Source organism: Plecotus auritus (assembly GCF_963455305.1).
Source record: "Plecotus auritus genome assembly, chromosome: 7".
Lineage (NCBI taxonomy): Eukaryota > Metazoa > Chordata > Mammalia > Chiroptera > Vespertilionidae > Plecotus > Plecotus auritus.
In genome coordinates, this window is record NC_137774.1 from 43,259,240 (window position 1) to 43,330,902 (window position 71,663).

The window sequence follows — 71,663 nt, forward strand, 5'->3', positions numbered from 1 at the left end:
CATTTTCTTTTCACAATCTCTGTACTTTTCTTTTTTTTTTTTCATCAAGAGACCCAATTATTAGGTATCAGGTTTAAGTGTCAGCTTAACGTCCTATAATTGAATAGTTAACTTTCTTTTGATTTAGAACTAAAAATAGCCTGAATTTCAAACAAAAAATGTATTTTCTAACCATAAGAATTAAGAGCAGGAAGGTGTTGCCCTGGCTGGTGTGGCTCAGTTGACTGAGAGGTTGCTGGCTCCATTCCTGGTCAGGGCACATGCCTGGGTTATGAGCTCAATCCCCAGTGGGGGGCATGCAGGAGGAAGCCAATCGATGCTTCTTATTGAAGTTTCTCTCTCTCCCTTCTTCTCTCTCTCTAAAATCAATAAAAACATATTAAAATTATTTTATTTTAATTAATTATTTTACTTTTTTCTCTTTTTTTAAAATAAATCTTTATTGTTCAGATGATTACAGTTGTTCCTCTTTTTCCCCCCCATAGCTCCCCTCCACCTGGTTCCTACCCCACCCTCTGCCCTTACCCACCCCACACTGTCCTCATCCATAGGAGTACGATTTTTGTCCAGTCTCTTCCCGCACCGCCCCACCCCTTTCCTCTCGAGAATTGTCAGTCCACTCCCTTTCTATGCCCCTGATTCTATTATATTCACCAGTTTATTCTGTTCATCAGATTTTTTATTCACTTGATTTTTAGATTCACTTGTTGATAGATATTTATTTGTTGTTCATAATTAAAATTATATATATATATATATATATATATATATATATATATATATATATATATATATAATTGATTTCAGAGAGGAAGGAAGAGGGAGAGAGAGATAGAAACATCCATGATGAGAAAGAATCATGGATTAGCTGCCTCCTTCAAGTCCCGCACTAGGGATTAATCCACAACCCAGGCATGTGCCCTTGACCAGAATCGAACCTGAGACCTTTCAGTTCACAGGCCTACGCTCTATCCACTGAGCCATACCGGCTGGGGCTGTTGTTCATAATTTTTATCTTTACCTTTTTCTTCTTCTTTCTCTTCTTAAAGAATACCTTTTAGCATTTCATATAATACTGGTTTGGCGGTGATGAACTCCTTTAGCTTTTTCTTATCTGTGAAGCTCTTTATCTGACCTTCAATTCTGAATGATAGCTTTGCTGGGTTGAGTAATCTTGGCTGTAGGTTCTTGCTATTCATCACTTTGAATATTTCTTGCCACTCCCTTCTGGCCTGCATAGTTTCTGTTGAGAAATCAGCTGACAGTCGTATGGGTGCTCCCTTGTAGGTAACTAACTGTTTTTCTCTTGCTGCTTTTAATATTGTCCCTTTGTCTTTTGCTCTTGGCATTTTAATTATGATGTGTCTTGATGTGGTCCTCTTTGGATTCCTTTTGTTTGGGGTTCTGTGCGCTTCCTGGACTTGTAAGTCTATTTCTTTCACCAGGTGGGGGAAGTTTTCTGTCATTATTTCTTCCAATAGGTTTTCAGTATCTTGATCTCTCTCTTCTTCTGGCACCCCCATAATTTGGATATTGGTATGCTTGAAGTTGGTATGCTTCTTACACTATCTTTATATTTTTGGATTCTTTTTTCTTTTTGCTTTTCCAGTTGGGTGTTTTTTGCTTCGTTGTATTTCAAATCTTCGACTTGATTATTGCGATCCTCTAGTCTGCTGTTGGGTCTCTGTATATTATTTTTTATTTCAGTCAGTGTATGCTTAATTTCTAGTTGATCCTTTTTCATATCCTCGAGGGTCTCGCTAAATTTATCGGCCTTTTCTAGAAAATTCTTGAAAAACTTTATAACCATGGTTTTGAACTCTATATCCAGTCGTTTACTTTCCTCCATTTCTTTCATTTGTGACCTGTTTCTTTGTCTCTGCATTTTGGCTGCTTCCCTGAGTTGATAGAGTGGCTTTGTGTGCTAGGTTTCCTCTAGGGCCCAGTGGCTCAGCCTCCCCAATTACCTGAGGTGGACACACTTGGTGCACCCCTTTGTGGGTTGTGTGCACAGTCTTGTTGTAGTTAAGCCTTGATTGTTGTTGGTATCACTGGGAGGAAGTGACCTCCAGGCCAACTGGCTGTGAGGATCAGCTGCGCCTACGATGGGAGGACTGTGCTGGAGACACCCTTATGATACAAGATTTGCAAAAGCCTCTGTGCTCAGCTTGGATAAGGCGGAGTCTCAGGGTGGAGCAGACAGCAATGGCTTCCCGTCAGCCCTGTCTTAAGAGACCCCTGTGTTTCAGTGTCCTGTGGTAATCGCTGCCAGCACCTCTGAGAGAGAGCCACCCTCGAGTTTCACCTGCTACCAGACAGTCCAGTTTCTGCCCGAATGAGTCTGGGTCCCCAGAGTCTCACCCAGAACTGGAGTTCAGCGCAGTCATGAGCTTTTGTCTCCCTCTTGATTGAGAAAGCCAGCCATGTACTCAGTTGCCAGCCCTCTCAGTGCGTGCACTCCGTACCTCTGCCTTCTGCAGTTCCTCTGAGTCTCAGTGTGCTTTTCTCTTTCCTTCTAGTTGTAGAATTTCCACTCAGCCAGCCTTCCTGTGGTTCTGGATGATGTCCGTTTTGTCTTTCAGCTGTAGTTTTGAAATTGCTGTGCGAGCCAGCAGTTTAGGTGTTTACCTATGCCACCATCTTGGTTTCTCTCCAGATTCCTCTTCTTTGTTTGGGTTTTGGAGGTGCCCAGTTGAGGCCAAGCTGTGAAGCAATGCAAGCTGCTGTGGGGCCTTGGGCCTTCTTTTGGATGTTCTGTGTCTCTCTGACTCAGCTGCAGTTTGTTAGGTAATTTTAGATTGCAAAGGGCCAGGCTATTCATATGCAAAAGCCTCTGTGCACAGCTTGGGTGGGGCGGGGTATCAGGGAATCTACAGGGCAGAGCAAACAGCAATGGCTGATCCTCAGCCCTGCCCTAAAAGCCTCCTGGTCTCAGTGTCCCATGGTAATCGCTGCAAACACCTCTGAGAGAAAGCTGCCCTCGAGTTCCGCCCGATGCCATACTGTCCAATTTCTCCCCATATGAGTCTGGGTCCCCAGAGTCTCTCCCGGAACTGGAGTTCAGAGCAGTTGGGAGGTTGTGTCTCCCTCCTGATTGATAAAGACAACCGCGTACTCAGTTGCCAGCCCTTTCTGTGCATGCGCCTCTGTACCTCTGCACTTTACTTCCACACCTCCTCTGAGTCTCAGTGTGCCTTTCTCTTTCCTTCTAGTTGTAGAATTTTCACTCAGCCAGCCTTCCTGTGGTTCCGAATGATGTCCATTTTGTCTTTTAGTTGTAGTTTTGAAGTGGTTGTGCGAGGCAGCAATTTCAGGTGTTTACCTATAACGCCATCTTGGTTTCTCCATTTTTATTTTAAAAATTCATACTTTAAAATTAACATTTAAGTTGGTTAACATTGATTTTCAGCTTAAGCATTTCTCTATCTTCTTTCTCCTTATTTTGTATTTTCATGTTATTTTTGCTTCTTTCATTAAGTTTTACATTTCTGTGATATAGTGTCTTAGGAAATTGAAATAAAGCCCAGGGTGACACTATATATGAACAGTAGTACAATCCAGGAGGAATACCTTTATATTCTTGTTCATAAATGTTTCTATTTTGGAATATATTGAAGGAATCCACTAACAAAGGTTGGCTTGGCAGATGATTTAACCACAGTATTATATAACACACAAATTGCTCCACAAGATAGCAACTTGGCTTGAAGAAGCCTGTAACTATTGTGTCCTGCAGGGGTGCTTAATCTAGAGTTCAAGGCTGAAATTGTATGCAATATTTTAAGCATCTGTTTGTGTATGTATATGTATGTGTGTTTGTGACTTTGGTGGGTGTGGCCCAATAGGTATTATCAGATTCTAAAATCTGATTGTCTGTGACTCTCCAAACCTTAAGATTTCTTGAAACCTCAGTTTCCTGCCTCTGTATAATCATACAGGAAAATATTTAATTTCCCCTGCATTTTAAATGTTTCACTGAATAAATAAATTATCCTGCTCTTTAACTGATAGAGGCAAAACATTACTTTGGTTATTAAAATGCACTAACATTATTGGCTTTGACAGTCTTTGCTGAAATAAAGACTAGTACTACTTCATTTTCAAGCCATTCAACACCATCTAAGTCAAATTTTCTTTTTTAAAAAAAGAGAGGAAAGGTGTCAATAACTGTGCTGTAATTATTTATTAATTCATCTGTTTATTCATTTATTTATTTTGTGTCTACTGTATATGTACCTTGGGAGTCTGCTGAAACTTTCTGGCCACTTGTATTTTAGATTTTAATTCCATGACCAACTCCCCCCGTCCCCTCCAGATTCCAAGGTTTGAATATGCTCAAAGTTCTTCTCAAGACTTCTTTTTTTTTAAAAAAACCTGTGGACTTAAGAGTCTGAATGTACCCTCTTAAAGTAATTCCCTATGAGGAATTCACACAGCTGCCAAAAGAAGAAAATCTTCACCTCTATATCCTGTTACATCCTCTCTTGAAAAAATGGTTTTTCTCACAACAAGATTACTACACAAATTTTTCACCCAAGAGGTAGGTGAGAAGACAGAACACAGTATTTACCTATGACCCCTGGACCTTGTTGGACTCAGCCCAATATTCCTTTTCCCCTAAAGAGCTGTACAGAACTCTTCTCCAAGTCTCATTTTTGGGTATTATTTCCTGGATCTCCATGGTTGTTTAGAAATGGGTTAAATTTTTTCAACTCTTCTCTATAATGTCTCTTCTGCAAAATCTATACTACCCCCGCCAGTATATATCTCTGATCGTGATATATTTGTTCATGTTGGATGGAGGCGGGACAAAAATCGCCCCCCGCACCATATTGGATTTGCTAGAGGTCCACCTATATGTTGACATCCACAAAGTAGAATGCCATTTGTTGGACAGATGCGGTTTGACCCTATATGCCTGTGCCTATATAGTTCTGTCTCATATAAGGCAAGGGGCCTATTGTCTCTGTCAACCCTTTTTGATACAAGGACTGGGTTAGCTCTTCTCTCCAGGCCTTCTTTTCCTTCCTCTCCATGGCTTCTGAAGGTTTGTTCTAATTATCAATTGGGATAATGAATCATCCCAAAACTTAGTGACTTAAAACATTAACAATCATTTTAATGACTTAAGACAGTGGTCGGCAAACTGCAGCTCGCAAGCCACATGTGACTCTTTGGCCCCTTGAGTGTGGCTCTTCCACAGAATACCATGGCCTGGGAGAGTCTATTTTGAAGAAGTGGCGTTAGAAGAAGTTTAAGTTTAAAAAACTTGGCTCTCAAAAGAAATTTCAATTGTTGTATTGTTGATATTTGGCTCTGTTTACTAATGAGTTTGCCGACCACTGACTTAAGACATTAATTTAAACATGAACTTAGTGTCTTAAAAGATTAACTCAGTGACTTAAACATTAACTTAGTGACTTAAAACATTGACTATCATTTATTGTTATCTTACAGTTCTGGTGGCTCACCTATTATTCTCCCTTAGGGAATCTCCCATGGTTGTAGTCAGACAGTGGCTGAGGCAGGAGACATCTCAAAGGCTTCTACATTCACCATGTCTGGGGGTTGATATTGCCTGTTGACTGGCATCTCAAGTTTGGGCTGTTGGCCGGAACATCTATATGTGGCCTCTTCGTGTGGCTTGGGTTTCCTCACTGCATGGTGGCTAGGTTCTAAGAGCAAGTAGCCCAAGATAACATGGTGCAAGGGAGAGCATGACATTTAACCTAACCTTGGAAGTCACATTGCATCACTGCCATTGTAGTCTATTGGTTCACAGAAGTCCAGACAAGACACAAGACGGGGGAATCTAGATTCCACCATTTGATGAGAGTAGTGTTAGTATTACAAAAGAGCATGTGGGATGTTAAATATTATTGTGGAAATATTTGGAAAACACAATCTGTCCCAGTCCATGTTTTGATCACAAGTCACATCCCTCCCACATGCAAAGTACACTCGACCCTTTTCCCAAGGTACATTCCATATGGCATCAGTAAAAATCCAGGATCTCATCCAGATGTGGATGAGGCTTCTTGGGTGTGGTTTCTCAGGAATAGCTAATGAGATTTGGTTTAGTTCTACTGCCCGTGAATTCACTGTGGCTCTTGGATTTATCCTCCAGGCCAGCAGTCGCCAACCTTTCGGACCTCACAGACCACCAGTTGGGAACCGCTGCTCTAGGCTCTTTCTCTTCTAAACCATCCTTTCCTTTCAATAAACAGTAATGCATGTTTATAGGTAACTAGTCCCTTAGCCTGATTCTTTAAAAATTTTTTATTTTATTTTATTCCCCTGTTGGCCATAGCTTGAGCCCTACACTTCCCTTCCCTTTCACCTCAAAGGGAGGTCCTTTGTATATAGCCACATAGTCATTTTTAGTGTAAAGACCAGGCTGGATCTGCTTCCAGATGAGCTATCTGGCCAGGGCCAAATATATATATACTAGAGGCCGGTGCATGAAAATTCATGCACTGGAGGGGGGGTCCCTCATCCCAGCTGGCCCCCTCTCACAGCCCAGGAGCCCTCAGGGGCGGGAGGCGACCTGGCAATCAGGGGAAGGCTACGCCCCATCACACCTCTGCTGCTGCCACTGCCGGCAGCACAAGCCTTGGCTAGCCCTGGTTACCTGAGCCTCAGGCGGCCCTGGGTGGCTGGGTAGCTGCCATCTGTGGCTTGCCTGTGCCTTGGGCCAGCCCTGGGCAGCTGGGCAGCCAACATCTGAGGCTTCCCTGCTCCTCAGGCTAGCCCTGAGTGGCTGGGCAGCCACCATCCGAGGCTTGCCTGTGCCTCAGGCTGGCCCTGGGTGGCTGGGGGGCTGAGGGGACTGGGGGACTCCGGAGGCAGGCACACGGAGTGGTGGGCCTGGCCTTCCTGCATGCCTGCCGCCCTGGCGGGGCTGAGGGGACTGGGCACCGCCATCTTCTGGCTGTGGGCGCCGCTATCTTTGAGGGTGTGGCAGTCAATTAGCGTATTCCCTCCTTATTGGCTATGGATGCCACCATCTTTGAAGGCAGACAGTCAATCAGCATATACCCTCCTTATTGGCTGTGGGCGCAGCCATCTTTGCAATGGCCTGATGGTCTATTAGCATATTCCCACTTTATTAGATAGGATATATACCTTGTGGTTATTGTAGGTATCAATTATAATACAACGCATTAGACAAAAATTTGTATAAGGTATAAATTTCTTTTCAATAACCCCTTCTCTAGCTTGGACTCCTTGTCCTGAAATTCTGAAATGCCCTATTGTTTTAATAGAGAAATTTTGCTGGATATACCTCTGAGAACCTTACAAGGCCTTTGTTTGAAGCACCACCTTAAATCTTTCTGAGGTTTAAAAAAATAATTTTATAGTTATACTCTTTGCTTTCCTTAAAATGCCCTGCATTTGACTTTGCCCAGAAACCATTTCATAATTTTGGCATTGCCAGTCATTTGGAGTGACTAAGATAAGAAACAACTTTATTTTGATCTCAGCAAGTCCTGGATCATGCATATGTAACATTTCATCTTTAATTTCTCTTTCCTCTTGCATTTTATCATAGGCAGCGAGAAGTCAGGTGATACTTATAGTATTTTGCCTGGAAATCTCCTAGATCACTGAGTTTATTAGATACATTTCCCACTTTTCTTGTTACTGGAGGGGACAAAGTTTCCACTATCACATAACAATACTAGAAACATAACACCTGCATGCATAATTATTTTCCTCCAGTTTCCAAGAACACTTTTTTTTTATTTTCCTTTAAGCCCTCACCAACAACCTTCTTGAAGCACTTGAGGCCTTCACGAACTTCCTGCTTAAGGCCCTTTAGGCTTTTGATGAACCCCTGGTCCTAACGCCAATGCCACATGTTTTTGGTTTTTGTTTCAGCAGCACCCCACTCTTGGTGCTGAAATCTGTTTTGGGGACCTAGCAGTAGGAGGCTTAAAATATTGACAGTATTTTATTATTATCTCTAATGGTTCTGGGGGTTACCTGGGTGAAGTGGTTCTCATTTGGGATCTCTCATTATAGTCAGGTTGTGACTGGAACTGGAGTCATTCTTGCAGGCTTCATTACTCACACATCCAGTGATTGATGCTGAAACACCTACATGTGGCCTCACCATGTAGCTTGGGCTTACTCACAGCATGGTGGCTGGGTTCCAAGAGAATTGGTGAAGGGAGTGTATGATATTTTTATGACCTAGCCTTGGAGGTCACAGATATCATTTCTGTTGTATTCTCTTGGTTGAGGCAGACACAAGGGTCCACTTAAGAGGGAGGAGATTGAACATAGAGTGGGTCACTCAAGGGGAGGAAAGTCAACGAGGCAGCTATGTTTTGAAACTACAGTGTGCTAGGTGGGCTCTGATGGCTTTCTCAATTTAAGCCATGGGTTGTGAAAGAATTCACATAGAAGAGTAACTGAACCAAAAAGGTTTATTCACTTTGTAAGGGAGGACAGGGGCCAAGAGCTATAGAGAGCTAATGGCCCTATCTCTGTGAGGGACTGAGGTTTAAAGGTTAAGGTGGGGCCCTTGCCGGTTTGGCTCAGTGGATAAAGCGTGGGCCTGTGGACTGAAGGGTCCCAGGTTTGATTCCAATCAAGGGCACTACCTGGGTTTTGAGCTCGATCCCCCAATAAGGGGCGTGGAGGAGGCAGCCAATCAATGGTTCCCTCTCATCATTGATGTTTCTATCTTTCTCTCCTTCCCCCTTCCTCTCTGAAATCAATAAAAATAAAACCAAAAATGGTTAGGGTGGGGGCTCTGGGGTGGAGCTGGCATCAGTGGGGTCCAGACGTACAACATCTTCTGTTCCTCAGATAGGGTGTCGCCATATTTAGAATAGACTTAGAGTTGGGTTGGGTGAGTAGTGGAAATTTATGTGGGTTAAGTAGGTCTATGGTCTTAGATGGGTCATGGGGCAGGGTCTGCACTGTGTCACAATGTCCAAGGGAAACTTTGAATCACAGGTGCCATCCTTGCTACAGTCAACACCAAAGGGCAGCTGTGTACCTTGCTTATGTGACACTCAAAGCAGATCGTTTTTAACACCCTTAAATCAATGTTAGTAATCACAAATAAAAAATAATAATTATAATAATCATGGCTAGAAAACAATGAGACAGGGAACATTTTCTTTTATTTAAGCTTTGTCTACATAATCATGCCAGTAAATTTCAAAAATTGAAAGTAAAAAAATTATAATAAGAAAAGCTATGGATTCATACTTTGAATTCTCTTAAAAATTTATTCATTTCTTTCTTGAAATTTGATTCTTTTTTCAATGTAAATGCTTATTTTCTTACATTGTGTTGTTGCACAGTTAATGACCTTCTCCACATTTTCTGTGCTCAATCTTCAAGCAACAATTTAAAGCTTGGTGCTTTGCTGTGTATTGTTTAAGGCTGATTACAGCTGTTTGCAAGTATTTTGTGTCTGATGAATTGCACTTAAAACTTCACAGCAGAAATCAAAAAGATAACTAAGAACAGAAAAACTGCATACACAGAGAGTAGGACCTGAGATGTTTCTCTTGTGTTTGCATTTAAACAAAAATCAAAGTATACTTCAGAAATTGAGATTAAATTTTAAAAAATTGTCTTTGATGTTTGAATGGCTTAAAAATGAGGACTCCATCCACCTTGGGCTGGAACCAAAGCTGTATCCAAAGTGACTGGAATAACTGTGAGCTGTCAGTGAACTTGCTCTTGCAGTGAACATGCTTAATGATGTCAGGGGCTAACTGCACAACAGGAAATTGTCAAAATTAACTTTCAAGTAGAATACAATGTTTGTTGAAAAGAAATAATAAAAATCCTAGGTTTACACATATATATATTTTTCAAAATAACAACTTGAGATGTAGGTCACATACTATGAAATTCACCCTTTTAAAAGTTTTTTGTTTTTTAAAGTATGTTTGCAGAGTCATGCAACCATCACCACTATTTATTTTCAGGACACTTTACCATCCACAAAAGAAACCCCCTGCAGACACACTTCAGGGATATTGTGGGTTTGGTTGCAGACCAAGGTGAAGGATCTTGCCTTCAATTTGTGGAAAATGAAACATTTGTGAAGCACAATAAAGTGAAGTGCAGTAAAATGAGCTATGCCTGTCCATGGGGTTTCTCCTCATTCATTCTTCATTCTCCCTTCCCCTCAAACTTTGGAAACATGAGTCTATTTTTCTTTTTTTTTATGGATTTATCTATTCTGGACATTTTATATAAGTGGAATCACACAATATGTGGCCTTTTGTGTCTGGCTTCTTTCACTTAACATGATGTTTTCAACATTCATCCATTGTACACACATATTTTTGAAATTCAACAATGACTTCTGGTAAGCCCAATACAGCCTATCTTTCCCACTGATTATAATGGAAAATTCTGGACAAATACAAACTGCAACTAACTACCTGAGGAGTCTGTAAAATTAATAATGGCACGCAGATTGAGAGGGAAGCCAAAACTTGAAAGTCAGCCCTGCGATGACTAAGCTATTGGCATTATCAGACAAAGACATTAAACAGATATTAAGACTGTTCCTTGGAAAAGGTCTTGAATGGAGAGACAGATGTTCTTGGCTGAATAGAGACTATAAACAAGAATTATGAAAATTTTAGAACTGAAAAATATAATATGTGAAATAAAAATTCACTGGAATAGCTTAACAGTGGAATGGAGGTGGCAGGAAAGAGGCAACAAATAATTGGACATTTTCCAATCTGATAAACATAGAGAAAAAATATAAAAAATGATAAATAGAGCCTCAGTGTTCTGTGGGATAATATCAAAAGGTCTAATATTCATGCCATTGAAGTCCCAGAAAGAGAGGAGAGAATACATTGGATACAAAAAAACATATTCTGCAGAGAATCTCACAGAACTCAGAGAAATATTTGGTTTACTAGATAGTTGGTTTATTATAAAATGATATAACTCAGGAACAGCCAGATGGAAGAGATGCATAGGACAAGGTAGGGGAAAAGGGTGTGGTTTTTCCATGCCCTCTCCAGGCACCACTCTTCTTCATTTCCCTGTGTTCACAAACCTGGAGGCTCTCTAAACCCAGCCCTTGATTATACATAGGTGGGATTGATTAAATCATTAGCCATTGGTGACTGAGCCAACTTGGGGCCCCTCTGCCCTCCCCAGAGGACTGGGAGTGGGGCAGTAAATTCCAACTTTCTCATCAGTTGGGCTCCTTTAGCAACCAGCTTCCATTCTTAGGTGAACTAGGGGCTTTCCAAAACCCACCTCATTAACATAATAAAATACACTTTTCTTGCTCTTATCATTTAAGAAATTCCTAGGGTTTTCTGAACTCTGCCTGAAATGGGGAGGAAGACCAAATGTATATTTCTTATTAAAAACCACAATATCAACCCTAGTCCATTTGGCTCAGTGGATAGAGCATCAGCCTGTGGACTGAAGGGTCCTGGTTTGATTCAGGTCAAGGCACATGTGAGGGTTGTGCGCTTGATCCCCAATAGGGGTGTGGACGAGGCAGCCGATCAATGATTCTCTCTCATCATTGATGTTTATGTTTCTATGTCTCTCTGCCTCTCCCTTCCTCTCTGAAGTCAATAAAAATATATTTAAAAAAATCACAATATCAGATGGATGAATGGGAAGGAAGGGAGGCGAGCAAGATGGTACAGACTTGGTACCAGGAGGAAAGTCTGTTACTACTGCTATGATTGGATGCTGGAAATTACTTTTATGGACAAGGCTACCCAATGAAGTCTCATTGAATCTGCATGACTCACAATTTGCTAGTTAACTATGGTCTCTAAGGCAAAATGGAAATCTATCACCCCCACAAAGCCCCAGCTGAGGAGATGACCAAGTACACAGTGATGACTGCATAAAATTCTTGCACTCCATCCTCCCAGATAACATGTCTGAGTACAGCAGGCAGCTGCAGAGATTCAGTGTTGGTGAGGACAGTCCAGTGCTTGATGGCCCGTTTGAGTTCTGCCAGTTATCTGTTGGTGGCTCTGTGGAAAGTGCTGTGAAACTTACTAGTACCAGTAATAAGCAGCAGATGGATATAATTGTGAATTGGGCTAGGGGCCTGCACATTCAAGTGGAGTTCATCTTGGGAATGCAAGGATGGTTATACACTTGAAAGTCAAGCAATACAATTTACCATCTTAGCAGCTAAGGAAAAAAATCATATGATCATCTTACTATGTGAAGAAAAAAACATGTGTCATCCCTTTATCATTTGGCTCAGTGGATAGAGTGTGGGCCTATGGACTGAAGGGTCCCAGGTTTGATTCCAATCAAAGGCACTGCCTGGGTTTCGGACTCGATCCCCCAATAGGGGGGGTGGAGGAAGCAGCCAATCAATGGTTCCCTCTCATCATTGATGTTTCTATCTTTCTCTCCCTCCCCCTTCCTCTCTGAAATCAATAAAAACAAACCCAAAAATGGTTAGGGTGGGGGCTCTGGGGTGGAGCTGGCATCAGTGGGGTCCAGACGTACAACATCTTCTGTTCCTCAGATAGGGTGTCGCCATATTTAGAATAGACTTAGAGTTGGGTTGGGTGAGTAGTGGAAATTTATGTGGGTTAAGTAGGTCTATGGTCTTAGATGGGTCATGGGGCAGGGTCTGCACTGTGTCACAATGTCCAAGGGAAACTTTGAATCACAGGTGCCATCCTTGCTACAGTCAACACCAAAGGGCAGCTGTGTACCTTGCTTATGTGACATTCAAAGCAGATCGTTTTTAACACCCTTAAATCAATGTTAGTAATCACAAATAAAAAATAATAATTATAATAATCATGGCTAGAAAACAATGAGACAGGGAACATTTTCTTTTATTTAAGCTTTGTCTACATAATCATGCCAGTAAATTTCAAAAATTAAAAGTAAAAAAATTATAATAAGAAAAGCTATGGATTCATACTTTGAATTCTCTTAAAAATTTATTCATTTCTTTCTTGAAATTTAATTCTTTTTTTCAATGTAAATGCTTATTTTCTTACATTGTGTTGTTGCACAGTTAATGACCTTCTCCACATTTTCTGTGCTCAATCTTCAAGCAACAATTTAAAGCTTGGTGCTTTGCTGTGTATTGTTTAAGGCTGATTACAGCTGTTTGCAAATATTTTGTGTCTGATGAATTGCACTTAAAACTTCACAGCAGAAATCAAAAAGATAACTAAGAACAGAAAAACTGCATACACAGAGAGTAGGCCCGGAGATGGTTCTCTTGGGTTTGCATTTAAACAAAAATCAAAGTATACTTCAGAAATTGAGATTAAATTTTAAAAAATTGTCTTTGATGTTTGAATGGCTTAAAAATGAGGACTCCATCCACCTTGGGCTGGAACCAAAGCTGTATCCAAAGTGACTGGAATAACTGTGAGCTGTCAGTGAACTTGCTCTTGCAGTGAACATGCTTAATGATGTCAGGGGCTAACTGCACAACAGGAAATTGTCAAAATTAACTTTCAAGTAGAATACAATGTTTGTTGAAAAGAAATAATAAAAATCCTAGGTTTACACATATATATATTTTTCAAAATAACAACTTGAGATGTAGGTCACATACTATGAAATTCACCCTTTTAAAAGTTTTTTTTTTTTAAAGTATGTTTGCAGAGTTATGCAACCATCACCACTATTTATTTTCAGGACATTTTGCCATCCACAAAAGAAACCCCCTGCAGACACACCTCAGGGATATTGTAGGTTTGGTTGCAGACCAAGGTGAAGGATCTTGCCTTCAATTTGTGGAAAATGAAACATTTGTGAAGCACAATAAAGTGAAGTGCAGTAAGATGAGCTATGCCTGTCCATGGGGTTTCTCCTCATTCACTCTTCATTCTCCCTTCCCCTCAAACTTTGGAAACATGAGTCTATTTTTCTTTTTTTTATGGATTTATCTATTCTGGACATTTTATATAAGTGGAATCACACAATATGTGGCCTTTTGTGTCTGGCTTCTTTCACTTAACATGATGTTTTCAACATTCATCCATTGTACACGCATATTTTTGAAATTCAACAATGACTTCTGGTAAGCCCAATACAGCCTATCTTTCCCACTGATTATAATGGAAAATTCTGGACAAATACAAACTGCAACTAACTACCTGAGGAGTCTGTAAAATTAATAATGGCACGCAGATTGAGAGGGAAGCCAAAACTTGAAAGTCAGCCCTGCAATGACTAAGCTATTGGCATTATCAGACAAAGACATTAAACAGATATTAAGACTGTTCCTTGGAAAAGGTCTTGAATGAAGAGACAGATGTTCTTGGCTGAATAGAGACTATAAACAAGAATTATGAAAATTTTAGAACTGAAAAATATAATATGTGAAATAAAAATTCACTGGAATAGCTTAACAGTGGAATGGAGGTGGCAGGAAAGAGGCAACAAATAATTGGACATTTTCCAATCTGATAAACATAGAGAAAAAATATAAAAAATGATAAATAGAGCCTCAGTGTTCTGTGGGATAATATCAAAAGGTCTAATATTCATGCCATTGAAGTCCCAGAAAGAGAGGAGAGAATACATTGGATGCAAAAAACATATTCTGCAGAGCATCTCACAGAACTCAGAGAAATATTTGGCTTACTAGATAGTTGGTTTGTTATAAAGGATATAACTCAGGAATAGCCAGATGGAAGAGATGCATAGGACAAGGTAGGGGAAAAGGGTGTGGTTTTTCCATGCCCTCTCCAGGCACCACTCTTCTTCATTTCCCTGTGTTCACAAACCTGGAGGCTCTCTAAACCCAGCCCTTGATTATACATAGGTGGGATTGATTAAATCATTAGCCATTGGTGACTGAGCCAACTTGGGGCCCCTCTGCCCTCCCCAGAGGACTGGGAGTGGGGCTGTAAATTCCAACCTTCTCATCAGTTGGGCTCCTTTAGCAACCAGCTTCCATTCTTAGGTGAACTAGGGGCTTTCCAAAACCCACCTCATTAACATAATAAAATACACTTTTCTTGCTCTTATCATTTAAGAAATTCCTAGGGTTTTCTGAACTCTGCCTGAAATGGGGAGGAAGACCAAATGTATATTTCTTATTAAAAACCACAATATCAACCCTAGCCCATTTGGCTCAGTGGATAGAGCATCAGCCTGTGGACTGAAGGGTCCTGGTTTGATTCAGGTCAAGGCACATGTGAGGGTTGTGCGCTTGATCCCCAATAGGGGTGTGGAGGAGGCAGCTGATCAATGATTCTCTCTCATCATTGATGTTTATGTTTCTATGTCTCTCTGCCTCTCCCTTCCTCTCTGAAGTCAATAAAAATAAACCCAAAAATGGTTAGGGTGGGGGCTCTGGGGTGGAGCTGGCATCAGTGGGGTCCAGACGTACAACATGTTCTGTTCCTCAGATAGGGTGTGGCCATATTTATGTATTTATGTATTTATGTATTTATTTATTTTTTTTTGAGCTATCAATAATAACTTTATTTTTTTAAATTTAATAAATCTTTATTGTTCAGATTATTACAGTTGTTTCTCCTTCCCCCCCCCATAGCTCCCCTCCACCTGGTTCCCACCCCACCCTTTGCTCTTACCTCCCCCCACACTGTCCTCATCCATAGGTGTACAATTTTTGTCCAGTCTCTTCCTGCACCCCCATACCCCTTTCCCCCTGAGAATTATCAGTCCACTCCCTTTCTAGCCTCCTGATTCTATTATATTCCCCAGTTTATTCTGTTCCTCAGATTTTTAATTCACTTGATTTTTAGGTTCACTTGTTGATAGATATCTATTTGTTGTTCATAATTTTTCTCTTTACTTTTTTCTTCTTCCTCTTCTTAAAGAATACCTTGCAGCATTTCATATAATACTGGTTTGGTGGTGATGAACTCCTTTAGCTTTTTCTTGTCTGTGAAGCTCTTTATCTGACCTTCCATTCTGAATAATAGCTTTGCTGGGTAGAGTAGTCTTGGTTGTAGGTTCCTGCTATTCATCACTTTGAATATTTCTTGCCACTCCCTTCTGGCCTGCATAGTTTCTGTTGATAAATCAGCTGACAATCATATGTGTGCTCCCTTGTAGGTAATTAACTGTTTTTCTCTTGCTGCTTTTAATATTCTCTCTTTGTCTTTTGTACTTGGCATTTTAATTATGATGTGTCTTGGTGTGGTCCTCTTTGGATTCCTTTTGTTTGGGGTTCTGTGCGCTTCCTGGACTTGTAAGTCCATTTCTTTCACCAGGTGGGAGAAGTTTTCTGTCATTATTTCTTCCAATAGGTTTTCAGTATCTTGCTCTCGCTCTGTTCTTCTGGCACCCCCATAATTCTGAGGTTGGTACGCTGGAAGTTGTCCCAGAGGCTTCTTACACTATCTTCAACTTTTTGGATTCTTTTTTCTTTTTTTTTGCTTTTCCGGTTGAGTGTTTTTTGCTTAGTTGTATTTCAAATCTTTGACTTGATTCTTGCATTCCTCTAGTCTGCTGTTGGGTCTCTGTATAATATTTTTTATTTCAGTCAGTGTATGTTTAATTTCTAGTTGGTCCTTTTTCGTATCTTCGAGGGTCTTGTTATATTTATTGGCCTTTTCTAGGATATTCTTGAAAAGCCTTATAACCGTGGTTTTGAATTCTATATCCAGTTGTTTGTTTTCCTCCATTTCTTCCGTTTGTGATCTGTTTCTTTGTCTCCCCATTTTTCACTGCTTCCCTGAGTTGGTAGGGTAGCTTTTTGTGCTAAGTTTCCTTTATGGCCCAGTGGGTCGGCCTCCCCAGTTAACCTGAGGTGGACACTCTTTGTGCACCCCTTTGTGGACTGTGTGTACAGCCTTGTTGTAGTTAAGTCTTGATTGTTGTTGGTATCACTGGGAGGAATTGACCTGCAGGCCAGTTGGCTGTGAGGATCAGCTGTGTCTACACTGGGAGATTTTCGGTGCTGGAGACAGCCTTATAGGATTAGCCTTGCCAGATTGCAAAAGCCTCTGTGCTCAGCTTGGAAGGGGTGGGGTCTCAGGGCGGAGCAAACAGTCTTGGCTTCCCGTCAGCCCTGCCCTTGCGCATGAGTCTCTAGACTTCTGCCTTCTGCGGTTTCTCTAGTTTCCGCCTTATAGTCCAGATTTTCCCTGTAAGTGGGTGGGTCCCCAGGGGCTCGCCTGGAACTGCGGTTCAATGCAGTCGGAACTGGGGTTCAGTGCAGTCAGGAGCTTCTGACTCCCTTCCGCTAGGGATAGCCTGTGGTAACCTCCGCAGTCAGTCTTTGTGCGCACTTGCACCTTCAGACCCCTGCCGCCGTGGCTCCCCTGAGTCTCCGAGTCTCTGTGTGCCTTTCTCTCTACCTGACATTCCTAACTCCCCCTGTATGAGCCTGGGTCCACAGGGTTTCGCCCGGAACTGAGGTTCAGTGCAGTCAGGGTCTTCCTTCCCCCTCCCGCCAGAGAAAGCCAGCAAGGCACTCCGCCGCCCTTCCTCTCTGCGCGCACGTGTCTCCGTACCTCAGCTCTTTGCCGCTCCTTCTCTGTGAGCTTCCCTCTTTCTTTCTAGTTGTAGAATTTCCACTCATCCAGCTTTCCTGTGGTTCTGGATGGTGTCCGTTCTGTCTTTTAGTTGTAGTTTTGAAATTGTTGTGCAGGGCAGCAGTTTAGGTGCGTACCTATGCCACCATCTTGGTTTCTCTTGGTGTGGCCATATTTAGAATAGACTTAGAGTTGGGTTGGGTGAGTAGTGGAAATTTATGTGGGTTAAGTAGGTCTATGGCAGGGGTGGGCAAACTTTTTGACTCGAGGGCCACAGTGGGTCCTTAAACTGGACCGGAGGGCCGGAACAAAAGCATGGATGGAGTGTTTGTGTGAACTAATATAAATTCAAAGTAAAGGAGCGGAGGGGAGAGCAAGAGAACCAGATAGAACAGCCGGATCTGGCCCGCGGGCCGTAGTTTGCCCAAGGCTGGTCTATGGTCTAAGATGGGTCATGGGGCAGGGTCTGCACTGTGTCACAATGTCCAAGAGAAACTTTGAATCACAGGTGCCATCCTTGCTAAGTCAACACCAAAGGGCAGCTGTGTACCTTGCTTATGTGACATTCAAAGCAGATCGTTTTTAACACCCTTAAATCAATGTTAGTAATCACAAATAAAAAATAATAATTATAATAATCATGGCTAGAAAACAATGAGACAGGGAACATTTTCTTTTATTTAAGCTTTGTCTACATAATCATGCCAGTAAATTTCAAAAATTAAAAGTAAAAAAATTATAATAAGAAAAGCTATGGATTCATACTTTGAATTCTCTTAAAAATTTATTCATTTCTTTCTTGAAATTTGATTCTTTTTTCAATGTAAATGCTTATTTTCTTACATTGTGTTGTTGCACAGTTAATGACCTTCTCCACATTTTCTGTGCTCAATCTTCAAGCAACAATTTAAAGCTTGGTGCTTTGCTGTGTATTGTTTAAGGCTGATTACAGCTGTTTGCAAATATTTTGTGTCTGATGAATTGCACTTAAAACTTCACAGCAGAAATCAAAAAGATAACTAAGAACAGAAAAACTGCATACACAGAGAGTAGGCCCGGAGATGGTTCTCTTGGGTTTGCATTTAAACAAAAATCAAAGTATACTTCAGAAATTGAGATTAAAATTTAAAAAATTGTCTTTGATGTTTGAATGGCTTAAAAATGAGGACTCCATCCACCTTGGGCTGGAACCAAAGCTGTATCCAAAGTGACTGGAATAACTGTGAGCTGTCAGTGAACTTGCTCTTGCAGTGAACATGCTTAATGATGTCAGGGGCTAACTGCACAACAGGAAATTGTCAAAATTAACTTTCAAGTAGAATACAATGTTTGTTGAAAAGAAATAATAAAAATTCTAGGTTTACACATATATATATTTTTCAAAATAACAACTTGAGATGTAGGTCACATACTATGAAATTCACCCTTTTAAAAGTTTTTTTTTTTTAAAGTATGTTTGCAGAGTTATGCAACCATCACCACTATTTATTTTCAGGACATTTTGCCATCCACAAAAGAAACCCCCTGCAGACACACCTCAGGGATATTGTGGGTTGCAGACCAAGGTGAAGGATCTTGCCTTCAATTTGTGGAAAATGAAACATTTGTGAAGCACAATAAAGTGAAGTGCAGTAAAATGAGCTATGCCTGTCCATGGGGTTTCTCCTCATTCACTCTTCATTCTCCCTTCCCCTCAAACTTTGGAAACATGAGTCTATTTTTCTTTTTTTTTATGGATTTATCTATTCTGGACATTTTATATAAGTGGAATCACACAATATGTGGCCTTTTGTGTCTGGCTTCTTTCACTTAACATGATGTTTTCAACATTCATCCATTGTACACGCATATTTTTGAAATTCAACAATGACTTCTGGTAAGCCCAATACAGCCTATCTTTCCCACTGATTATAATGGAAAATTCTGGACAAATACAAACTGCAACTAACTACCTGAGGAGTCTGTAAAATTAATAATGGCACGCAGATTGAGAGGGAAGCCAAAACTTGAAAGTCAGCCCTGCAATGACTAAGCTATTGGCATTATCAGACAAAGACATTAAACAGATATTAAGACTGTTCCTTGGAAAAGGTCTTGAATGGAGAGATAGATGTTCTTGGCTGAATAGAGACTATAAACAAGAATTATGAAAATTTTAGAACTGAAAAATATAATATGTGAAATAAAAATTCACTGGAATAGCTTAACAGTGGAATGGAGGTGACAGGAAAGAGGCAACAAATAATTGGACATTTTCCAATCTGATAAACATAGAGAAAAAATATAAAAAATGATAAATAGAGCCTCAGTGTTCTGTGGGATAATATCAAAAGGTCTAATATTCATGCCATTGAAGTCCCAGAAAGAGAGGAGAGAATACATTGGATGCAAAAAACATATTCTGCAGAGCATCTCACAGAACTCAGAGAAATATTTGGCTTACTAGATAGTTGGTTTGTTATAAAGGATATAACTCAGGAATAGCCAGATGGAAGAGATGCATAGGACAAGGTAGGGGAAAAGGGTGTGGTTTTTCCATGCCCTCTCCAGGCACCACTCTTCTTCATTTCCCTGTGTTCACAAACCTGGAGGCTCTCTAAACCCAGCCCTTGATTATACATAGGTGGGATTGATTAAATCATTAGCCATTGGTGACTGAGCCAACTTGGGGCCCCTCTGCCCTCCCCAGAGGACTGGGAGTGGGGCTGTAAATTCCAACCTTCTCATCAGTTGGGCTCCTTTAGCAACCAGCTTCCATTCTTAGGTGAACTAGGGGCTTTCCAAAATCCACCTCATTAACATAATAAAATACACTTTTCTTGCTCTTATCATTTAAGAAATTCCTAGGGTTTTCTGAACTCTGCCTGAAATGGGGAGGAAGACCAAATGTATATTTCTTATTAAAAACCACAATATCAACCCTAGCTCATTTGGCTCAGTGGATAGAGCATCAGCCTGTGGACTGAAGGGTCCAGGTTTGATTCTGGTCAAGGCACATGTGAGGGTTGTGCGCTCGATCCCCAATAGGAGTGTGGAGGAGGCAGCCGATCAATGATTCTCTCTCATCATTGATGTTTATGTTTCTATGTCTCTCTGCCTCTCCCTTCCTCTCTGAAATCAATAAAAATATATTTAAAAAAATCACAATATCAGACGGATGAATGGGAAGGAAGGGAGGCGAGCAAGATGGTACAGACTTGGTACCAGGAGGAAAGTCTGTTACTACTGCTATGATTGGATGCTGGAAATTACTTTTATGGACAAGGCTACCCAATGAAGTCTCATTGAATCTGCATGACTCACAATTTGCTAGTTAACTGTGGTCTCTAAGGCAAAATGGAAATCTATCACCCTCACAAAGCCCCAGCTGAGGAGATGACCAAGTACACAGTGATGACTGCATAAAATTCTTGCACTCCATCCTCCCAGATAACATGTCTGAGTACAGCAGGCAGCTGTAGAGATTCAGTGTTGGTGAGGATGGTCCAGTGCTTGATGGCCCGTTTGAGTTCTGCCAGTTATCTGTTGGTGGCTCTGTGGAAAGTGCTGTGAAACTTACTAGTACCAGTAATAAGCAGCAGATGGATATAATTGTGAATTGGGCTAGGGGCCTGCACATTCAAGTGGAGTTCATCTTGGGAATGCAAGGATGGTTATACACTTGAAAGTCAATCAATACAATTTACCATCTTAGCAGCTAAGGAAAAAAAATCATATGATCATCTTACTATGTGAAGAAAAAACATGTGACATCCCTTTATCATTTGGCTCAGTGGATAGAGTGTTTGCCTGTGGACAAGTGTCACAGGTTCAATTCTGGTCAAAGGCACGTACCTTGGCTGTGGGCTTTTCCCCATGCCTGGGCCCTGGTCGGACTCATGCAGGAGGCAACCAATCAATGTCTCTCACACCGATGTTTCTCTCTGTCTTTCCCTCTCTCTTCCACTCTCCCTAATAGTTAAAGGAAAAATATCCTTGGGTGAGAATTAACAACAACAAAAAAGCACACGATAACATCCATTTATGGTAACTACCAGCAACTATGAGTAGGAGGGAACTTCCTCAAACTGATGAAATTGAAAACCTACAACTAACACCATACTTAGTTATGAAATACCATATGCTTTCCCCTAGCAAGCACAAGGTAACGTTGTCCACTCTCAGTGCTCCTATTCAGGATCATATTAGAAGTCCTAGCTAGTGCAGAAATGGAAGAAAATAAACAAAAATCAAATGAAGACATGAGAAGGTGCTCAGTATAATTAGTCATTAGCAAAATGTGATTTAAAGCCACAATGACATACTACTATACACCTATTAGAATGGCCAAAAAGACCCCACAAATCTTTCCCAAGCTGACAAAACCAAGTACTGATGAGGATGCAGAGCAACTGGTATGCTCAGACATTGCTAGTGAGAGACAGAATCTACAAAAGGACAATGGCCAGAATCATATGAAAATACAGAATTCTGACCTACAGCCTCTGGAGCAAGTAGCAGAGAAGCCAAACCACACCTCTGCAGCAACCAGTCCAGGAAGCCACACCTCAACCTCTGCAGCAATTGACCCCCAACAGTTCGCACTTGGTCAGTAACTGCCAAGTTCCCTAATTTTTTCCCCTGTTTCCAATTTAGGACCAACCAGAGAAAGTCAAAAGGGCTTCCCCAACCAATCACATAGGACACCCTGCTTCTGGTTAGCTTGCAAGTGATGGTGGCTGACTCCCTTGCTATGTAGCAAACTCTGAGTAAACAGCCTCTGTTTGTCATCATTTGGGTGATCTTTGTTTATTTTCACATATGAATGGTGGGAATTCAAAATGGCACAACCACTATAGAATACTGTTTGGCAGTTTCTTATAAAGTTAAACATACACTTTGCATATGATTCAGCGATCCTACTCCTAGATATTTACCCAAGAGAACTGAATACTTATGTTCACACAGCAACCTGTGTGCAAATATTCATAGTAGCTTTATTTGTAATCACCAGAAAAATATAAGCACCCTAATGTCTTTCAACTTGATAATGGAATCCTGTTCTAGCAGAAGGAACAGAGTGTAGACTGATCAAGTTCAAGCATATCAAATATGCTTCCTGAAAAGCTCTACTCTCTTAAGGAATGGGGTGTCTAGAGGCTGGTAAACACCAGACATTGAGGTCTTCTGCCACCAGTTATTTCACCAGAGAATTTCTTAGGCTGAGTAGCTCTAAGTTCACGTAATGATGTAGATATAGCTTACCACTGCAACATCGAACTATAGATTGTGTATCCATTCCCGAAGACTATACGACTGGTTTCAGTGTAGTTACACAGCTTCCTGTTTTTTTTTGCAGCGGATTTCCTAGGACTATAGAGGCTTTTTGTGGGGTTAGCATCAATACCCTGACATACATTATCCAAAATTGAGCGTGCACTTCTTGCTCAATTGTGCAGTTGGCTACACCACCTTAGTTCAAATTATCCTGGATGGGACCTCAAATGTAACATAATGGTCAATTAGGAACATCCCTGTCCCTTTCTTCTAGGGGAAATTTCCTTACTCCCCTCCCCAAATGTCCACAACCTAGGGAAATCCAAAAGTTTTCCCCAAATTTCTGTGGAAATCTTCAGACTAACAGCCGTACCTCTTACCTGTCATTCCAACTCCCAGTACGGTGTCTCTGATTGCCTTTGAGTAAACTTAGATGCAAAATTCAGTTACTTCACTCAAAATAACATCAAACATTTCATAATTTTTATAGAAGAGCCAGAGGGTTTCTTGGAGGAACCACATCATGCAACACAGAACATTCAGCAATTTCTTTGCCTTATCTTATATCCTGCTTCTTTCCCCCATGACTGTTAGGAACACTATAATTCATTAAATTACATTGCTGAGCCCCACTTTGATGGAATAATACTTGTAAAATACAAAATTAACATATGGGTTTTTATGGTCCTGATACTTCCGTGATTTCATTTGTGCCTACTGCACTTGAGCCTCGGTTTTGGATTTTTGAATTTCAAAGCCTGGGCATAAAGGGACTAGGAATGACTCCTATGAATAGATGAGGGCTGTGGGAAAAGAGTGATGAGTGAGGATTGGGAGGAGCTACGGAGTTAAGTAGGATCAATATCCGGGGCTGTCTCTGCCCTTAAATTGAGGACACCATCTGTTGTCAGTGCACAGGAGCCACATGGGGACAGAGGAGGGCGGAAAAATGACATGTGGACATCACCTGCATAGAAAAGCTTTGCTGATTGTCTAAGCGTGCTCCTTTGACTAGCCAATATGTCACTTATTGACAGTCTGCCCTGAAACCTGGCTTAGTCCCTGTCTGAATTATCTCAGGTGGATGGTTCTTCTTCCAATATCAACATTGTCAATTGCTTTGCTGATTGACTCATTTTCTAACAGCACTTCCATGGACTTCATGAGGTCTTCTTTTTCAAAACTTGAAGTTAGATGAGCAAGGTTGGCAGGAACACATGAGAACTAATTTTGTAAGAGGTCAGTTCATCATGAATACTTAGTTTTACAGAAGCTTCTGAGTTCAGGGATTCAGAAAATAAGTATGGCAACCATATTTGTTATTTATTATGTATTGCTGCATTACTGTTACCTCTAAACTCAGTGGTCTAGAACTGTGGTCGGTAAACTGCAGCTCGCGAGCCACATGCAGCTCTTTGGCCCCTTGAGTGTGACTCTTCCACAAAATACCACGGCCTGGGGGAGTCTATTTTGAAGAAGTGGCATTAGAAGAAGTTTAAGTTTAAAAAATTTGGCTCTCAAAAGAAATTTCAATCGTTGTACTGTTGATATTTGGTTCTGTTGACTAATGAGTTTGCCGACCACTGGTCTAGAACAACAAATATTTATTATTTCACACAATTTCCGAGAGTTAGGTGGTTCTAGCTCAGGTCTTTTATGAAGTGTTAGTCAAGATGTCAGCTGGGGCTGCATCATCTGAAGGTTTGACTGGGGATGGAGGATCTGTTTCCTAGATAGTAAACTCACATGGTGGTTGGCTAGAGGTCTCAGTTCCTCTCTTGCTGTTGGCAGGAGAGCTCAATTCCTTTTATAAGGACCTTTCCACAGAGTTTCTTGAGTGTCATTATGACATGGCAGCTGACTTCTCCCAGAAAAGAGGAGAGAGAGAGAGAGAAGAGAGAGAGAGAGAGAGAGAGAGAGAGAGAGAGAGAGAGAGAATTTCTATTGGTTCGTAGATCAACCACAATACAATCTGGGAGATTTGAGAGGCTACTATGCAAGGACATGAATGTCATGAGGTAGGGGATCACTGCAGGCTGTTCTGAAGACTAGCTACCACTGTATGCCCTCTGGTCCCTAATAATTCATGTTCCTCCCACTTGCAAAATACTCACCCCCCTTCCTGTCTCAAGGTACCCCAAACTTTAAACCTATTATGGCATCATCTTGAAGTCCAGAATTTTACCATCTAAATTAGGTTCAGGTAGGCCCTAGCTGGGTTGGCTTAGTGGATAGAGCATTGGCCTTTGGACCGAAGGGTTCCGGGTTTGATTTTGGTCGAGGGCACGTACTTCAGTTGCAGGCTTCTTCCTGTCCCGGGCCCTGGTCAGGGATCATGCGGGAGGCAACCAATTGATGTGTTTCTCTCACATCGATGTTTCTCTCTCTTTCCCTTTCTCTTTCCCTCTCTCTAAAAAGAAAAAAAAAATCAATGGGAAAAATATCCTTGGATGAGGATTCAAAAAAAGAAAAGAAAAATAAATGTGATGTTTAAAAAATAAAAATTAATTAGGTCCAGGTATGAATGACATTTCTCAAGTGCATTTCCTTAAATACAGCTGTTCCCTAAGTATAGATTTGACTGAAATTCCTCTCCTTCTTAAGACCCATGAACTGAAGAAAATGCCATCTGCTCCTTCCTCCCAATATAAAATGGTGGAACAGGCATAGGATAATTGCTATAGATATTCTTATTAAAAAAGGGGGGCAATGGCCTGGGTTTTACCTCTCAAAGTTTCAACTGCATCATAAGCTAACCTCACTGAAACTATCTGAAAGTTACTATGAATGACTTTGGGTGCCTTCCCAACTCTTCAACCACACCTTTGGTCCATAAGAAAATTACTAATTTTGTGTCATTTCTACAAATGATGAGTTTTATTCATTACATTTTAATCTTTCTGAATTTCATTTATAAAAAAAGCTTGAATTTCAGTTTGGGGTTTTCCTTAAAGTTAATGCTTTTTAAATAGCATCCATAACCTTGGATTTTGTTAAAGATTAAAATTTGAGCATAGCAGCCACCAGAGATGCCTGATGTTCTGAGGAGCTGCCCGCAGCACAATGGAGCAGGCCAGGGACACTTATACTTGAGACGGACTACGGAACAGCACACACCAGGTGTGGAAGTCCAAGTCAAATGTAGAAATACAGCCTTGCTGAGCAACCACGAGTGTCAGCTGAACCTGAGGCGATCTCAGCAGCAGCAAGTGCCTGTGGTGGGTTTCCAGGGGGAACTGAGGCAGGCATTCTTAGCTGAGACACCAAGAGGTGGTTGAAGCAGTCTTGGACTAGCCCAGCTGACAGTGTAATAAAGATATTATTGACAAAAAAAAAGATTAAAAATTTGAGATTATAGAAATAACTCATGCTTCTGTAAAAAAATTTCAAAAATTCCAAAGTAGGTAAAAAATGAAAGCATTCTCCCCACCTTCTCTAACTCCCTGGCAAAAATCTCTGCTGCTCCTTTGGTGTACACACTTTTAGGTACTTTTCTATGTTTATTGTTGATAGAAATTTTAAAGTTTGGGTATATTTTTGTCCATGGAAAGAACACTCCACAAATATTTGTATATATTTTTTGGTTATAAAGACAGACTATGTTTATTAATATACACATTCAATAGGCACATACTACATAATGCTAATGATTACAGCAAGAACTCCTAAATGGTGCATACTATGTGACAGATCTGTTCTAAGGTGCTTTACGAATATTAACATATTGACTCCTACAATAGCTCTATTAAGTAGGGGCTATTAGTCTCTTGCATTTTACAAATGAAGAAACTTAATGCCTTGAGATGTTAAGACATTCAATAATTTGCCACGAAAATGCTAGCTTTACCTCAGCTGGAAAGAGGTGGAGCTAGAATTGGAACAAGGCAAGGTGGCTCCATGCTAGACCTTATTTGGTCTGATTACTGTTTGGCCAAGGAACAAACTGAGCTGCTGAGAGATGAAAACCCCCCCCTCCCACCCCCGCAAAAGGCCATCCTGGCTTTGGCAATGGTTCTGTGGCTCGGGGCTCAGACATAACCTTGAGGCCTCTGCAGCTTTCCCATTTCTTAGTTTTCTCTGTCTCTTTTCCTGAATGTTGGTTCATGGATCTTGGAACTGGGGAGTAAACTTGAACAAACTACTCTTTGTTCCAGTATCTGTGTCCAGTTGCCACTGAGAAAGTATCACACAGAATCATGTGGACTCTTCTTGAAGTATAGTAATCTCTATTTTGTAAAATCTGCTGTTTGAAATTTCCACTAGACATAGACAGTCCTTTGTTCTATGAATTAATTCTGCTATTATTGGCTTCTGTAAAACATGCTTGCTCTAATGATAGGGAAAATGAGCTAAACTGTCTGACCTTGCAAACCGCTCTGCTGCCAATCCTGGCTACTCCCTGCAAGATATCTACTAAGCATACATGGGGCTCCTTAAGAACTTGCAAAGGGGACCAGAAGCCCCATATTTGGTAGACAAAGACATTAGAAAAATATAAAAGGGGAAAGCTTCCTCCATGTTTTTGCTCAGAATTTGAGGGACATATTCCTCTGAGCCCGCTGGCATAATAAAGCTGTGTAACTCCATTTCTCTAAGCATTGCCTGGTTTTTTTCTAGTCTTCTATAACATTCTCATGTAGCTCAGCAGCCTTCTGGTTTATTAGGCTCAGAGAAACTGTTATTGGTGGAAGTGGAATTCTTGAGATGTCATGAGGAAAAGAATTTCCTGAGACTAGCTTGGGAGGATAAGGATTATTTGTTTGGGTGGAAATAAAATCCTGGACTTCCAATGTCTCATTTCCCTTCGTCACACCCTGGGAAAAGTCTAACCATGTCTTCAGCAGGGCCAGAATAAAGGCCATTGCCCACAGTTTCTGCTCCATATTAAAGTCCATTCGAGTCCAGCATCCTGCATGTGAAGTCTGTACAGGCCAGCAGGAGTCATAGAACAAGAGAGAACAAGATTAAGGGAACTTTTTGGGGATTTTAACTGCAGTTTCTTCAAACTAACTAATTAACTTTTCCAGATTTTCGATGGGGTTTGCTGCCTAGACAATACATTGTTCCCCAGGCTAGACTGACAGGTAAGCACCTCCCCTACACCACCAGCCTTCTACTGCACATGTGCCTATCTCCCTCTTCTCTTCTCCCGCTAACAATCCAGTATCTGATGGGGGAAGGGAGGGGTGTTAATCTTCTTGGAGGAACAATGTAGCTTTCTGAAGGTTCCCAGGTGGCCATGCTTACAATATCCGACATCCCTTTTCTTTCTTTCCTTTATTAATACTGACTAGCTAATTACAACAATAATAAAACTGCCTTATTTAGACGCCCTACTTGATTTACCTACTATTGACTTTTCTTTTTCCTGCTTAAGGCCACAAGTAGGTGAACAATAGAATATTTTGTTTAATAGTGTTAGTCAAGGTGAGTCACAGATTCTGAGAAAGGTGCCTTTCCCCAGAGTTTATAGCAAATGAACTACCAATTAAAACAAGAACAAACTTTCCAACAGCTAAGAACAGGTAACCCCAGAGCACTTGGCTCCTCCAGAGGTCGGGTGTCCATTAAGACCCAGTCTCGCCCAGCTGGCATGGCTCAGTGATTGAGCTTTGACCTATAAACCAGGAGGTCATAGTTTGATTCCTGGTCAGGGTACGTGCTGGGGTTGTGGGCTCGATGCCTGGTGGTGGTGGTGGGGGGCGTGCAGGAGGCAGCTGATCACTGATCCTCTGTTATCATTGATGTTTCTCTCTCTCTCTCCCTCTCCCTTCCTAAAAAAAAACAAAACAAAACACTTGGTCTTATGCTGCCTTTAATCAGAGGACCACATAGCATAGAGTCTGGAGAGGAACCTGCTGGGTTTAGATTTTGCCCCTACCTGGCCAACTAAATGTCCTTCAGTAAGACACTTAAGTTCTGGGTCTCAATCTCCTCACTTGAAAGGATGAGTATTTTATGGATGGTAGGCAGAAGTCACAGGGAATCCTCCCTGCAGCATGAAATATCTTTTATTTCCCTTTTGGGCCTTAAAGAGTTGCTAACTTTCAATTCATGACTGAGAACGAACAGGATAGGTGCTCTAGATGTCCAGTTGGGGATTTCTCTTCCATGCTCTCTGGTCCTGGGTCATGCAGCACCAGCCTGGCTCCAGGTTCCCAGTGACTGTGGGGAGGGAGCTGAGGTTGCCCAAGAAAGGATCTGGGCTGCCTGTACCTCTGGAGGACCAAGCACAGGCCCTGGGGTGGCAGAGGTCGTCAAGTCCTCAGACACCTCCATGTGGTGACAGGCAGAGAGTAGACTGGGCCTGCTGAGCATGCCCAGGATGGGTGGGCATGGAGGGCCCAGGCTAGTGCGACCCATGATGGTTTGATCTTCACTGAGTAGGAGGACTCAGCTAGGCTTTGCTGGAGAGCAAGGGAGGTCTATTTGTATTTTTTAAATGTTCAATTTATTAAACATATATCTATGAATAGAACTTTAATAAATAAATTTTAATATTTAAACTGATTGCAAACGTTATCAATTTCCTTAAACAATATCAACTGCAATTACAAATTTAATATGATAATTATTTGAATACACTTTATTTTTATTTATTCATTTTTTAAATATATTTTATTGATTTTTTACAGAGAGGAAGGAAGAGGGATAGATAGTTAGAAACATCGATGAGAGGGAAACATCGATCAGCTGCCTCTTGCACACCTCCTACTGGGGATGTGCCTGCAACCAAGTTACATGCCCTTGACCGGAATCGAACCTGGGACCTTTCAGTCCGCAGGCTGACGCTCTATCCACTGAGCCAAACCGGTTTTGGCTATTTGAATACACTTTAAACACTACACAAAACAAAAACAAACACAATAGTTACAAACATTATAAACATATATGTATTGTCATTACACTTAAATTTATTTTAAGACACCAACACCATAGACTTAATTAATTCCTTCATTGTTTTCTACTTGCTATTGTGTTTCTCTGGGAAGAAGATACTTTTTCAAGGTTGTTCAAATACGTCTTTTGATGTTTTCTTGATGTTACTGAAAAGTTGTTAGACTCCCTGCACCCCCAAAAAATATTGCCTCAGAACCTCATGTACACCTGGCTACAGAATTGGGCTTCTTAGCAGGTTGATCTATGCTTTGGGCTCTCAAGCTTGTTGTATCTCCCAAGGAGTTATCTTTGTTCCAGTTAAACTTATCCTGTTACCCTAATAAGTCTTTTAATGTTTGTATCTTCCACTAAATTTGTAGTTTCTGCATCTATAATGATGTATGCCTTTGGCTTCACTTGGGCAGAGTTATGGAACCCCTTGTTCTGTCATTATGATATAGTTAGCATTACTTTAAAATTATGCATGTGCTAGTAATGTCATACGGTTAAGGGGCCATCTAATAGATTTGTCTCCTGGGAGAGAGGATTGTGTTTGCACATTTGTGCCCATCTTTAGGACATTTGGCGCACCCAGCATCTCAGAACCCTCTTTCTCCTTGATCATGGAGTATGAGCAATGCTGGTTAACTAGTTGAACTTCCTTTCTACCTGGTTATCATGTGTATGTAGCCACATGTACTGATCTTGGAACACTTCCTATTTTTTTTTCTGGGACTATTTATCTCACACACAGTTTTCTGTTTTCATTTTTTTCCATTGACCAGTGAAAATGAGCACATATCTGTTCATATATGTACTTAGCAGAAACACATACTCATAATTAGTAATATTCACTTTTCTATAAAACTTGAAAAACTTAAAAAAATCCTCTCTTTGCCATATCTACTGTGAGGATGAAGACCATTCTCAGCTATCATTCTGTGGACATCCCAGAAAATGTGGACATCACTCTGAAGGGACACACTTTGTGGAGAAATAGAAAGGAACTGGCCACATGATCTGTATTCATGTACAGTACATGATCAAGGGTATTACACTGGGCTTCCCTTACAAGATGAGGTCTGTGTACACTCACTTCCCCATCAACGTGGTTATTCAGGAGAATGGTTCTCTTGTTGAAATTAGAAATTTCTTGGGCAAAAAATACACCTGCAGTGTTCAGAAAAAGTCAGGCGTTGCTTGTTCAGTATCTCAAGCCCAGAAAGATGAGCTGATTCTTGAAGGAAATGACATTGAATTTGTATCAAACTCAGCTGCTTTGATTCAGCAAGGCACAACAGTTAAAACAAGGGTATCAGAAAGTTTTTAGATGGCATCTATGTTTCTGAAAAAGGAACAGTTCAGCAGGCTGATGAATGTTTAAGATCTAAGTTGTCTAACTATACAAACACCAAGATGCTGAATGATTTGTCACACTTATTTGCGATATTTAAAGATGCAATGAAAGCCTCACATTAAATTTAAATAAAAACACACGTAAAAAATCCTAATATAATCATTCTTATACTTTTTGGGTAACAGTTTACAGTAACTTTACTTTGTAATATTATCATGAAGTTAGGCCTTTTACAAACTAATTGTAACAGACACTCTTGGTGCCTAGCTCCCAGTCTCTTATCCTTTCTTGCTTATTGGTGGGGTCCCAAATATGTTTGTGTCTTCATCTTTCCTCATGTAATTCAGGGATAAATCCTGGCAAGGTTAGGATGCTCATGGTGATTTAATTTCCTTTGCCTCTTTGAAGGATCTGGGTTTGGTGTTCAGTTTTGGCCAAAGATAGGTAAGGGGCAGCTGCTGGATGGTTTCTGGGAAAGTTTCCCCTGCTCTTAAAAAGAGAGGCACAGGAGGAAATGGCTCTTCTTTTCCAAATGGATGTTGCTATGTACTTATGGGATTATTGAGGTGGTAGCAGGCATTTTGCTGAGGAGGTAATTTATTGAGGAGCTAACTCATGAAAGACAGAAAAACAAACAAATCCTGGCTTCCTTGTTTTTAAACTTAATTTTTATATTTATTTATTAATTTATTTTTAGAAAGAGGGGAAGGGAGAGGGATAGAGAGATTAGCTGCATCCTGCATGGTCACTACTGGGAATTGAGCTGGCAACCTGGGCATGTGCCAGACCGGGAATCGAACAGGGGACCTCTTGGTTCATGGGTTGACACTCAACCACTGAGCTATACCAACCAGGCAAACCTTGGCTTCTTGATGATGCTGTTGAGCCACGGAGCAAACAACCCTAGAGGCAATCTATCCTATGGGCTGCTTCTTTTCTGCAATAATAACTTTTCCTTATTGTTTGAACCATTAGGAAATGATTTTTTTTTTGGTTAACTGCAACTAATTAACCAATTGATTTTTGGGTTATTAACAGATACATTTATCTATTTCAAGTAACCCTATTTATTATTTAGTCTTTGCTTCTCAAAAAGTCACAACATAGCCAGTGGGGGCCCCTCAAATTGGACATCTTGCCCTATCAGAACTGTTTGTGACTTCCTTGAGAGCAAAGAACTTACAGGCATGTGTGCATAACCCATGAACAGGCAATAGTGCGGTGAAGGCCTGTGGAGGGGGTCAAGTGGGGTGAAGGGGGTCAATGGGGGAAAAAGGAACATCTGTAATACTTTCAATAATAAAGGTAAATGAAAAAAAAAAACACACAGTTTGAATTTTCATCCTGTAGGGAACAGAGAGGCTGGGACTTGTAAGCTAGAAAGGAATGAGCCCTAGAGCCTTGCACAGGGAACAGACACAAGCTTTCCCACTTGGTGAAATTAATTTGGTGGCCTGAATGTACCTTCCTCAAATGCAGACCAGGCCTCCTTGCTTCTTCATCCACCCCTACAACCTTAAGCATGACCACTGGCAGGGGTGAACCAACCTGGGAGGCCAGCAAGTGTGTGTGTGTGTGTGTGTGTGTGTGTGTGTGTGTGTGTGTGTGTGTCTATTTGTTCAGATGGAGGGGACTTCCCAGACACATTCCACCTGCTTGCTGGGCTAGGTCAGTTTCTTCTTCCTGCACATTTTCTGCCCAGATCTTCTCTGCTTCCTCATTCCGTCCTCCTCCCACAAAGATAAGGGTCTGCACCCAAAACCGCATAGGGCCCGCCTTCCTGAGCTGGGGCCGAGCTCTGGGCTGCCCAGAGCGTGTGGCCAGGCCGGGTTGGTTGGAGGCCTGCCATCCATCCACACCTCACAATTCTTCTGCAATTTCCCAGTAAGGCTTTGGGGGGGGGGGGGGGGGCGGGGCCTTGAGCCCTTTTATTAGGCACCTCCACTCTTCCTCCCCCTCAGAAGGCACGAAACGTCTCTGTGGAAGATGGGTGTCTACCGCATCCGCGTGTCCACTGGGTCCTCGCTCTTCGCGGGCTCCAACAACCAGGTGCAGCTGTGGCTGGTGGGCCAGCACGGGGAAGCCAAGCTCGCGGAGCGTCTGCGGCCGGCGCGGGGCAAGGTGATTTGACGGGAGCTGGCCCCCAGCCCGGAGGACGTCACATACCTGGGAAGAGACGCGCGCTGGGCTGAGCGCGCTCAATAAATGTCCCAGCCCTCTGGCTTCCTTGGAATGGAGAGGATGCTCCTGCATGCCCCTCCTTCACAGAGCTCTCTCTTTTTGCAGAGATCCTGGAGCGGCTGCGTGTCTCTGGTTTCCTCTATTTTATTTCGAGAGGAGGGAGGGGGAGAGAGCGAGAGCGAGAGAGAGAGAGAGAGAGAGAGAGAGAGAGAGAGAGAGAGAGAGAGAGAGAGAGAGAGAGATTGAGAGAGAGAGAGAGATTTCGTTCCACTTATGTGTGGTTGAGTCTTGTATGTGTCCTGACTGGGGGTGAACCTGGAACTTTGGGGTGTCAGGTCACGCTCTAACCTACTGAGCTACCTGGCCAGGGAAATTTCCTCCATTTGGAAACTGTTTCAAACCTCTTCCACCGAGGCGGGGCCTGGGGTTGGGTTGGGGGCGGGGGGGGGGGGGGGGAGGAGGAGCAGAGAAACTAAGAGCTGAATTTCCTGATCCCTTCCCCGCTCTCATCACATCTACCTGGTTCGCCCCGGGCTCCTGTTCCTTTTTCTTTCCCAGTTCCCATCTCCACATTTCCGTCGCCCACCCAGCTCTTTCCAGGATCTCCAGATCCGGATGTCTGTCTCGCGGATGCCTCAAAGGAACATGCCCAAGCGAGGTCCTCCCCTTTCCCACCCCCCACACCTCTCCGATTGCCTTCCCAGAGGTGTCACGCGAGCGTCCCGCTCTGTTCGCGTCCAACCAAGAACCAAGCGCTGTTAATTCTGCCTCCTGGACATCTCCGGCTTCCGGGTCCGGATGCCGACCCACCCCCGACCACCAGGGTCCCCGGGAACCTAGGCCACCTTCAGCCTCTTCCCCCGCCCGGGCCGCTTCCTCTCCTGCCCTTCCAAGCCCTTCTGCAGCCAGATATATTTCTTCCAAATACATGCCCAGCCGCATACGCCCCTCCCCACAAACATTTGAATGGCTTCTGCTGGTTCTCAGGACCAAATTCTTGGCTTACCCTTGGAGACTTTTCACGATCTAGTCATGCTCATCTCCCACGCGCTCTGTGCTGGGCTCAGCCTCCGCGCTCTCGCTTCCTCTCCTTGGCACGCATTTCTCCAACCTTTCCCTCTCTCTCACTTTCCCTGGTTAACCCCTTCACACCTAGAGGTCTCTGCTCACACCCAGCAGAGGGGGCGCCGGGGTCTCTGGGCTGTAAGTGCCCAGTCAACAGTGTATCTCCCCGCTCAACGGTGCGCTCGCCCGCGGCGGTGCCCAGCGCCCAGCTCAGCGCTTGGTTGGATCAATGACTAAGAGGAGGAAATAGGGCAGGAAGGAGTTCATCTTCCCTCCTCCGCCTCACCCCCGCCTGAAGAACTCCACGACCCATAATGGGGACGTGGGAACACCTGGTCGGGGCGCCCCCCCTTCTCTGTTTGGCTCCTTTTGCGGGGCTTTCCTAGAGGCCCAGCGGAAGGGCCTGGGTGGGGAGCTGGGCTCAGTCTCAGTCCCCGCTTCCAGCGATCGCCATGGATGCTTGAGCCTCTTGTGTCGCCTGCAGGAGACGGAGATCCAGGAGGACGTGAAGGAGTACCTAGGACCGCTGCTGTTCGTGAAAATGCGCAAAAGGCACTTCCTACAGGATGACGCCTGGTTCTGCAACTGGATCTCCGTGCAGGGCCCTGGGGCCGGGGGGGACGAGTTCAGGTTCCCATGCTACCGCTGGGTGGAGGGCAGTGGCATCCTGAGCCTCCCCGAGGGCACAGGTGAGCGCAGGGTGGGGTGTGAGGAGGTCTCTGGGGCCCAAGAGAAGCTGGGGGTGGGGGAGAGGAGAAGAGGGAACAGGGTGTGAGGGCGGGAACTGGAGGGCTGGGTCTTTTTTCCTTTCGGATGAGGTGGATTGCTGGAGTTGGCACGCAGGCTGGGGAGGGGCGTGATGCTGAAGGGTCACCCCTCCTGCTCAAGGGCTGAGAAGGCACCCCTGACAGGGACAGGGAGGAGGCTCTCGGGAGAAGCCTCATTGTCCATGCCCTTGTCCTTTCCCTCCTTCCTCCGCTAGGCCGCATGTTGGTAGAAGACCCTCAAGGCCTGTTCAAGAAACACAGGGAGGAGGAGCTGGAAGAGAGAAGGAAGCTGTACAGGTTAGCCTAACCCTGCCCCTGACCCCTCCTGACCTGGCAGTGAGTCCTGGCCCTTCCTGGCATCAATGCCTGATTTCATTTCTGCACCACAGATGGGGTAACTGGAAGGATGGGTTAATCCTGAATGTGGCTGCGGCCAATTTATGTGACCTCCCACCAGATGAGAGGTTTCTGGAGGACAAGAGAATTGACTTTGAGACTTCACTGGCCAAGGGGTGAGAACAGTGCAGGCTGGAGGAGAGGGAGGCATTCTGGTCCAGGGGCTCCTATGGACTGACAGGGCTGGATTAGCCCAATGGGGGTGCTTATAGTTATAATGTGTGATTTTGAGATTAACTTTCAAATGCTTCACCTATCCTTACCTGAAGGCTGGCCAAATTAGCTGTCAAAGACTCTCTAAATGTTCTTGTTCGCTGGAATGATCTGGATGACTTCAACAGGATCTTCTGGTGTGACCACAGCAAGCTGGCTGGTCAGTACCCCAATCCCAGTACTTCTCCCAGGACCCTTACCACCCAATCTAGGGAACCAGGGCTGGGAGACCTGAGTTCTGGGTCCCTCTGGTGGGCTGGGGGCAAGAGGGAATGGTTTGGTGGGGGTTAGAAGAACCAGGATATCAGATCTCACAACCTGCTCCACAACTGCCACCCTCAGAGAAGGTGCGGGACTCCTGGAAGGAGGATGCCTTCTTTGGGTACCAGTTTCTCAATGGCGCCAACCCCATGCTGCTAAGGCGCTCCAGTCGCCTTCCTGCCCGCCTAGTGTTCCCTTCTGGGATGGAGGAGGTGCAGGCCCAGCTGGAGCAGGAGCTGCAGGTATGGACATAGTGGCCCAAAGGAGGCCACGCAGTGTAATGGGAGTGTGGTCTGTGTTTATTCTGCTCCGGGCCTCACTATGAGCCCAATTTGCCCCCAGATGCAAGAGGGGATTCTACAGGGGAAATCTTGAGTGATCCTGGAGGTGTGCAACCACATGGCCTTCCTTCTCAACTGAGAAAAGCATATTGTGGAGGAAGAGTGTGTGATGGGTGATAGATGCAATCAAAATGAAGAAATAACTGGGCCTTGGTGCTAAGGATTTGGGGGAGTGTGTAGTAAGAGAATTAGATCAGAGGTGGGCTTATTAATCAGGAGTCAACGTGGATCAATTAATGGGTTGGGCAGAGAAACTTCCTGGATTATAGGGTGAGACAGACTTGGGTTTGAACCCTGGCTGAGCTGTTTATAAACTGTGTGACTTCAGGCAAGTTATCTATCTTATTTTATCATGTTTTCTTTTTTTTTTGTTTAAACCTGGAGTTAATTCAAGTGCTTGTAAGACTTATGTGAAGCAATAGCATGTGATTCAAAGTAGGTGATATATTAGTTTCATTACCCGTTACAAAGTAGGTGATAAGTTATCTCCTACAAAGTAGGAGATAAGTTAGTTTCCTTTTTGTTCTTCTTCCTTTGAGGAGTCAGGGTGGGAAGTAGATGCTTTATATTGATAGCCCTCTCCCTCTGCCCCCATCCAGGGAGGCACGCTGTTTGAAGCTGACTTCTCCCTGCTGGATGGGATCAAGGCTAATGTCATCCTATGTAGCCAGCAATACCTGGCTGCCCCTCTGGTCATGCTGAAACTGCAGCCTGATGGGAAACTCTTGCCCATGGTCATCCAGGTGAGAGGACCCAGGATTTCTGCTCCCCCGTGGTTGGCCCTCTCAGCTCAGCCCTTCACCCAAATTCATTGAGGATTCACTTGTGCTAAAGCACTGTAGGTGGTAGTAAAGGAGGCATTGGGCAAAGGCAGAAAGGTTCGGTCTAGCTGGAGAGAAAGACTGGGAAAATCTAAATATGCTCCAGTACTGAGGAAGCACCTGAGGATGGAGATAGTGTGGGAGGGGTCATGGGAGGTGGGGTGGGCATGAGCCGTGGCAAAGGAGCAGTACCTCTTCCCAGGGGAAGATGGGTTGGGCAGCGAGGCTGAGGTGTGCAGAGTGTGAGAAGTTAGATTGTCAGTGGACCATTGGGCTGGCGTGCTGGGGAGTAATGTGAGGTGAGAGGGCCCAGACTGTAGTGGGTGGTGGATGCCAAATCAAGGAGTATGAACACAGGAAGCTGGTGTAGGCTGTTGTGAACGATGTTGTAGGCACATTCTATGGGTCATTTTGTTTAGGATGGATTGGAGAAGGGAGATGCTATTCTGGAGATTAGGGTGACATGCTATAGCAATTGCCCAAGATGGGGGTAATGGACTCAAGTTGTGGGGAATAGCTGTGGGGGTGCAGAGGAAAGCCAGATGGGCATACAGAGGAAAATTAAACTGGCCTTGATTCAAGGAAAGGGAAAAGTAAGAGTTAGGCAAGACACCTGCAGAAACAGGACAAATAAAGAGGAAAAGATGCTCAGGTGGGCTTTTGTATGGCCAATTATGAGGGAGCTAGAGGCCCAATGCATGAAATTCATGCAAGAGTAGGCCTTTCTTCCTCTGGCTGCCGGCACTGGCTTCCCTCTGGCACCTGGGACCCGGGCTTCCCTCTGGCCACTGGCAGGCACCCGGGACCCAGGCTTCTCTCGCAGCCCCTGCTTCGTCTGGAAGGTCGTCCAGAAGGACATCCGGTCTAATTAGCATATTATACTTTCATTATTATAGATGGGGAGACACTAAAATTGTTACATCTAGCCAGTGACTAGCTGAGAACTGGAGACTTAATCTGCTGAATATGGGTGGTGTTGAAAGATTAGGGAGAAGCTGAACTTTCTGAAAAAGTGTGGGATAAAGGAAGCGAGGGTTTGAATCTTGTCCACATGGAGGTGAGTGAAAGGGGAAGTGGAGGCCAGGAAGTTGGTAGATAAGGAGCTTCTGCAGAAGGCCAGGCAGAGCAGCTTGTACAATGTTAATGCACTGAGTGGGTAGGAAAGTCAGGAGAAGGAATAGTGGCTGCTGGGAGTAGCAGCAGTGAGATGGAGAAAGTTAAGCAAATTTGGGGAAGAAGGGTGGGGTTAAAATGCAAAGGAGGGGGAATCTGTTGGGCACTTGGCCACTCATCCTCTTTTTCCCACACTTTATCCTCTCTCCAGCTCCAATTGCCACGCACAGGATCCCCACCACCACCACTTTTCCTGCCCACGGATCCCCCGATGGCCTGGCTCCTGGCCAAATGCTGGGTCCGTAGCTCTGACTTCCAGCTTCACGAGCTTCTCTCTCATCTTCTGAGGGGACATTTGATGGCTGAGGTTATCGCTATGGCCACCATGAGATGCCTTCCATCGATACACCCTATCTTCAAGGTAATACCTTAACCCCTTCTCTCCTGCCTGCCTCTCTGCCCCATGGCACAGTCCCACGTCTGGAGGCATCCTCTCTGTGGAATCTCAGGGAGTTGGGAAAAGCCAACCAATGAGAGACAAGGGAGCAAGAGAGTGAGGTGGCTTGCTCTGCATTTTCAACAGGGTGACATCACCTCCCAAGGAGGTGGAAATGATTCATTGGCAGGGTGGGGGATGAGGGAGTGGGAGGTGACAAGTCTTACTCTTTTTATGTATAAAGCACAGATAGATGAACATACAGTATATAGACAGTGCACACAAATGACTGAGGATTCCATAGCAAAAGGGAAGACCAAGCAAATAACAGACTTTTCCAGCCAGTTTTGACCTGTCCTAAAATAGTAACACACAGGCCAGTTAGACAGGCTCAGGTCCACAACAGTGGCCTGGTTTTTTTTTTTTTTTTTTTTTTTAACAGACAATTTGAACTGAGTATTCACCCATTAACTTTTCTTCTTGGGTGCCTCCAGTGGGGCAAGAACCATTCTAGATGATTGTGATTTTGGAAATTTACATTTCCATTTCGGGCTACCAGCCAATAAAGACTGTATTATGACATATCAGCTGTGATAAGTACAATGCAGAGAATCAAAGCAGAGCAATGTGATGTCGAGTTCAGACTGAGTGGCCAGGAAAGGCTCCCTTGTTGAGATGACATAGAGAATGAGGCTCCAAGGAGCCAGCCTTGAGATGATCAAGGTGCACATTGTTCTGGGCAAAGGGAACAGCTGAGAACAGTGCAGAGGTCCCAAGGCAGGAGCAAGCATGGCATGTTTGAAGAATGGAAAGGAGGTGAGTGCAATGGACAAAAGCGAGAAGGGAGGAGAGGAAGGTCTGCAGGTAGGTGGGGTAGAGCATGCATTCCAATGGAGGCAATTAGAACCCTCCCAGGGGGTGAAAGTGGGTCCAGAACCATGGAAAAATTCTAGGGTGCAAAAACTTAGAATATTTTATGTATAAAGCAGATATATACAGCTCTAGCTTGTTTGGCCCAGTGGATAGAGTGTTGGCCTACGGACTAAAGGGTCTCAAGTTCAGTCCTGGTCAAGGGCACATACCCAGGTTTCGAGCTCAATCCCCAGTAGGGGATTTGTGCAGGAGGCAGCCGATCAATGATTCTTTTTCATCATTGATGTTTCTATCTCTCTCTCCCTTCCCCTTTCTCTCTGAAGTCAATGAAAAAATAAATAAAGCACACACATATATAAATAGTACATAACAGATATAGTATAGTGCAGCATTAAAATTTCATGGGGGCGGGGGAGAGGAAACACTATCTGAAAAGGCTCTGTAGAGGAGTGATAATGAAAAAGGTTGAGAAACATTGAACTAGAACTTGAACAGTCTTATATGAAAAGAAAAGGAAAATTATTTCTTCCCATTATCATACCGCAATAATTCAATGGTTTGTGGAATGAATCACAATTTGACTGAACACTCTTGGTGTCAAGGGACCACTGAACTTCATGTCTCTGCTTTTCCTGAAGACCTGGCACCTTTCCTGTTCTTCAGTTCCAATTTCCTGCAGGGACTTGCTATAGGTCTCTCCTGACTTGTTCTTCCCTTCTCTCTTCCTCCAGCTGATAATCCCCCACCTGCGATACACCCTGGAAATTAATATGCGGGCCAGGACTGGGCTGGTCTCTGAACATGGCATTTTTGACCAGGTATGAAGAGAGAAGGGGGCTTCTGGAGCTCATGCTCCCTCTGGCTCGGGCTTCCGGCAGGTGGAGTTGCCTGACCCTGCCCATCCTTGCTTCTCAGGTGGTGAGCACCGGTGGGGGAGGCCACGTGGAGCTGCTTAGGCGCGCTAGAGCCTCTTTAACGTATAGATCATTCTGTCCCCCTGATGACCTGACTGACCGGGGGCTTCTGGGAGTCAAGTCTTCTTACTATGCTCAGGATGCTCTGCGGCTCTGGGAAATCATCTATCGGTGAGGCAAGGGGAAGGCAGGGCTTGGGGGGAGGGTGGGTGGTCAGGGAGTGGCTTGAGAGAACAGGTGATCTGTGTTGGAGGGCTGGGTGTCCTGACCTGGCCATGTGAGCAAGGAGCAGAGGGCCTGGAGGCTCCCTGTCAGCTTCAGCTCTCTTGGCCCAACCCCTTGGCTGACAGCTATGTGGAGGGAATTGTGAGTCTTCACTGTAAGACGGACAAGGCGGTGAAAGAGGACCTTGAACTGCAGACCTGGTGTCGAGAGATCACTGAAATTGGCTTGCTAGGGGCCCAGGACCAAGGTAAGTTGAGTCCCTGCCCTGAGTGTGGAAAATTCATCCTGGGAACATCCCCAGAACCCTCGCTGCTTCTATGAAACTTCCCAGAAGCATGTCCAACCCCTATTAAAACGCCCAATGGCCTTTTCAGATTCTTATGCAAGAAGAATCCCTCTAGGTCCCAGATGCAGTGGGACCAGTGGTTGCTCATAAATACTTAACAACTGGCTCTTTGGGGAAAAAAAAAAAAAAAAAAAAAAAAAAAAGCCCTGATTTGTAGCATTTGCCCATTTCCATGGTGTAAATATTTTCACCGTAGCTCCCGTTGTGATGTATGTAGCTTGCTACATACCTGAACATTTAACATAACTGACTCTTGTGAGCCAGTGTGAGCCATACCAGCACCCCATAGAGTAGGGCCCTCCCAGGAAATCTCCCCATTTCTCCCACCACAACTTATGCTCACGTCAGTGTCCACAATAGTTCCTCAGAGTCCTTGACACCCTTTCTTTCCTCTCCTGTTCTCCCTGCTCAGCCTCTCTGAGCTCTGTTTCTGTTCCTGGTCTCCCAGCTTCTAACTGTCCTTACCTCTTGCAGGATTTCCCATGTCCTTAGAGTCCCGGGACCAGCTTTGCCACTTTGTCACCATGTGCATCTTCACCTGCACTGGCCAGCACGCCTCTGTCCACCTGGGCCAGGTACTTGTTATGGGGGGCAGTGGGCATTTGCACCTGGAATGGCCGCGGGGGTGGGGGTGGGGCGGCAGCTGTGTGTAGGTGGCTAAGCGGTTTTTATGCTTAGCAGACTTTGATTCTAGATATCTGCCCCTTCTTAGCTGGATTGGTATGCTTGGGTCCCTAATGCACCCTGCACAATGCGGCTGCCCCCACCGACCACCAAGGATGTGACATTGGAGACGGTGATGGCTACACTGCCCAACTTTCATCAGGCTTCTCTCCAGATGTCCATTACCTGGCAACTGGGCAGACGTCAGCCAATTAGTGTGAGAGCCAGGTGGCCTGTTCCCTGAGGAAGGGGAGAGCTGTGGGGAGGTGTGGTGCTCCAAACTGGGGTTCATAAGGCTCTCAGCTGCTTCTCTCTCCATCTCAGGTGCTTCTGGGCCAGCATGAGGAGGAGTACTTTTCAGGCCCTGAGCCCAAAGCTGTGCTGAAGAAGTTCAGGGAGGAGCTGGCTGCCCTGGATAAGGAAATTGAGATCCGGAATGCAAAGCTGGATATGCCCTACGAGTACCTGCGACCCAGCATAGTGGAAAACAGTGTGGCCATATGAGCATCCTGGCCTGTGGTTGTTTCAGCATCTCTTCCACTCAATTCCTAGCCCCATCCCTTAGAGCTTTCAGTCTTCCTCTCCCCAGCCACGCCCCCTTCTATCTCCACCCTCCCTAGAGAGTCATCTTTTCTCTGTGTCTGTCCACAGTGAACACATTTTACTCTAGACTCACCACCTAGGGGCCTCATTTTCCCCTTATTCCTCCCACTTTTCCTATTGTCCTCCCCTCCTCCCTCATCATTGGGTTCTCCCAAAGGGCATTAGTAGTCACACTTATATAAACTGTTTCTTTGGACTAGGGCAATAATACATATTACTCCACATGTTTACAATTTTGAGTTTAACAATAAAAAATAAAGATATTTTAGACTAATGAAAGAAAAGAAGTTAGATAAAATATCCTAAATGAAACACTGGCAAAATAGTATATAATACGTCTTTTTAACTCGGTGGGATTTAACTCGTCCTGAAGCCAGACACAACACAGGGCAGACCATTGACAGGGCAATTCTCAAGATTTTCACTTTGTGGCTCACTTAGAAAAGGATACATGGAAGTAAAGTGGTTAAAGCGAAGAAGCTGCTCCCAGCTGGAGGGATTTGGCCTTGGGGCTTCAGGCTGAGGGGTCCATACTTATAACCCATTTGTAGTTCACCAGCCGGGAGGCTCCAAATAAAAATAATGAACTGGAAAGGTAGTAAAAATCTCATGGTTATTTTAATCAGTGACAACAAAGGAACCAATAAATTTCAACTTCTGTATCTTATTAAATTTTGAAAAAATAAACTTGGAAGCTTCTCTCTTTCTTTTTTTCCCCCAAATATATTTTTATTGATTTCAGAGCAGAAGGGATAGGGAGAGAGAGATAGAAACATCAATGATGAGAGAGAATCATTGATCAGCTGCCTCCTGCACACCCATTACTGGGGATTGAGCCCACAACTGGGGCATGTGCCCTTGGCCAGAATTAAACCCAGGACCCTTCAGTCTGATGCTCCACTGAGCCAAACCAGCTAGGGTGGACATTTGCTCCTTAATATGATCATCTGTGGATATGTATTTTTAAACCTTTATTGTTGAGAGTATTACAGATGCCCCTCTTTTTTTGTCTCCATTTTCCCCCTCTCTCTTTTTCCTGACTCACCCCAGGCCCTATTGTCTGTTAAATGGATTATTTCCAATTTGTCAATACTACCTTTGTGACCTGGTGCAAAGTCAATTTTTTTTAATTTTATTATTATTTTATTTATTTTTTTCAAGGTCAATTTTTATAATGTGCTTTATGTGCCTGAAAAAATTTATATTCCAGACCAGCTGGTGTGGCTCAGTTGATAAGTGCTGACCTATGAACCAGGAGGTCACAGTTCAATTCCCAGTCAGGGTACATGCCCCAGTTACGGGCTGGATCCCCAGTGGGGGATGTTAAGGAAGCAGCGGATCGATTATTCTCTCTTATCATTAATCTTTCTCTCTTTCTCCTTCTCCCTTCCTCTCTGAAATCAATAAAAATATATTTTAGCCCTAACTGGTTTGGCTCAGTGGATAGAGCGTCGGCCTGAGGATGGAAGGGTCCCAGGTTCGATTCTGGTCAAGGGCATGTACCTTGGTTGTGGGCACATCCCCAGTAGGGGGTGTGCAGGAGGCAGCTGATCGATGTTTCTGTCTCATTGATGTTTCTAACTCTCTATTCCTCTCCCTTCCTCTCTGTAAAAAAAATCAATATAATATATTTAAAAATATATATTTAAAAAAGTTTACATTCCATGCTTTTTGGGAGCAGGTTTACATATTTCTTTGTTAGATCAATCTTTTAATTATGTGGTTCAAATGGTCTATATTCTTATTGCTTGATCTATTTGTTTCTGGTGAGTGCACTAAACTCTTCTGCATTTGGGTATTTGTCAATATTTCCTAGTAACTCTTCCAGTTTTTACTCTATATATTTTGAGACAGGATATTTAGATGATAGAAGTTCATGGTTGTTATATCTCTTTAGTGGAGTGTTTTTTTAAATCCTGATGTATTGTACTTCTTTATTTCTCTTATATTTTTGCCTCACATTTTGTCTCATATTAGTATTGCTTTCCTTTAATATTTTCCTGGTCTTGTTTTTTTTTTAAATTTTCTCTTTATTTCAAATTTTCTCTGTCACTTGTAAGCAGCATGTAGTTGGATTTAAAAAAATCTAAACTGGTAGTCTGTTCTTTAATGGATGAGTTTAACCAGTTAACCTTTTTGTGTTATTATTGCTGTACTGTGTCTACCACCTTATTTATGTTTTTCTTTACTTCTGTTTTCCTACTTTTAAAATGTCATCAGATGGTTAGTTTTTTTTTTTTTCATTCCTCCCTACTCCTGTTAACTTGGAAACTATAAAGTATTACTGTTCTTTTAGCAATGACCTTTATATTTTTGGCATTTCTATTTTGCTATTAATTTTTCTAAGAAAGTCAAAGGTTATTTACTATTTCTATTTTCTATCAGATAGAATATCTTACTCACAGAACCCTCATGTATTTTGGTCTAGAAATTATTATTTAGTAATTATATAGTAGTTAAATAGAATTATTTAGCAAACAATTAAACTTGTCCATGTGTTTTTACAATTTCTGAGTTCACCTTTGTTTCTTGCATGACACTTCCGTTGATTTTACATCTTGTTGCTTAAGTACAATACCTGCCCTTGTTTCATTTCCGTTTGCTTTGGCTCCACATTTCCTTATCGTTATGATCCATGTTATTTTCCCTTTATCCGTGTGGATCCTATCTAACCAGAAGTTATTTGGTGGTCGCTCTATTGCTCTACCTTGGCCTGGGCGAACTGGCCTCCTGAGAACTGTCTTTCTTTCTTAGTGTTAGACTGCCTCACGTCTTTTGGAACTTGGCTTTGTAAGATTATCTTGAATGGGAAGCCCATCCATTTCCCCTACACACATTTACCTTTACAGTCATCTCCAACAGCCACTGAGGCCCCCATCAAAGGACCTGGTCTTGTCTGGGTAGTTAAGGCTCCGGTTCTCTGAAGGGATGAAGAGGAGGCAGTTAAGAACCTGGCTGGGTTTCCCAGGTCCTGGCTGGAAGGCTGCACCTTCCTAGTCACAGAGCTTCAAGCAAACCCAACCCTGGGCCGGGGTGCATCACAGTTTGTTCTTAACTCCTTTCTCAACCGCCTGCCAGGCCCAGTGAGTTTGAATCAAAACCCCTGCTTTATGTGTGACATTTTTTGTCCCTTGTACCCCACGGGCTAGAGCTCCCGGCCACCTCTGCCTGCCTCTTGGCCCCAATCCCAGCACACCTGCAATTCAGCCAGCACCTCCTCTTGTTTTTGTCTTTTATATCGAGTCCAGACAGATATTTGCCTTGCTTTTGATAGCGGCTATGTCCTATTCATTCTCACAATTTATATTTTCTCTATGAGTGCCATGGGTCAGAGGGAGAGCCCAAAGCATGAACTTCAAGTGCCATCTTGGCTGGAGGCTCCTGTACTGCTTAAACCATTTTCAGTTTCTTTAGAATATTATCACTTGCAACCTTAAACCTCCAAACTGATAGAGGCACCTATCTGATAAGGTTGTTTTGAAGATTACATGGGATTTTCCAATGTAAATGCTCTGTATACTGTCTGAAATAGAGTAAAGCTTTAAAAAAGTGACTGCTTTGATTGTTTTTATTATCTACTCTCCCCCCCACACGCTTCTGCTCACTCTGGGTTCAGCTCAGCAGAACCTGTAGGCGAGGCTTTCTGTTGGGCTATATCTGCCCTTTTTTCACCAAACGTACTAGTTTCTGTTGACGTCTCTTCCTTTCTCTTTTCATGTTTGCTATTTCAGAATGAATGTTTCCTCAATGTCTAGATGATCGTTGGAAAAAACAGTCACCCACGAGTCCCGAGCCATTGGCTTCAGCCCCTCTCGTGCTACCCGCGGCAGGATTTCGGGAAGACCATCCCGTTCTGCTCCCTCGTGTGATTTCTGTGAGATGCTCGAGGCGAAGCGCTTGGCACACTGAAAGGCTGTGCAAAGCTGAGGAAATAATTATGTTCCCATTTATGAAACAATGCATTATTTTAACTCTCAGACACCATATGCTGTTGAAGGGAGTTCCTTGTTTTGGCTCTGGGTAAACTGGGTTTGAGCTGGGACCGGGAGCTGGAGGTTTGGGGATCAGAAAGGCCAGGAAGAGGAACTGAGTGGGCCCTCTCTTTTCCGGGAGGGGCTGAGAGGGGAAGCTGAGGATCTAACACCCCCAGGTGTGAAGCAGGGAGCTCGGGGCATGTTGAGATGGTGTCAGAGCATAGCTGCTCTGAGTCCGTATATTCTTCTGAATTCTGCTAATGGCTACGCCAAGTGTCAAAGCAGGACCTAATTCTTGGGTTACTTACACCTACTAGGTGTACTGGTTAATAATGGCGGATTTTGTAATTAAAAAAACACACAGGATAATTTCAAGGGAAACATCAAAAGTGCTTTATTCAAAGTAATGTCCATTGCTAGCTATACCTTTCCCCCATTTTTCAGGTAATTTGTGGATACCGTCCCAATAGAAATTTTCTTGTTTTGAGGCAAACCATTCAGAGACCCAATTTTCCACTTCTTCGTAAGTTTTGAAGTGCTGCTCAGAAAGTGCGTGTGCCATCAATCGGAACAAGTGGTAATCTGAAGGAGCAAGGTCTGGTGAATATGGTGGGTGGGTTAATACTTCCCAGGCAAGATCTTTTAACATGTCTTTAATTGGTTTTGAAGTGTGTGATGGTGTGTTATCATGAAGCAAAATTGCTTTGCTGTGTCTTCTGGCCCATTCTGGTCTTTTCACTATCAAAGCATGGTTCAGATTGATTATTTGTTGTTGGTAGCGATCAGTTTTAATGGTTTCAACTGGTTTTAGAAGCTCATAATACACTACACCTTCCTGATCCCACCAAACGCAGAGCATTGTCTTCTTTCCAAAGCAATTTGGCCTTGCAGTCGATGTTGATGGTTGACCTGGATCAACCCATGATTTTGTGCATTTGGGATTCTCAAAATAAATCCACTTTTCATTGCCAGTCAGAATTCAATGCAAAAAAGGCTTTCTTTCGTGCCTTTGAAGCAACATTTTACTGATGACTTTTCGGTTTTCCATTTTTCTTTCATTCAGTTGATGTGGCACCCATTTTCCTTCCTTTAAAATCTTTCCCATTGCTTGTAAACAATCAGAAATTGTTTGCTGAGCAACGTTTAATCTTTCTGCAAGTTATTTTTGAGTTTGACACGCATCTGCATTCAATAATGCTTGTAATTGCTGGTCTTCAAACTTTTTCAGTTGACCTGGACGTTCTTTGTCTTTCACATCGAAATCATCACTTTTAAAGTGTTTAAACGAGCATTCACAAGTATCTTGAGATGGAGCATGTTCACCATAAGCTTCCCGAAGTATACGATAACTTTTTCTTCAAAATAAAGGAATGAATTAAAAATTCCTGCAAATGCTCTTTTTTGGGCACAAAATTTGGCATTTTTAAGCATAAAAATATCTATGATGTTAACCCCTTCAGAAAATTTGACATATGAAGTTTTGAAGCTTGCTGTCAATACAACAAAATAGCATACATATCAAATCGCATATATCTCAACATATGTGTAACTCCATCTATTGAAAAAAATCCGCATTATTAACTGGTACACCTAGTAAATCCTGCTCACAGCACCAGGTGTGAGAGCACTCCCTGCTCCATCCTGCCTGCTGGTCCAAGTGTAGGAGCACAGGTCCCGATCCTGCCCTACTATGCTAACTATCAGGGCTGAGCCCCTCGGCCAGGGGCTGGACCTTCTTGGACAGAGAAGCCATGAGAGGTTGTGGGTCTATAAGAGTGAGTCTTCATTGTAGGAGCCAGTGGCCATATGGCCACCAGACAAAACAGTTCTTCACAACAAAGTCTCAATAGGCAGCTGCACACCAGTTGATGAACAAATACATCTTTCCCACAAAGTAGCAGTAGCCTCTGTACCCACAGTCACTATCTGAGCAGCCGCACGCTGCCTCTAGACCTGCCGCCTCACATAGTCGCGGCCCCTGAGCTCCTAACCTCAGCAGCCTCAGTAGCCTCTCTAGCCTCTCCAGCCTTTCCCCCTTTCCCGCACCACCCTAGCTGGTCAGTCACATGGATTATAGCACTTAGACAAAAAGGCCTCTTGCCAATAGTAACATCATATTTTGGCTACAGAAAGGCACATGTGCACAGTGTACCGTGAGATTGCTGTCCTTGCACCTGTGTATGGCATCTTAGCCTTGAACATACTGATTAAGATTCCCATAATCAGAGTGGCCTTGGCCATTGGCGTGGTAACAATAAGGCCTTCACTCTCTAATTGACCTTGAGTATCCTGTGACTCTGGCATGGCTCCCACAGATGGGAATGATGGTAGTGGTGGTGGCATTATTCCCACTTTAAAGATGACTAATGGAGGCCAGGGAGCTGAGCTACTTCCCCCAAAGCCACATGCCTGAGGCAGCTGAACGAGAACTTGAAGGCTTGGCACTGAGCACAGCGCTCTTTCTGTGCCTGGGTCGAGAGAGAACTGAAAGTGACAGTTGCCTGATTTTTGGTGTCTGCTTCCTTGTGATGAGGAAGGAGAAGTAGCTAATGTTCATTAATCTGCAGCCGATGTTGCCCAAAAACCCAAGCGTGATTTTTTTTTTTCAAGAGAACTCATGACAAATCTGCGTGTGAGGTGACCCAGGACTTTGGGGCGCCCCTGGATGAAACCACCTGAAGGCCCCGCAAGCTCAGTGTGCCCACCTGCCGGACAGGGCACTCACGCTGTGAAGGGGGCCGCTGAGGCCGAGAGGAGAAGACCTGCTCCTGGAGGACGGGAGACCTGGGTTTTCCTCTCACCCCTGGCCTGGCCATGGGACCCTGTGCAAGTCACCTGCCTCCCTGAGCTGCCCGCTTGTGCTCTGCCTCCTTACAGGGCTGTGAGGGTTTTATAGGATTGGAAACATGGACATGCTTTGTAAGCTCATAGGGCTGTGCAGTGTCTATGCAGGAGCTATGGCTCCGATGTCCCTGAGTCCCAGGCCCAGAGGCAAGGCTGCCGTTGCCAGGGCAGGAACCTGGAGCTGGGGAGAGTGGTACAGGCTTAGAGTCCGCAGCCGCCCCATGGCCATGCCGGTGAGTTTCTCTGAAAGGAGCCTCTGGCCTATGGGGTGAGCCAGGGCTTAGGGACAGGTGCATGCCGGTTGGTGCTTCTACTTGGTGACGTCTCATCCTTCAGACCTGCCAGCGCTGAGTGGCAGGGGAGACCAGCCACTGTGAAAAGAGGACCCACCGGAGTGTGGCAGCCCCGAGAGGGAGTGGGGACGCTCACCTGCACTGGAACCAAAAGGCAACCTGACTTCTGTCACTGGCTGCGGCCAGCAGCATCTCTTCAGAGTCAGGGAGGGTTCAGAAGGAGCTCCTTGGGGAGCAGGACTAGGTGGTAAGGAAGGTGGCCACATCCGGCAATAGCTGTGTCCCCATCCATGTGGGAAGCGGAAACCAGGAGGTAGGACATGGTGCTTATCCCCTCCCAGCCCCCAGCAGCCTGTCATCTTGGGCGGCCACCCTGGGAGACCCCTCCCTCCCTGCAGTGGGGCCATCAGACTCAGCAGTAGTCTCGGCTGGTGCCTAGGTGCCAGGATCAAGCCTGACTTGAGGCGGGAGGTGTCCAGCCTCCCCCTCTGGGCAGTATTGGTCCTGCTGTCACCATATCAGACCCTGATGCTGGGGCTGAGTTATGCTATCCAGACCTCAGCCTTCATTGGAGCCCCGGCCCTTCCCGCTCCTCCCCTCTAATGCCATGTGTTCCCATATCTCCCAGCTGGGCCCTTCCCAGCTTGACCTCTTTTAGTTAATATACAACTCTGTTTCCCTCTGCAGGCTGAACCCCCCGTGCCCTTGTTGGCTGCCCCTTCTTCGGGGGAGTGACCCGTCCTTGGACCCCAGCCCCATGTTGGTGCCTATGGGCCCAGGGACTGGAAGCAAAGCCACATGTGCTGAGGGCATGTTTTGCTCCTGGTCCTTTATACAACACAACAGCCCGATGAAGCGGGTTTTAATTATTCCCATTTTACAGAAGAGGAAACTGAGGACGAGAAAGGCTAAGTGATTACACAAGGTGACATGAGTGGTGGGGACCAGATTCCAACCCACATCCCCGGGGCTGCAAGGCTGTGCTGGGTGCTGGGGCAGTGACCACAATGCCCTCAAGCCCAGGGGGCTGTTTCCTGACCTAAACATCTCCCACTGGTGCCGGCTCCTCGACAGCCTGTCACTCAGCCACAGGTTTCCTGTCAGGCCAGCTCTGTGACGAGGCTTCAGATGTTCCTTCTGGAAGCTTAACCTTGAATCTGTTTCTCTGCTCTTCTCAGCAATTCCATGCAGTCCTTAAGTGAAAGGAAGAGTCAGAGAGAAAAGCATTTAGAAAAGAAAAGTTAACCCCTCCCCTCTTCCCTCCTCCCCTCCTCCCCCAAAACCACAAAAAACCCAAACCACAAAACTACCTTGTAAAGAAGTTCAAGGGAGTCAGACTTCAGGAGGAAATAGCACAACAGGAATTTCAAGAAAAGAGCACAGAGCAGACTTGCCCAGGTTACTGCTCGGGCCAAGTCCATTCATGGTGAAAAGCAGCGTGCACTCCCCTGCTCTAATGCCCTCAAAGGCGGTGACACACTTTCAGGTATCAGCCGCAGAAGCCAGGGATAAAGTTGGCTTTGGGAAGTCAGCCAAGTTTAGAAAAGGCCAGGGACTTCCTTTGTTCTGGGGCCGAGAACTAGGCTGGGTGATCTCCTTACTTCGTTTCTGTTTCCTGGCTGGGAGACATGGTATGGTCACTTATTCATGACAGTGGCAGCCTCATGTCCATGTTCTAGCCACACTGGTCTATGTGCAGGATTTATTGTTCTGTCCGAAATGTGGACTTCTGTGCATATTATTCTCTTTGGGTGGCATCTGCTCCTGTCCCACACCCTTCACCTGGATACTTAACCTTTCAGTGTGGGTGCCACTCTCTCTCCCTCCATCCCCCCAGGCTGGGATCCCCAGTCCAGTGCTCCTATGAGACCTTACCTTCTAGTCATGGCACTTGCCACCCTGAATGGCGATTGCTTCCTGAGTTGCCTGTCTTCCCCACCAGCTGTGTCAAGTCAGGGACCATATCTGCTCTGCTCTCCATGGTATCCCACCGCCTGGTGTAAGTCTGGACACAGCAGGTGCTTGCTGTATACATAGGACTGAAGGAAGGAAGGAGGGGTAATGAGGACAAAGCCAAGAGCAGAGAAAGCCCATGTGGGTAAATAGAGACCTTCCTGCATGTTGGTCCCAAGTCACCTTTAACTGACACCCTCTGGACGCATCCCGTGTAGGGCGTTCTCCCCGTGAGGGGTGGGGTGAGGAGCAGATTGTGGGAGTCTTACGAACTGCAACACGACCTTGTCCCCACTTCTCCGCCTTGTCCATGGAGAGAGCGTGGGAGATGTTACCAACTGCCCCGCCTGCCTCGCTGAGTCCGCGGACATTCCTGCGCACCAAGCCAGGGAGTGAGCTCGACTGGCGTAACCGTAACTGGTGTCAGGAAGAACAGACAATGCCAAGCTCAGCTGTGTTAACACTCCCCTCCTCCCTGAGAGACGGTGGGGATCCGGCTGGAGGTCACCTCCATGGGGGTGGGGGTGGGGCCCAAATAGCAAAGACCTGAACTCTAGTCTCCCATGTGGGGCTGTGTGACTTGAGGCAAATTTCCTACCCTCTCTGAGCTTCCTTTTCATGTTACCTAATTGACAAGGCCGTTCTAGGACTCATCTTTCACTACTGTGGGGCTGGAAAGGGGCAGGGCCCGGGCTTCTCTAGGTGGGGTTGCCTACTGCTCAGCATGTGGCCTAGCCCATTAATAACAGCCCTGAAAATGTGATTGTTAAGCTGAAAAGCTCTTTGCAGCACCCCCACCCCCCCACCCCAAGATTCCGGACTTTAAAAATCCTTCATGAGTGAGGCGCTTGAGCCAGGCCCTGAAATGCACTCTGTCCTCACTAACTGGACAATTGCCGCATGTCACTGACGTGTGTTATTATTTCCTCTGCTGCAACGCGTGTCTTTTTAGAAGAAAATTAGGACTGTCAAGCACCATTATGCGATGAACCCCGTAAAGGGGCAGCCAAAGGCAGCGCATCAAGCTGACATCCCGCAGAGGTAGCCACAGGGAGCATTGTCTGGGGCCGTCATCGCTGATGTGAGGAGGACAGCTCCACGCAGAGGTTTCCCTCTCGGAGACTCTCCACACTCCCCAACTCCCTCTGGCAGTGCAGCGGAGGGAAGAATTTGGTACAACCTCTGGCTTGAGGACAGAACCCACTTCTGAACGTGCCCAGACTCCCCTGCCCGCCTCCTACACAGAAACCTGTGCAAATGAGAAAGACTGAAGGGCAGGCAGGCACCATGATGGGAATGTCTCCCTCTGGACCCTCAGATGTCATGGCCCCATCGTGTAACCCTTAAGAGGTTGGTCCCTTTTGGATGTGAGCAAACAGACTTGGGAAGAGTCCAGCCTGGAACTGGGCGCGTCTGCTCTCTCCATACGCCCTACTGCCTGCCTTGCGGGGTCTGTGAAATACGAATGGGGAGGCCAGCGAGGGAGGGGCCTATGTATACAGCAATGATCCCAGGCACGGGCAGGACCAGCCTGGGATTTTGGGGATTGGCCAGCCACTCAGACACACTCTTTCCTTTCTCATTGTGTTGGCTGGCTGCTGGAAGGGGTCTGGATAGATGGGACACAGACAGTCCTGCGGTGGTGGCTGAGGAATGGCAGCTTCGCAATTCGTCCTCAAGGGCCTGCTCAGTGGCTGAGAATCCCATGAGCCCCACACTGTTCTCAGGGCCGCCCTGCCCATCTGCTGCTCTTCCTCCTCCCCTCTCTCCTCCTCCTCCTCCACCACCACCACCACCACCACCACCACCACCACCACCACCACCACCACGTCCCTCCTCCCCTGGGACCGCACATGGAACTGGGAGAAGTGAGGGCCGGCCTCACATGTGAGGGAATAAAGGCTGAGCTGTGACAGTCCTGTCTGGCTCACAAAGAGAGGTTTTATGTAGTTTTTGGCATTTCAAATCCTTTGTGAAAAGGTCACCTGTTCTTGGAATCTTTTATTAATGCTGAAGACTGGCCCCGGAAATGTCATTCTTTTTATCATGATATTTACTCAAAAAAGTATGACTAAGCATCTGCACTTCTGGTGGCAGCTGGACCTGAACTGGGCTGGGGGATCCTCAAGGGACAAATGGATGCCGATCTCCCTGGAGCTGTTGGGGCTTCACCTCCCCACCCAGAGCCCGAGTGAGGGGAGGAGAGAGGGACAAGGGCCACACACCCTGGGCATCTGCTGCCCACTTCTCCCTGTCATCCTAGCTCTTCATCACCTCCAAGGCGAAGACCCACATGCTAGAGCTGAAAAGGATCTTGAGATCAATGCCCTCATGTTGTTTGTTTGTTTGTTTGTTTGTTTATTTATTTATTTATTTATTTATTTATTTATAATTCGTTATTGTTGAAAGTATTACATATGGAGAGAGAAACCAAGATGGCGGCATAGGTAAACACCTAAACTGCTGCCTTGCACAACAATTTCAAAACTACAACTAAAAGACAGAACGGACACCATCCAGAACCACAGGAAAGCTGGCTGAGTGAAAATTCTACAACTAGAAGGAAAGAGAAAAGCTCACAGAGAATTGGAGGTGCGGCAAAGGGGCTTTGTGCGTGCAGAGAGGAAGGGCGGCTGAGAGCCTGGCTGACTTTCTCTGGCGGAAGGGGGAAGGAAGCCTCCGACCGCACTGAACCCCAGTTCTGACTGCACTGAACCCCAGTTCCGGGCGAACCCCTGGGGACCCACGCTCTTACGGGGGGAGTCTGGACTCTCGGGCGGAGACTCAAGCTGGGAAAGGCAGAAGTCTGAAGGCGCACGCGGGCCAGTGCGCACAAAGGCTGCGGAGGTTGCCACAGGCTTTCCCTAGTGGAAGGGAGTCAGAGGATCCTGACAGCACTGAGCCCCAGTTCTGACTGCAGTGAACCCCAGTTCCAGGCCAGCCCCTGGGGACCCACGCTCTTGTGGGGGGAGTCTGGACTCTCAGGCGGAGACTGGAGCTGGGGAAGGCGGAGGACTGAAAGCGCACATGCGCGCAAGGGCAAGGCTGACAGGAAGCCAAGACTGAGACTCCACCCCATCCAAGCTGAGCACAGAGCCTATTGCAATTTGGCAAGTCTAATCCTATAAGGCTGTCTCCAGCACCGAACTTCTCCCAGCATAGACACAGCTGATCCTTACAGCCAACTGGCCCGGAGGTCAATTCTTCCCAGTGATACCAACAACAATAAAGACTTAATTACAACAAGGCTATACACACAGTCCACAAAGGGGTGCACCAAGAGTGTCCACCTCAGGTTAACTGGGGAAGCAGACCCACTGGGCCATATTGGAAACCTAGCACAAATATCTACCTTACCAACTCAGGGAATCAGTGAAAATGCGGGGTCAAAGAATCAGATCACAAATGAAAGAAATGGAGGAAAACAAACGACTGGATATAGAATTCAAAACCACGGTCATAAGACTTTTTAAGAATATCCTAGAAAAGGCCGATAAATATAACGAGACCCTCGAAGATATGAAAAAGGACCAACTAGAAATTAAACATACACTGACTGAAATAAAAAATATTATACAGAGACCCAGAAACAGAATAGAGGAACATAAGAATCAAGTCAAAGAATTGAAATACAAAGAAGCAAAAAACACTCAACCGAAAAAGCAAAAAGCAAAAAAAAAAAATCCAAAAAGTTGAAGATAATGTAAGAAGACTCTGGGACAACTTCAAGCGTACCAACATCAGAATTATGGGGGTGCCAGAAGAAGAGAGAGAGCAAGATACTGAAAACCTATTTGAAGAAATAATGACCGAAAACTTCCCCCACCTGGTGAAAGAAATAGACTTACAAGTCCAGGAAGCCCACAGAACCCCAAACAAAAGGAATCCAAAGAGGACCACACCAAGACACATCATAATTAAAATGCCAAGAGCAAAAGACAAAGAGAGAATATTAAAAGCAGCAAGAGAAAAGCAGTTGATTACCTACAAGGGAGCACCCATACGACTGTCAGCTGACTTCTCAACAGAAACTATGCAGGCCAGACGGGAGTGGCAAGAAATTTTCAATGTGATGAATAGCAAGAACCTACAACCAAGATTACTCTACCCAGCAAAGCTATCATTCAGAATTGAAGGGCAGATAAAGAGCTTCACAGATAAGAAAAAGCTGAAGGAGTTCATCACCACCAAACCAGTATTATATGAAATGCTGAAAGGTATTCTTAAAGAAGAGGAAGAAGAAAAAAGTAAAGAGAAAAATTATGAACAACAAATACATATCTATCAACAAGCGAACCTAAAAATCAAGTGAGTTAAAAACCTGAGGAACAGAATAATCTGGTGAATATAATAGAATCAGGGACATAGAAAGGGAGTGGACTGATAATTCTCAGGGGGAAAGGGGTATGGGGGGTTCATGAAGAGAATGGACAAAAATCATACACCTATGGATGAGGACAGTGGGGGGGAGGTAAGGGCAGAAGGTGGGGTGGGAAATGGGTGGAGGGGAGCTATGGGGGGAAAAAGGAGAAATAATTGTAATAATCTGAATAAAGATTTATTAAAAAAAAAAAAAGAAAGTATTACATATGTCCCCATTTTCCCCTCCCTCCACTGACTCCCTCCAGCCCAGCCCCACCCCCCACCCCTGAGATATCTCTTTGGAAATTCAGTTGCTGTCTGTGGGCAGCTGGCCAGCTCTTTTGTGCCTCCACCCCTCCTACCAGTCTCTATGCGGTCTCACTTTCGGTCCTCGGGTATCAGGGCTCTCTCCAGCGAGTCTTCTGTTGATTATTCAGGAATTTTTTCTGTGTTTTAGTTGTAATTCCAGTTTGTTATTGGGAGCATGTCTGTGCAGCATCTACTTCCTCTGCAGCCATTTTTAATCACCCTGCCTTGTCAACACCCTCATTTTACAGATGTGGAGACTGAGGTCCAGAGAGGGGGAGGTGCCTGCAGTGACCCCAGCAAGTAGGGGGCAGAGTGGAGACTAAGACCACGAGTCCTGGCTCTTGGGTCAGCTCCCTTTCTCCCAGGCTGTCACCTGGTCTCACTCTCACGCTGAGCCTGGGATGAGACAAGAACTTCTCTTTAGGTCCGAGGTTCCGGGTCCTGCACCCAGGATCCAAGGCAGTATGTGTTGGGGAAGCATGGGCATGGGCGACCCTATCCTATGCCCTCGCCTGTCCCCCCTTCCATCAATCTTCCTCCTCCGGGGCACGTAGTGTGGGAGGCCTTCCCTCAAAGTCCTCCCTGTTTCCCTTCCGGATGGTCCTGGTGGGTTTGGGACAACAAGGGGTTAAAGCCTGCCCTACTGAGTGGAGTCAGGCTGTCATAACCAAATGCCATAGACTGGGTGGTTTAAACAACAGACATTTATTTTCTCATGCTTCTTGAGGCTGAAAGTCCAAGATGGGTGCCAAGTGTGTTCAGTCCCAGTGGGGACATTCTTCCTGGCGTGCAGCACCCCCTCCTCCCTGTGTCCTCACATGCTTCTTTGCATGCATGTGGGGTGGGGATGGGGTGGAGCAAGCACTCAGGTGTCTCTTTCTATAAAGGCACTAATCCCATCCTGGGGCCCCACCCTCATGACCTCATCTAACCCTAGTTATGTTCTGAGGGTCCCATCTCCAAATACCACTACTTTGAGGATTAGGGCTTCAACACATGAATTTTGGGGCAACACAAACATTCAGTCCATAGCACCTGCCCCTCCACAGGGGTTTTGGAGGGGCTTGGATTGAAGACACACCGACATCCCTGTGAAGTTAATGTGTAATCGGTAGATTGTGTGCATCTGTACATTTTTATTGTTGTTTTACCTTCGGGAGGAAACCAGGGAGAAAGAAGAGCACGACTCAGCCCGCTTAGCTTCTCAGGGAGCCTGGTTCCATCTTGAGAGAAGAGTGAGCCTCTAGCAAGGCGACCCTGGCCAGGGGAAGCGAGAAGACATCCACCATCGATTCCCCCTTCGGATGATGAGACCAAGGTCTGAGCCAACCACCACATCCCGTTCCCCTGGCCACAGTTTTTGGTTCAGGAGTGGGAGCTTGACGCCTGGCTGTCTAATCGGGGTTTCAAGGACTTTTGCGGGGACTCATCTTTCCTGATGGTTTCGAATCAGAGAGATGGGTGACAATGCACATCTTTATGCATCTTAGTATTCACAAGGGCAGGGGTTTTGCTCATATGCTAAGGCCACTGCCTGGAACATAGAGGTATGGATATGTATTTGCTACATAATATCTTTTTGAGTCCCTGTATCCCGCCATGCCTGACACCCACACTTAAGGGGAGGGGACACATTCACACCACAGGAAGATAAAGATCATGGGGAGAAACTGAGGAGAGAACTGGTGACCCGAGAGGTCCATGCCTTGCCCAGAATCACAGGTGGTCTGAATGCAGAGTGTGAGATAAACCCAGCTGTGTGTCCTCAAAGTTGGGGTCCTGGCTGCACCCAGGTTTCCTCAGGGGCTCTGGAAAAGGCTGTGCTGGTGGAATCGTGTACAGACATGGAGATGGCATGGGGGAGATGGTGAGTATTTGGCAGTCTAGCCAGGAATTTGGTCAGTATTTGTCTGAAAAGAAGCCCAGATCTGGAACCACGGAGGTGCACCTCTGTCCACAACCCACTCAGGGGGAGGGAGCTGCCTCTGATAGCATGTGCCCCTTCTGTCCCAACACAGGGTAGAAATAAGACCTCTATGGGGCCCATAGCTGCAGCTTTGTCAGTGCCCGTAGGCCTGAACAGCATGCCCGCCGCACTCAACACACAGGTGCCCATGAACTTGTTTTCCACCTGGGAGGTGGAATGCTCCAGCTCCACCTGCGTGCCCAGGCTGTGTAGCCTCACCTTAGCCAAGCTGCTGATCTACAAGAAGCTGGAGAAGGAGCTCAGTGCTGTAGTGATCACTGTGAAAATGCAGGGCTCCAAACGCATCTTGAGGTCTGACGAGATTCTGCTGCCCCCCTAGCGGTCACGTGAAGACCGACCTGGCACTGACCTTCTCCCTGCAGTACCCTCACTTCTTCAAGAGAGAAGGCAACAACTTACAGATCATGCTGCAGCAGAAGCAGCACCTTAAAAACCAGACCATCCTGGGTTACCAGACACTCGCTCTGGGTGCCATCGACATGGCTGAGGTGATGCAGTGACCCCTCAAGGGTGGCCAGATGCTGAGCCTCCATAGCACCATCACGGGGGCATCTGCCCATGTGGCTGAGGTCAGCATCTCCTCCCTGTCCAGCCAGCCCATCCACCCTGAGGACAACACCCGGCAAGTTGGCCTCAAGGCCAAGTCCAGGGTTCATTACTTGGAGATGGAGTATGAAATCTTCTCGGAACAGCAGGCCAGCAATGATCCCAGGCACGGGCAGGACCAGGAGGAGAAGGACTTTGACTTTGAGGAGTCCAAAAAGCAGTGCCAAGGAGTAGTAAGATCGCCATTCATGACCAGGCAACAATATGCCAACAAGAAAGTTGGGGCGTAGCTGTGCAGGGTGCAAGTGTGGGAGGAAGACCTGGACCTGCAGCAGGAATCTTCGGAGAATGTCCCCGAGGTGGAGGAGGACCTGGATCTGCTGTATGACTCACTAGGGAACCCCAGTGACAGTGGCCCATGAGAGTGTCCTTAGGACCCCGAAGCCCTGGCTCAGGCCATACTTGGAAGACCTGTCCCAGCCCAGCTCTCAGATGGAGAGCTAGAGCATCCACAGTGCCAGCGCCAGAAGGAGCCTCCAGGTCCAACCCACGTGCCTGAGAAGATGAGCCCCAAGCCACCAAGGAACAGTGTCCCAGACTCGGTGGCCTACAGCACACCGAGGGAGCAGCTGGCACAGCTCTGGGACTGTCAAAAGGCAGAGACCTCTGCCCTGGACATGTTCACTGAGAAGCTGCCACCCAGTGGGTGCATCACCAAGACCGAGTCTCTCCTTATCCCCTCCACCAGATCCTAGGACCTAGAGGAAGCAGGCGGCTGCTGGGGCTGGAGCACATTCCTGAAGGAGCAGCAGGTGGCACAGCCAGGAACAAGCGGGCCCACAGCCTGGACAACAAGCACTGTCCCGACCTGCTGAGCCAGCTGCATACCCTCAGGGAGATGGTGTACGACCAGCTGAACTACATCCTCATCTCTGACACCAGCTGCCCCAGAACATCCTCCTCCTCAACGCCTCCGACTGGCAGGGGCAGTTCCCGTCTGAGTCCTGCAGCAACACATGCTGCCCAGGTTGTGCACCTGCTCCAAGGCTGAGGTCCAGGCGGCCTTCAGCACCATCGTCTTGTGGATTCAGAGATACTGTCACCTCAATTCCCAGCCCCCAAAGCCATTGAAGATCGTGATGGCAGGGGCACAGCAGTACTTCAGCGCTGTGCTGTGGTTCTTCCTAGAGCTGCTGTCCTACAACCTGCCCCCGCTGGCTGGGCTACATGCGCGTCCTGGTCATCCCGCTGGGTTCCTACCCCGTGGCCAGGTACCTGGGCTCGGTGCATTACTGCTACAAGAGCTTCTTTCAGGACCTGCCCAGGAGGGACCTGTTATACAAGGAGGCCCAGAGGGCTGTGCATGACAGGCTGGGCATGGTGTTGTGAATCACACAGTACATTGCGGTGCCAACTATGTCCATGTTGCCATACTCACCTACAAATAGAAGAGCCCCAATGAGGAGTCCTTGAACATCATTCCTTTCATGTGGGTGGTGGAACTTGGAATAGTGAAACCACCCTCAGCCGTATCAGGAGACTCAGGTGATGTGGTCCTCTTGGGCTCCAGCATGCTTTCATTCAACCTGCCATACAGGTCTGTGGCCAACAAGGAGGCCTTGCCAACCCCACCCACCACCCCAAGCCAGGGTGTTGGCTCAGAGCTGATGGGGCTGCAGGTGGATTACTGGACAGCAGCCACCCCAAACTCAGGAGAAGAGACTCAAAGAACAAAGACCAGGCTACTGCCACCAACACCCTCAAGGTCACTTTCCAATTTCTCCAGGTCAGCAGACTGCCCAGCAGTGGTGAGGCTGCAGCCACGAGCACCATGTCCATGACTGTAGTCACCAAGGAGAAGAACAACAAGGTGACATGTTTTCCCAAGAAAATCAAGGATACCTGGATAGTGGAGAGGTGTGCTGGACGGGCTGTGATTGTGTTAATTGGTCACTTACTCTTCCTCATGATGAAGCCTCTCCTCATTTGTGATTCTCCTCTGGGCCTTGGGCTAAGCTCTTTTCTCATTTGATAAAGAGATTGGAGATTCCATTAGGGGTCCCTCTCCTGGGTGAAGCCATAGCAGAAATCCCAGGAGTGATCAGTGGGACTCCAGGGTCACCCAGCTATCTGAGAGTGGCTGGTTGGGGCTCATTCATTCAGCAAATATATGAGAAGCCTTGCCAGGTACAGGTCTCTAGGCACTGACCATAATCCAGTGCACAGAGCAGACCCCAAGCCTGCACTCCAGAGCTGCCTTCTAGTCAGGAGCGATTCAGTCACACTAGGCTGCACAGGCAGGTAGTGTTCACAGGACAGTTGATGTGATGTCCTCCTCGAAGAATGGTTGCATCTTCCCGTATTGTGAAGAGGCGGTGGATCTCTAGACCAGCAGAAAACATGAGTTGGCTTTGAATCAGAGCAGTAAGAGACATATGGGGACTGTGAATTCAAAATGCTGGCAAAACCCTGGATCCCACACATCATGGGATTTCTGCAAGAGGGCAGTGGTCTGAGGGCTTCTCCTAAAATAAAGGACAAGAGTCAAAGAGCTGTGCATGTGGATATGGGTGGTGTAGGAGAGTAGTGTGCTGGTCAGTAGACAGGATCACCCCCTCAGCATATCCATACCCATTCCCTCCTAATCCCAGCCCTGCCTCTACCCCTATACAGGCACCCACAATAGGGCATGTGAAGAGCACCCTACTCACTAATCTGGTAGAACCTGGGCAGTGGCAGCTTGGCTGGTGCTCTCCAACTGTAGGAGTTGAGTGTCAGTGGGAGGAGAAGAACCCCACAGGGAAGCTAGTGAATTAGGCAACATGTAGGTGCAGGAGCCAAAGCTTGAGGTGTTACAGGGGCCCTGGGAACCCAGGGATGGAGACAGAGTTCGTTTGTTCACTCATTGGTCAGATATTCCTGGAGCATCTACTGTGTGCCAATGAGTGACATGAACAGAGCAGACACCAGCCCCGCCCCTGTCCTCATGGAGTTGACATTTTGGTGGGAGGGTAGTGGGAAGGACAGGGACACTGAGAGAGCATGTCAGGTTCCCCTGAAGAAAGGGCAGGTGGTTCCCACATTGATCAAGAGCTGTCAGTTAGGAGGGCTTTCTGCCAGCCCCTCCTGGGTGACCAGGCACATCTCTGCCAGGACTGCCAGGTTGAAGGTGGACAAGGAGTAGGTCTGGCTTCTGGATGGGCAGGAGTAGCAGGCACAGAACCCCAGGCTCTCTGAGTGGTGCTCTGGGAGGGCCATGTGGAATGAAAGGCCAGGCCTTAGACTCTGCTGCCCACCTCTCTCTCTCCCCAGGGCCATCTCCTGTATCCTGGGCATCTGGCTGGACTAGCACCTCCAGAATTTCCCAGCCTGATGATGCTGTTGGCTTCCCTAGAGCTCAACTTTCCAGTCCCAGACCTGCCAGACCAGGCCCAGGGTCTCCATTCATAGCTGGAGCACCTGAGCCCACTGAGGCGGAGACACAGGAGGAGGAGTGGGTGGTGTGTGTGAGGGGGAGGGCATGTGGCTGGACCACACAGAGAAGAGCTCCCAGAGGCTGGGGTTAGGCAGGAGCTCAGAGCTGCTCAGGTCAGTGCCCATGGCCTGCAGTCTGGAGGACTTCCTGGGGTGGGGGCTTGAACTGGGACTTCAGTGATGGAGATGGGAGGTTCCCTTCCTTGGAAGGCACACAAAAGGCAGTCATGGTGTAACATATTCTCTTCCTGGATCTCTAGAAGCAGCTCCAGAATAAGATGAAGAAATACCTAAAGAGGAAACGCCAACTCTGGTGCCGTCTCCAGAGCTAAAGCAGGCTCCAGGCACAGCTGTCACTGAACTTCCAGATGTGGACCCACCTGCAGCTTGTGAGCACTCATCTAAGCTCCTGTGAGCTCTGTGGTCCCAGGTTCTGGGCCACAGAATGTGTTAGCTGCACGGCAGAGAGGACTTCCCCTCCCCAATAATAGCAGTTTTTAAAACGTTTCTGTTTATCTTACATATACTTAGATTTTTACTGTATTTTTTATATTGTTGAGTACAATAAAATATATTTTACATAACATTTAATAAAATTCTATTAAAATAAATTTAATTTAAAGTCTATAAAATTTAACTCTATGATCCTTCAAAGTGTAAATTCCAGCATCAATTACAGTCACCTTTTCCCACAACTGTTACATCACATCACAAACACTCTCTAGTTCCAGTACATTTTCAGAACCCACAGCCTAGGTATGTGTCCTGACCAGGAATCGAACCTACAGCTTTTTGGTGTGTCCAACCAACTGAGGCACACTGTCCAGGGTGACAATATTTTCATTCTTCTTTAAACTGCAGTTGGATATCTTTTCACATACTTTTTGGCCAATTTCTTCTTTCAGAATTTCAGTTTGAAACCTTTTGCCCTCTTTTCCATTGGATTGTTTGTTAGGAGACCTTGACTTTTATGGATATCATCAGCTTATTGCCATGTAACTTGCAAATGGTTTCTCTAGCTTGCCATTTGTCTTCATTTGATGTGTGTTTTGCCAAATAGAGGTGTTACATTTTGATGTGGTCAAATCGGTCTTCTCTTATGCTCTTTGATCTTGTGTCTCACTTTGAGTGGAAAAGATGTTTTCCATCTTATCAGGAAGATAGGCTAGGTTGTATTGTGCTAACGAAGCCCTAAATATCAGTGGTTTAGAGCAGCAAAGGTTAATTTCATAGTCATGTGACTTCAGTCATCTGATGGATCTAAAAGAGTTCCTGTTTGTTTGGATTGTTTACCATTTTTCAATTGTAAGGATGAGAGTAAGGACTTCCAGCTCTTATATGTCAGAGTGGAAACCAGAAGTCAATGTTTTATTTGACAATGGCTTGTGGTGGACATGACTTCTATTTCCCCCTTTCTAACAGCTGCCAATTTCCACATCCAGGTGGTTCTGGGGAGTGTGGTTCAGGGCCCCAGAGTGGAGGAATCAGCACATCTAACTGGCCTGGCCACAGTGATGATGGTTGTATGTGGACCTGTGACTTCAGTGAGTTTAATACAATTCTTTATACTAGTGACTAGAAAAAAATTCTAATGTTCTCAATTAGAGAAGCCAGAGAGTGAGAGAAAGAGAGCAGTTAGCTTGTAATAGCTGGGAGCCAGCAGATTGAAGGGTTTTGGGTTTGATTCTGGTGAAGGGCACATACCAGAATGTTTGCAGGCTAGATCCCTGTCCTCGGTTGGGGTAAGTACGGGAGGCAACCAATTGATGTGCCTCTCTTACATCAATATATCTCTCTCTTTGTCTCTCCCCTTCCCTTCCACTCTATCTAAAAATCAATGGAAAACTACCCTTGGGTGAGGATTAAAAACAACGAAAGATTTAGTGAGAAGAATGGCACTGCTGCTTGCTCTGAAACCTCAGGCAAGTTAGCTGACCTCTTTAAGGCTTGCTTTTTCCTGTGAAAAAATGAGTTGCTAGGAGAAAATTAAGTTATAAAATGCTTAACACAAAAGCTGGCATTTGGTGGGCACTCAATAAATATTACCCATTACTATTTTAAATATATATATGTATGGAAACAATCATCAGGTGAAAATACAATGTGAAATATCAACATAATAATCTAAAGCATTAAGACATTAACAGAAATTGTGCAGGTTTTTCCAATGTTCCATTTCCCCACCTAATCATAAATGCATGGACTTACTAATTTCTAGATAGAAAGATAAAATATTGCAAAGGCACATATTCTCCTGAATTAATCTAAAATTTACTAAACTTATTGGAAGTCAAAATCATAGCAGGATTTTGGTGAAACAAAAACGATTCTAATTTTATCTAAAAATAAATATGAAAATAAGTCAGGATATGGTTGAAAAGAATTTAAGAAGGGGACACTATTTCTACATGTACAGAAAATTATTAGAAGCAAATATACTAATATGTTGCATGTGATTGTTTCTGGGTGATGGGATTCGAGGTGATTTTACTTCTGTTTCTCAGTGGACTGAGATCCAGGAATTCTCCTGGGTAAGAATCACTCTTTCCTCTCATTGTCCCAACACACACACACACACACACACACACACACACACACACACACACGCTAGATCAAATGACTCTGGGTGAAATTAGAAGAAAAGCAGACACAGAGGAGGTGACCATAGAAAGAAAAAGGAGGTTGGAGGCACTTCTGCCTTGTGACAGTCCTCCTCCTCCTTTATAACTACTCCCCCTCATGAACCTGAACATCGCAAAGAAGCACTTGCTGCAATAACCCATTGGGCAGGCAGGGGAGAGACAGGCTCTGACAGGTACAATGACTTATCCAGGATCAAGAAGAGGTAAGAATGAGGGGTTGAATCTGAGCCCAGGTCTGTCTCCTCAAATCTGGGACCCTGGCTGCAGCCAGACCTAGGGGTTGTGGAGAGGGGTGTGTTGGTGTCACTGTGTACACTGTTGGTATTTCATGGAGAAGGTGAGTGAGCAGTCAGCAGCCCACAGGACTATCTGCATACCGTGCTTCCCCGAAAATAAGACAGTGTCTTATATTATTTTTTGCCCCCAAAGACACGCTAGGTCTTATTTTCAGGGGATGTCTTATTTTTCCATGAAGAAGAATACGGTACACATTTATTGTTAAATGAAAATAAAGGAAATTTATTACCTGTATACGGTATGGTAGTACAGTAGTTGTCAACACAAACCAGACAAACTGTGAATCCTACAGTATCAAGAATTTACTCATTTATTCAATGACAATCATGTCATCATCTTCTGGAACATCATCATAACAATCCAATTCCTGAATTTCCTGGTGAATTTCTTGTGACTCCATTTCTTTCAGAATCAGTGGACCAAATCTCTTATGTTTAGCAATAGCACTGTCTTTAAATGAGTACTTCTTGTCAAGGTAGCCTGCTCGCAGTGCATTTGCAATGCAACTGTCAGTGATTTTCTCCCATGAATTCTTCACCCAAGTCACAACTTCTTGCAGTTTAGGTTTCACAAAGTTTCCACGCTGATTTCTCTCCATTCTATTTTCAATGTAGTCATTAATTTCCATGCGCAAATTGTCTCTGAATGGCTTGTTTATTGCAATATCAAGAGTCTGGAGATAGGTCGTCATTCCTGAGGGAATCATTATCTGATCTATTTTTCTTTTGTGAAGAAATGTCTTCATGTCTTTAGCGCGGTGAGCGCTGGCTGCATCCCAGACTAGCAGACCTCTTTGGCTCCCTCGCATAACAAGCGGCAGCATTAAATCAACCCACTTCCTTATAACTGCTTGTGTGGCCCAGGCTTTTTCAGTCTCAAGAATAAAAACGCCCAAAACACGTTCAATCTTTTCCTTCTTGCCCTTAGAAATGATTAAAGGTGGAATTTTAGTGCCTTCCAGACTAATTGCCAAAATACAGGAAACACGTGCACTTTCTTAAGCAGTGGAGGGAATGTACGCTAAGGAGGCACCCCACTGTTCAATTGTTGTTTGAGATGATTGGCCCATAAACACTGCAGTTTCATCCATAGCAATCATGTTGGAAAGATTGTATTTAGAGAAGTCAGCATCATCAATAAAGGACTTGAATGGAAGTGCTCGCTTAATAACTTGAGTATCTTCCAACCTAAATAATGTTGTAGATCTTCTTTTTTTTATTTATTTTTATTTTTTAAATTTATTTTATTGATTTTTTACAGAGAGGAAGGAAGAGGGATAGATAGTCAGAAACATCGATGAGAGAGAAACATCGATCAGCTGCCTCCTGCACACCTCCCACTGGGGACGTGCCCGCAACCAAGTCACATGCCCTTGACCGGAATCGAACCTGGGACCCTTCAGTCCTCAGGCCGACGCTCTATCCACTGAGCCAAACCGGTTTTGGCTGTTGTAGATCTTCTTAAAGACAGTTCACTTCGCTGAAGGAAATTATCCAGCCAGTGTTGTGATGCTTTGAAGTCTTCGGGGGCTATGTCAAACTGTGGTGCCATTGCAAGGGCAAATTCTTGAATCTGAGCCCTATTCACAACCAAAGCCTTTGCTCTCCTGTCAACAACCCATTCACAGATCAGGTCTTCCAGCTCGGAAAATAATGGTTGCCGACCTGATCCACACTTGTGCTTTTTAGCATTTCCCTTGTCCACTTGTTCAACGAGGTTACCATACTCTGCTCGCCATTTTCGGACCAATCGGATACTCAATATCTTCTCTTTGCAGAAAGCAGTAAGATTTTGGCCCCAAGAGTCTTCCACGATTCCTTTCTTGTACTCCACGGAGTAGCTTTTTCTGTTTTGCGCTCATTTCCACCGTAGGGGTAGAAAAAAAGGAATTGGGGTATCAAGGTGTGGGGAGGGGGATCACTCAAAATGACACCGGGGGGATCAGAGAGGGGAATCAAAATGGCACAGGAGAATCAGAGGGAGGATTACCATTTTAGTAACCCCTTTTGATCCTCCTGTGTCATTTTGATTGTCCCCTCCGATCCTCCTGTGTCATTTTGATTGTCCCCTCTAATTGTCCTGTGTCATTTTGATTGCCCCCTCTGATCCTCCTGTGTCATTTTAAGTGATCCCCCTCCCCCCACCCCTGTGCCACTGAACGCCTTCACCAGACATCCCCCCTACCCCTTTATCAGACATTTACCGCCTGGGGCTTGCCTGGGGACTGTCACTGGGCTTGCTGGGGCCTGGATCTGGGCTGGAGCAGGGTCTGCCACTGACTGAGAACCTTCAGTCATCATGAAGGTGGCCACGAGCATCAGGTAGTGTCACCAGAGACAGACCAGCACTCACCACCTTAGCTGTGTCCCGTCCGCTCTAATCCTCCTGTTCTTCTACACGCATCTGCGAAAGTCTCCTCCTCTCTCCCGCCCCACGCTCACCGCTCACTCCAACCTCTGCTCCGCCTCCACACAGCAGTGACGTCAGGACTCCGTGTAACATCACTGGTTGCTAGATGCCAGTCGGGGCGGCCCTAGCGACCAGTTTACGGTAAATTAATTTTCATTCTGAGACAGAGCCTGGGGGCCTTATTTTTGGGGGATGCCTTATATTTCACTCAGAAGGAAACATGTAAGTAGGTCTTATTTTCGGAGGATGTTTTATTTTCGGGGAAACACGGTAGATGTTATAAGGTGACGGGAGTCGGGGGGCGGGGGCAATCCCAGGAAGTGAGGTCACTTCCTAATAGAACTTGGAACCCCCGTAACCAGGCACCTACTTTCTAGCAACTGCCCAACCGCCACTCACTTGGCAAGAGCCAGTTGACAGTTCAACATGTTCTCTTGTTGTGTTTCCAGTTATCAGGGCTCTGGTTCCCAGAGACACTGCAGTGAGAGTTGTTCTAGACTCTGCAGACGGTTCAACACTCGTGCCCGACACCTCTGGCCGTTTTCAAGAAGATCCCGTCAGGTAAGAGAAGGTGGCCTGGGTCAGACCCATTCACGCCAGGCCAGCCTCCTCTGTGGGCCATCCCTGTGCAGCCCACATGCCTTCCCTTCATGTGGTGGGAAGAGGGACCTGAAGGGAGAACCCCGGGGCAGGAACAGTTTTTGGGACAGTGGATAACCTAGAGGTCCTGCTGAGATCGATCACACCCCAGGGCAGGGCAGGCAGTTGGAATGTGGTTCCAGAGGGGTCCCTTATCTGTGCCAATGGGCGTCCTAGCTCTCAGCAGATCACACTGTGTGTGTGTGTCTGGAGTGGAGGGTCATAGGGTTTAGAGAGCCAACAAAATCAGGGCTCTGAGGCTTTTCCCCTGGTGACTGGGAACTGTCTTTACAGAGCTCCACACAGGAGAACAGAGAGGAGCTGACAGATGGGGTCCTCAACTCCATGCCCCTGCAGGAGGCACAGGTGCCCCATCCATCCTCCAGTGTGCAGACCGGCAACAGGGTGAGTGTAGGTGCCCAGTTGACCCAAACGCCAGAACCCCAGGGAGTCAATGGGACTTGGGTTCCAGAAGGTTCCCTGCTACTCCTCTGAGATCCCTCCTAGCATCCAGTTTCCAAAGGAATCTGGGTCCCCATCTCCTCCAGTCAGGAGCTGGGGCCTCCCAGGCTGCACATAGTACCAGGACGGGGACTGCTTATCACGGTGATCCATGTCTTCATTGCTATGGGACCTGGACCTTATCCCCTTCTGTTGCCATGACAATGGTGCCACCCTGAACATACATATGTCCTAATATCCAGACCCTCCAGCCCAGGAAAAGCCTCTGTGTCTCATCTTACATTGGGATGTTCTGTTAGAAGTCACATGGGTGACACTGTTAATACAGCATGTGCTGTCTGTCCTATGCTAGGAAAATGACCTAAGATACTAATGTGTTTCATATTCCTCACCTCCAATTCTACTTTTCCTGCCAAGAACCTTTTCTCTTATCAATGTGAAAAATGTTCAAAGCTGTGAAAAAGTTTTGTGTGTTTATTTGAACCAAAGTGTCGACAATTGCCAGGGAGCAAAATCTCAATGGGTTGAGAGAATGCTCCAGAGAATGGCAATTTTGCACCTTATTTTATAAGTTACAAGCAAAGTGAAGACTTATGTGGATTACATGAAATCCATGGGTGATAGATTAGGGAGAGAGGAGAAAGGAAAGTGTAGAATCGTCTGTGATTGGATAAACGGTAAAATGATAGGCACATACTTCTTTTCCATAGGTGGATTTAGGATAGTTTCAAGTCAACAATGAACTCAATAATAACGAAGAGATTTGTAGTCTCGGCAGAGCAGAGTGGTGCCTGTGCTTGAGTTGTCCAAAATAAGGAAGATTCCTTTGATAATCCAAAGATATGTTATCATAGATGTAAAAAGGCAGTACACAGGCTCAGTTAAGGTAAAGATTGACCTTTGTCAGGGAAGATGCCAGACTAGGACATGACTGCCCACCATGAGCTCCTTTTAGTTAGTATTTTAATTTCAGACCATCCTTTGTAGTTACTTAAGTTATCTGAGTTTGCAGGACCTCCACGCAGGACTTTTCTGATCTAGTCAGGTTAGCATGTGGCCCCTTTTTTCGTCCATACATCCTCCTTTTGTTCAAAATCAATTCAAATTATGCATTGATGATCAGTGTTAGTGTTTTGTCTTGCTGAACAATGGACCATTGGGGATGAGGCAAGACTATAACCTTAAATGGTATTCAAGGTGCAATTATTATTCAAAATAAAAAGGCAGGTGAATGGGAGGCCATGAGATCCTATATGCCTTTGTTAAACAATATTCTGTATCGCCGAAACCGGTTTGGCTCAGTGGATAGGGCATTGGCCTGAGGACTGTAAGGGTCCCAGGTTTGATTCCGGTCAAGGGCATGTACCTTGGTTGCGGGCACATCCCCAGTGGGAGGTGTGCAGGAGGCAGCTGATCGATGTTTCTCTCTCATCGATGTTTCTAGCTCTCTATCCCTCTCCCTTCCTCTCTGTAAAATATCAATAAAATATTTAAAAGAAATATTCTGTATCAATTTTAAATTTTGAGCTACCATGGGCACAGTCCTTTTGCTGCTTATCTTAAGTTTTGGTGTTTTGCATCTAGTATAACATTTACAACCAGGAACAAAAGCAACAGCATTAAAGCAGTAACACCGTTTAGGAATAGAAAATGTCTAGTGCTAGACTGAGGGGAATAAGCATCTCAGCCAACCAAAAAACCCTTTGCATGCATTATCATAATTGTTTATTAAGCTAATGATATATTTTCCTCCTTCATCCACTGTCCCTTGTACTTATGATATGTTTGGCCAGATGAATTAAGACTCTCTACTCTTTTGTTATCATAACTGATCATCAGAATGTCATTGTCTAGTAGGTGGGAAAAATTTGCAGGTATCCAAATTCAACTTTTCATATGTAATAAGGGAGAGGCCTTGGGAGATAGATATTGTTTCCATTAGGAAACCATGAAGAGGGTAATAACAATATAAAATCATTTGATGTACATTTAATCAATAACAATGAAGTGATAAAAAAACAAGGTTTGAGCAGCAGTAATTTGTGAGCATCCAGGCCTTATTGACTTCTTGGGATAGCTGTCAGCCCCCATGGCCAGTGGTTTCTAATCCTTGAAAAGTCTTCAATCTCCATGGTGGATGGAGGCCAGTGTCAGAGACAGATGTCCATTTGTGGTAGGGCATCTGATAAGGTAACACCCTTGTTTCCACATTGGAGAGAGTCTTTAATTAATGTGATTCAATAAACAAAAATCTCCTGGTTGTAAGTTTTGGTGTTTGAAGTCTTTGTCTCTTGGGAGTACTGTGAAATGAATGTCACAAATTTATCAGTCCCTATAACCTTCTCAATGAGTCATTGATAGTAATGTAGAATGTCTGCTTTTAGTTTTCCTTATATTTGGAAAACAAAAAGATTTAAAAATAAGCAGTATTTTAAACAGAGTCATACAAACAATAATTATATTCACTTCATTTAGTCCAATACCCATTTTTTTTTGTTTATCCTGATTATTTGCCAGTATTTTCACAAATTCAGTTATTCCTCAGAGTTCTATACATTTTCATTCAGTTCAAAGATATGACCTGCTTAGAAACCTGTAATTTAGAGTAAATCAGAATCCTTTTCATGGATTTTTCTAAAGATGTAACATATTTGAAAATGCATTAGAGGAAAACAATAACTATCTATGAATGACGAAACAAAGTGGCATGGTTATAGATTTGATTATAATGCAATTGATAAAAAAACTTTGCTTGTTTAGTAAGCTATATAATTTTAATACAATAATTTTTTGAAAATAATAATTACTCTAAAGTGAGAGAGAATAATATAATATATACATAAGTACATATATTTAGATTCAACACATAATTTCAATATAGAAAGAACAAATAATATGTAAGATTTTAAAACATTGTCCATGGCTTCTTGTATTGAGCATTGGGTATAATTCATAAACTTCCAATGTTTGTGCCACAAACGGAGTCCCACTGCCAGACACCCTCACAGGCAACCATCCCTCTTGGCTGGACTGGTGTCACTGACAGTCAACTGTTAACACCTGAGAGTATCCCATTTGAAATTTTCTTTGAATCTTGGTAGATCCCTCATAGGGCAGGTTGAAATCTTGAGAACATCCATTTTAATAAAAGCATATGTATACAAATAGCACATTTTTATTTTTTAATTTAGCAAAGCTTCCCATGTAATTTCAAGCATATAAAATAGGCCTAATTTAGTTTAAAAACATTGCTTTAATAAGGATAGAGAATAAATCCTTGAGGTATTCCAGGGC

At 45.0% G+C, this 71,663-nt stretch overlaps 1 protein-coding gene and 2 pseudogenes across 3 annotated transcripts; all 3 read left to right on the forward strand.

Moving 5' to 3' along the window:
- Positions 1-25,787: 25,787 nt before the first annotated feature.
- On the forward strand, positions 25,788-26,002 carry LOC308253694 (SNRPN upstream reading frame protein-like; annotated as a pseudogene). Its single transcript has one exon. The product of its transcript is annotated as an SNRPN upstream reading frame protein-like (transcript).
- Positions 26,003-29,665: 3,663 nt separating this feature from the next.
- On the forward strand, positions 29,666-32,702 carry LOC308254734 (large ribosomal subunit protein uL6-like; annotated as a pseudogene). Its single transcript has one exon. The product of its transcript is annotated as a large ribosomal subunit protein uL6-like (transcript).
- Positions 32,703-32,900: 198 nt separating this feature from the next.
- LOC308254536 (polyunsaturated fatty acid lipoxygenase ALOX15) lies at positions 32,901-42,856 on the forward strand. Its single transcript, XM_080680671.1, has 14 exons — positions 32,901-33,081; positions 34,691-34,895; positions 35,189-35,270; positions 35,363-35,485; positions 35,639-35,742; positions 35,925-36,085; positions 36,784-36,927; positions 38,330-38,539; positions 40,159-40,245; positions 40,343-40,512; positions 40,692-40,813; positions 41,387-41,487; positions 41,625-41,792; positions 41,900-42,856. Exons 1-14 carry the CDS (start codon positions 32,947-32,949, stop codon positions 42,077-42,079), a joined length of 1,992 nt encoding a protein of 663 aa, XP_080536797.1. The 5' UTR covers positions 32,901-32,946; the 3' UTR covers positions 42,080-42,856.
- Positions 42,857-71,663: the final 28,807 nt, after the last annotated feature.

Bases quoted from the DNA above. Each gene is read 5' to 3' on its own strand.
- LOC308254536 (XM_080680671.1), top strand. From the start codon at position 32,947: ATGGGTGTCTACCGCATCCGCGTGTCCACTGGGTCCTCGCTCTTCGCG. The intron at 34,896-35,188 runs GTGAGCGCAGGG...TTCCTCCGCTAG, and splicing joins GAGCCTCCCCGAGGGCACAG to GCCGCATGTTGGTAGAAGAC. The intron at 41,793-41,899 runs GTGAGAGCCAGG...TCTCCATCTCAG, and splicing joins GCAGACGTCAGCCAATTAGT to GTGCTTCTGGGCCAGCATGA.